Consider the following 61,045-nt stretch of genomic DNA (forward strand, 5'->3'; position numbering starts at 1 on the left):
GCAGGGAAATCAGCAAATGCTACCCATCTGCCCTTGATGTGTTGTTTTGTTAATTGTTTAGGCCAGGCGTCTGCAGACTGGCCGGTGGCTTGGTTTTGCAGACCCTCGAGCCCAGAATGGTCTTTACACGTTAAAGGGCTGTGACAAGTACTCGGAACCTCACTCTTGGTGGGACGTGAATGCTGTGTTGTGTCCGTTTGGAAGGTGACCGATGGTTTGTCTAAGTTGTGCTGAGCCTTCCGGCCGAGACGGGAGCTCCAGCCAGGCTCGTCCGAAGAGCCTCCTTCTCCCCCGGAATGAGTCGGCTTCAGGACTCGACTGACAACTGAATGTGAGGGAGCTCAAGGCGAATGAATCCTACCTGTCTCGCCACCAGACTCACGTCAGCTCCGCAGACCTAACAACAGTAAAATTATGTCTGATGACTAGAAGCATTAGGTAAGGGGAAAGAAACCCAGAAACAGCCATCTCCACATCACGATGTTAAGCGGATATTTGGCCATTATCCAGGTAACTGGATCCACGTAAGCAGCCACACCACCCGTAATTCATCTCTGTATCATTCTGAAACCCATACATGCTGGAGAGCTCTTGAACGAGCCACCCTCATTTAAAGACGGACCTCGTGAGTATCAGCCGAATTCCTTAGATATTTACAGAGAAGGCAGTAATTAAATCTCAAGGCCCCAAACCCGCAGAAGCAAACACCTCAGTTGCCGGGACTCCTTTTCCCTGCGCACCCACCACCCTGTGCCTGGGTCTCCGCTGAGACTGAGCATCAGGGTCCTACCACCCATCCTGTTCAGGCCTCGGCATCATCCCTTCTCCTGACAGATTACTCTGTCTCCGGCCCTACCCACTCCCACACTGCAGCCGGAATAGTCTTTCTGAAACTTCCGTGTCTCTTCTCCTTTAAAAACCTTCAAGTGCACCCCACTGTCAAATCCCAAAGGCGAAGCCAGATGCCGGCTCCAGTCTGTCCTTCCCAAGTTCTATCCTTAATGAGCAGGAAGCTTCTATAATACGTCAGTGGTTCCCACACTTTGATGCACGTTAAAATCACCCGGGAGCTTGAAAAATCTCCACGCTCAGGTCACGTCCCATCTCAATTAAATCAGAATGTCGTAGGGGAAAGCCAGAGTACGACACCTTAGTTAACACCAAAACTGAAATAATTTTTTGGTCTCCCAGATTGCCTGGAGAGCTAGAAACGGTTCTTAGAACTTTTTTTTTTTTTTTTTACAAACCTACTGTCATAATAAGTACATGGTACCATCATTTGTTTTAGGGGTTCTCCTCCATTAAACTTTAAGGTCCTGGAAGGCAGGGTCTATATTTAATTTTTTTGTTATATTGATGATATTCAGGTAGTACTTGGCACCTAATAGACACCCAACAGCTGTTTGTCAACTCAAAGAACAAATGAATTAGCAGATAAGCAAATGAATTATATCAAGCAGGAAACACTGAAATAGAGTGAAGCTTAAGAGGCCTTGAAAATAAGGAATAAGGAACAAGGCCACTGATGTCATTTTAAAGGGCAAAGCACCCATTTTACACCAAATTCATCCCCATAGGCCTTGAGAAATGGCCATGCTGGAAGGAGCGCTGCCCGGACGTCAGGAGCCTGATGTCTTATCCTGTTCTGCTATTAACAAATAACATCTCAGTCACTTATTTTTATTAAGCACTTGATACATTTCAGATGCTTGTATTTTTTGTCTGATTCTCAACAACAATCCTACAAAGTCGGTATCATTAAGAACCTCATTTCACAGGGAAGGAAGCTGAGGTCTACACGGGATACGGAAATTGCCCAAGTTCCCACCCCAGCTGAGCCAGATTCGAACCCGGTGGGGGGGGCTCGGCCTTGGCACAGAGGCTGCAGTGAGAACCACTTTGAGGAGACTCCCAGGCCGGACCTCACGGCTGCATGCAGCAGTCTGCCTGGGCCCTGGCCACGGCTAGTCCTGTTTAAATGCCCTCCAGCAATCGTGAGGCAGCCGGGCTGGAGGATCTGCCTGGGCTCTCTCTCCTCTGACCGGGGTGACCTCAGCCCTCCAGCTCTGCTTCTTCATACAAAGAGGTGGCTGAAACCACTTTTCTGGGTGACGATTCTAACTGTAATACCTAGGAGTTACCCCTGGCTCTCCTCCACCCCCAACATCAAGCCAGGGCAAAAAGGGGGCTCCTGGAATCTCCATACGTGGACACCCAGCCAGCTACTCCTGGACTTTTCAGCCCCCACTAAAGGGAAATTGGGGCTGGGATGGGCGACCACCATGGCTTTCTTTGTGAGACGCAGGGAAGGACGTAAAAGCTCCTTAGAAAGAATAAGGAGGGGACTTCCCTGGTGGCGCAGTGGTTAAGAATCCACCAGCCAACGCAGGGGACACAGGTTCGAGCCCTGGTCCGGGAAGACTCCACATGCCGCGGGGCAACTAAGCCTGCGAGCCACAACTACTGAGCCTGTGTGCTGCAACTACTGAAGCCCGCGCGCCTAGAGCCCGTGCTCCGCGACAAGAGAAGCCACCGCAATGAGAAGCCCGCGCACCGCAGCGAAGAGTAGCCCCCGCTCGCCGCAACTAGAGAAAGCCCGCGCACAGCAACGAAGACCCAATGCAGCCAAAAAAAAAAAAAAATCCTGCAGTGAGGGCCAATCACTCTGGCAGGAGGCCATGTGAAGGAGGGCGAGGATAAACATTCCTTTCTCCCAACACGACTGCCTTCCTCTGAGAACAAGAAACAACCAAGGAAAGAAGAAAGCCCTTTCTCTTTCTTGGCTAAAGCATTCAGCCCTCAGCTTTGATATAACATTTCAAAGTCCTTCACAGGCTGCTCCCTTGACCTGATTTCAAGACACATTAAATACATTATTCATCATCGTTTCCGTGTTTGTTAAGATGGCTGGGTCTGACAGGCCCCCGAAGCCTCCACCTGAGCCCCGACAATGAGCCTGGAAGGACTAGATCGTATGGGACTGGCAGAGAGGGGCAAGCAGGGATCAGAAGAGAACATGCAAGAATGGTCCCCGCTCGGAAGAGATCTGGGCCCTTTCTGGGTCAGGCGAGCAGAGGTTCAGTCCAGGCAGCTGCTGGGCCCAGACTGGAGACGTTCGAAGCCTTTCTCCAGGCTACCTCCTATCCCCACCCATCAGGCCTCTCCCCTCCCCACATCTGCCCCTTCTCATTCCGTTCCAAGTGCCTCTGAGGACTGTTTCACATCTTAACCCCTTTGCGATCTCGTGGAACATTGACCTATATTTCCTACACCATTTCTTCCTCTAATTGTGGAGCTCCTGATAAATATGTCTTAGCTCGCATCCTCCACCACATAAAAATATTGCGAATGAACCGCCTTGGGATTTAAAGTGTTCCTTGTCACTTATGCAGAACTCTGTTGAGATGATTTGAGCTCTGGCTGGGTAATTAGACAAGAAGAATCCCTTCCGGGCTTCTATTAGAAATAATAATAATGATGATGATGATGATAATTATAACAGTAATAGCTTTTTCATTTGCAGAACATTTTACACATTGCAAATCTTTTCCGGGTACATTTTCTCCTCATTTGATCTCATTTACCCTGTGAAGTTGTGATATTATGATCCCCAAGTTCCAAGCGAGGTAAAAATAAGTTTAACTAGTTTCCCTTTCCAAGGGGGTGCCCTTTCTGCTGTGCTCTGCTGCTTCAAAAAGAAACAAACCATGCATTGAAAACAATTGATAACACACAGCTTCAAACCGTTTTCCTCCGCTGGGAGAAAGAGGGCATTAACTGTCCACTTCTGTCACCATTTGGTATAAAATTCCCAGCATGAAGGGCCATTCATACAGGCAGCACCAGCAGGGCATCAGAGGCTGTTTCAGCCATTTTAGAATCACAAACTCTTAGGTGCATCCTGGAAGCTCCTCCTTCCCCTCCATTCCAATACTTTCTACTACCGGACAAATGCAAAACTTAGAGGTCCTTTACACAGTAAAGAAAAGAGTACTAATAACGCAGACTGTGTATTTACATTTCTAGACAATCGTGCCATAAAAAGTCAGTTTATATTTGTATACAAACATCCATACATGGCTACAAAACCAAACATTTTCCAGTTCTATATCTATTTCCAAACAATTTAAACATACTGTGTTCTTACAATTACCTTAAGTGGTGAATTTTATCCTAGTCATTGCAATGGCATAAACATCCTGGACCCAGACACTATTTTTTAAATCATACTATAACTTGTTTTAAATTGTGGTATACAACTTTGTAACACCAACTGTTAGCACATATTTTATCTCATTATGGCAATTATAAAATAATCATGAAACCCAAAGACCCCAATATTTGTTCAAGGTTATCACGATGAGGCTTCTGGAAACACAGGGTAAGTATGACCACACTGTGGAAGCCAGTGAAAACTGAAGTTATATGGATTTTAAAAGAATTCGCTCATTTTAAATGGCCTTTTAGAAGATGTGGCACATATATACAATGGAATATTACTCAGCCATAAAAAGGAACGAAATTGGGTCATTTGTAGAGACGTGGATGGACCTAGAGACTGTCATACAGAGTGAAGTAAGTCAGAAAGAGAAAAACAAATATCGTATATTAACGCATATATGTGGAATCCAGAAAAATGGTACGGATGAACCGGTTTGCAAGGCAGAAATAGAGACACAGATGTAGAGAACAAATGTATGGACACCGAGGGGGGAAAGGGGGTGGATGGGATGAATTGGGAGACTGGGATTGACATATACACACTAATATGTATAAAATAGATAACTAATGAGAACCTGCTGTATGGCACAGGGAACTCCACTTCGCTGTACAGTAGAAACTAACACAACATTGTAAAACAACTATACGCCAATTTTTTAAAAATGGCCTTTTACTAATAAAAAGCCTGTAACTTAGTATATTTGGATAAGTGATGATGACCTGATTTTACAAACACAGATTATTAAAGTAGAAATTAGGCAGAACTCTCTCTTCATCCTAGAAGGTTAGATCTTTAAGATCTTTTGTTCTTTAAGAACAAAGCTCTGGGGCCAGGAGATAAACAACATTGCAATGCTGAAGCCATTGCATAATTACACATCCTCTTTTTCTGAGTGTAATCTCTAATCTTCAAGGTCTTTTCCCTTCTCTTTCTTGTTTTCTTTATAACATGGAAAATTAAACAAACCTTTCCATTTTTTTCTATCTTTTTTAGAATGTAAACTCTGAAAGATCAGGACTTGTTATTGTATGCTCTTTCACGCCAACTTGGATCTCAATATTCTGTAAATCATGAGCTCTTTTAAAAAGCTGATATTTAATGAGTAAATTCGACTAACTCATGGTTGAGTTCACTAGAATCGGCATTTACAAATTTCTATTCAGCACAAGGCATTGGACCAAGTACTAGAGAGACAACTAGGGTGTGTCTATGTTCCCTGAAATTATCAAAAGGTAAACTTTGCCTATAGACTCCAAGGCTCAAAGATATAAAAGAAACTTTAAAGCTTTATTGAAATATTTTAACAAAAATGTACATCCAGTTATGCATGTACCAGAGTGATCAACGTTCACCTTTCTCCCAAGTTTTAAAGAGGAACTCCCTCATCACAGGCTTTCCAAATACCCAGCAATCTCATCAGAAAAGACTTTAAGTATTGAGAAGCTGCCAAGCTCATGACAGTGGATACACATTTTGTAAACTTCTCATTCTCGCTTGAAAGCTCAAAAATTATCAGTGGTGACAATAATTACCCCTTTTGTTTTCCTGGAAGTGACAGGTGCACGTTATTTATTTTCTAAAAAATGTCTGTCAAATGCCTGTCTGAATACCCATAGGTTGTCCATCTTTCTTTCAAGTAAAAGTAGTGTTCCGTGAAAATAAAAACACTAGCTCAGCTTGCGACTTAAGCACTCAAGTGTTTTCCTGGAGGCAAGTATGGCAGCTCCGTGTTCAGGTCACGTGCTCTGTGATTTCTTCCTCTTTTTTTCACACAGAATTTTTAAAAGTGTACCAAAAGGTTGAAATGTAATAAAATTAATTTTTCTGCCTTATCACGTACACTGTCAAGTGACACTGGCCTGTACAGCATGGCTCCTGCACTTCCTCCCACCGTTGTTTTTGCAGCATTCGTGCAAAAGTCAGCACAGGGCACGAGTCAGGTGAGTTTTAGGATTGTCACGAAAACGGTTCTGACCCTTACACCCCCTGAAAGGATCTCGGAGCCGCCAGGGCGTCGAGGACTGCACTTGAAGAACCCCCCGGCGTCCGCGCACGAGAAATCGCAGTTCCCTCCCTGTTCAGTTACGCACGCTCGAGGCGTGTTTATCACTACAGGTCTGACAGCGGAGCGCCGAGGAGCAGACGTGCCCGGCGTCCAGCGATGGTCCGGTACCCGGGACGCTCGCAGGACCGCGCTGGGGCCGCCTTGCGGTTGCCGTGGCAACGATCGCGGGCGGGCGCGGAGCGGCCATCGACCAGTGACGCCTGCGCGCTCTGCGCTCTGCCGAGAGGGCTGCGGCGCCCCGCGGACCGGCGGGAAGATGGCGGCGGCGGCGGCGGCAGGCTGCCCAGCTGGGAAGGGGCGCGACATTAGCTTGGCGGCCCTGCGGCGCCACGACCCCTACATCAGCCGCATCGTGGACGTGGCCAGCCAGGTGGCCCTGTACACCTTCGGCCACCGGGCCAACGAGTGGGTGCGTGCGGGCAGGCGGGGCCGGGGAGGGGCTGCGAGCGGGCGGGGAGGTCCCCCCCGCGGTCGCTCGGGTCCGGCGTCCGCGGGCACCTCCCGCCGCGTTGAACTGAGTCACGGAGCGCGGGCAGGACTCAGCCCCGCGGAGCGGGTCAGACACCCTGCTCCGGCACGTCCCGGCGGTCAGCTAGGAGAGCCCCCCGACGGGACACAGCCCCAGTAGTTCACGGGGCCTCCCTACCTCCTTCCGCAGCCGGTCATTAAAGTTTACCCGAAAACCACTCACAGAAGCGAAGACACTGAGAAGTAGGTCCTAACATGGGAGAGAAGAGAACAGCTTTGCCCTAAGTTCGTAACCGAGGAAATTCACCGAAAAGAGGCAGGAATGGAGGCACGTGGGGACACCTGCCCCGCGAGGTCCCGGGAGAGGAAGCGCGCCGCTTCCTAGCTATGTCTCCCTAGTCTTCGGGGGCATATGTGTCGCCCGGGTCTTCGTATCCAGGACGTTGAGCGACGAGGTGGACAAGTTTCAACGGCAGCTTTTAAAATACAGATATTTTACGTGCGGCTGTATACTGCTCTAGAAAAGCGCCAAAGGCATGATGTCCTAATTCTGCTGAGGAAATTCGGTAGTAGAGATGAGGATGGGGGGGGTGTCGTTCTCTGGACTGACTTGACACCCGACCGAGAGTCTGGGGAATTCTGAGAAGTTAACAGGAGAGGTTACCTCCTGTTACCCTCTTCTGTTAACAGGAAGTTAACAGGAGAGGGTACAGGAGAGGTTCCCCTTGAGTAGCGGTTGTTTCCTACGGGCGTCAGACAGGGTCTCTGAGCCACGTGTTAACCATAGTTGCAGAGGCTGCCCTTCTGCAGCCTCATCGGAAGTCACAAGTGGCACAGTGCATTATTTACAGGAGTTGTGTTTTTCTGCTTCCTGGACTTGTTGCTTTCAGACAGTGCATAGTTCATCCCTTAGGAGGTCATTTTTTCAAAGTACTCATCTTCAAGGCTGTGGTAGCCGAGAAAGAAAAAGACAGAGACCTAGTTTAGCTGCAGGGCAGTTGCTGGGGGCAAACAAATTGGTGCCGCGTCTCCATATGCCACCACAACGGGAGCTTTTGTCCATAAGCCTAATAAAAGTGTACAGGACATGCTTAAGAACAGAAGAGAAAGTATATGCAGGTGGGACGTAAAGGAGGGGAATTCTTATTACACTGAATATGGATGAAGGCTAACTTAAGGCATTCAGCAGGAGGAATAAGGAATGAAGCGGGGACAGAAAATGAGCTGCTTTAAGGAAGCTTAAGAACGATTATGTCAGTACTGGAGTAGGAATTTTGGAACTAGACCTACTTCCCATTGCCAGGAAATCCCACTCCCCCAAAACACCAGTGTGTCTTAACCCTGGTGGTATTTTCACCTCTCAACCCTTAGAGCAGTAGTTCTTAACTGGAGTCGATTTTGCTTCCAGGCCACACTGGCAGGATCTTGAGAAAATTTTTAGTTGTCGCTTGGAGAGGGACCACGTTACTGGCATCCAGAGGGTAGATTCCAGGGATTCTGCTAAACATCCTGCGGTGCATGGGACAGGCCCCCACGACAAAGGTTAATCTGGCCCCAAATGTCAAAGGTGCTGAGCTTGAGAAGCTGCCTGATAGTGGGAGTGTTCCCCTTGTTTCTAGCCAGTGATTTTCTAAGTTCTGTGAGTCAAGATCATTTGGAGTTTTAAAAAGTGCATCCCACCAAATCAAAAATCTCAGGATATGAGGCCCAAGCATTTGATATTTGTTGAAAGCTTCTTAGGTGACTCAGATGCTACATATATGATTGAGAAAGGCAGATTTAGAGGGTAAATGGAGATTTACTTTTTCATTATTTTAACAGAATAATCAGATGTAGATTGCGTTGTTTTGGAAGTGTCAGGTAATCTGCCAAGTCCCAGTAGTTTGCAAACTAGCACTATTTTACACTCTACTTCATTATTTTAAATTTTGAACTGCTTAATTTTTTAGCACTTGTTAGTTTTTATAAGAGTGTAATATTAAATCATTAAATTGTACTTTTAAAATTAAAGCTGAAATCCTCCAGAACTGTGAACTAATACTTTAACATAAAAGTCTTCTTTAGGGACTTCCCTGGTGGTCTAAGTGCTAAGACTCTGCACTCCCAATGCAGGGGGCCTGGGTTCAACCTCTGGTCAGGGAACTAGATCCCACATGACGCAACTAAGAGTTCCCGTGCCAGAACTGAAAGATCCCCCATGCTGCATCTAAGACCTGGAGCAGCCAAATAAATAAATAAATATTTAAAAAAAAAAAAAAGTTTTCTTTACTTGCAGGACCTGAGGAGGAGCTAATAGAATCTTGCTTTAACTGTTGCCCAAAACCCCAAACCTGGGCTTTGCCCAGAAAGAAAAAAAAAAATCTGGTTACCCCTGAATAACTGTGGAGGGACAAAGAAAATGCGTGAATTTGAGCTGTTTCAGCCAGAATAGACCAGAATTTACATTTCCAAAGACCTTTTTATTTAGGTGTCATAGAGCCTTAGATGAAAAATATGTTTTTAATGCAAAGATCTGCGTGGTGTAAGTTATCCCTTTTCAGTGGAGAAACTGAGACACAAAACTATAAACTAGTTAAGAATTGCAAATTTAGGGCTTCCATGGTGCCGCAGTGGTTGAGAGTCCGCCTGCCAATGCAGGGGACGCGGGTTCGTGCCCCGGTCCGGGAAGATCCCACATGCCGCGGAGCGGCTGGGCCCGTGAGTCATGGCCGCTGAGCCTGCGCGTCCGGAGCCTGTGCTCCGCAACGGGAGAGGCCACAGCAGTGAGAGGCCCGCGTACCGCCAAAAAAAAAAAAGAATGGCAAATTTGGAGTTAGAGAATAATTTCAGGAGAAGAATGGCTTTTACATTTCTGATTCTGGATTTTCCTTAAGGAACAGGTAATTTCTATTACTACTTCATTAAGGAAGGAAGGAAACAAGTCAAAGGCTGTTAGGTTTCTGTGTGCTGATCCACAGAAACATCCTGACTAGGATCTCTGAGATGAAACAGTCCAGGGTCAAATACTGGAAGACAGAAAAGTGTTTTGTCCTCGTAGCAAGTGGTCACTTAATAGTAAATACAGTTTAAGGATGATGAAATTACTCAAGCATGTAAAGGATCATGCTTGCAATTTTTTTGTGTGCCTTTTCAGAATCATCATTTTAATATACCTTTGTTTCTTAAAGCGAGTATTTTTCACCAAAATTACAGAGTACTTAAATTTTGAATGACTTTGCTAATGGAGATATAAATAACAAAATATTGAGAGGTTAAATAGAATGCTGAAATTAAACCACGTAAATAGCAAAGATAAATTCTAAATTCTGAGTTATAATAGTCTGATTACTAGTTAATCAGACAAACGGGTACTTAAATTTTTTTTTTACTAAGCTGAACATTTTCATCAGGGCCTGGGGAGATGGAAAAGAGCCTTTCCCAGTGAACTGAAATGATAGTTTATCATTTTAAGTTTACAACTTTCCCAGTCCCTCTCAGGCAGAGTTCTTGAGTCCTAGCTTGGTAATGTTTCTGTCTAATTGTATTTCAAAGATCAGACTTGACTCTAAATATTCCACATCAAATAGGCAATTAGTTTGTCTGAAAACTACAGCAGCATTGCTGTTTTCTGTGTAGTAGTCAGAGTAATCGGCAGGTCCGCTGCTCTCCTAGGTGACAGGATACGACAAGAAAAAAGGAAACCAGAAAACAGAGGAGGAGAAGGAAGTACAGACAGCGGTGGTTTCTGCGGCTGGCCGTGTCCCCAGGTCAGAGGGGAAGACAGCACTCTGGTTTAGTTTGTAAATGACAGTAGGAGGATGCTTCCTGCTGCTTAAGCAGCAGAGTCACAATGGGCAGAAAATCTGCTCTTTCCTTTCCCTAAGAGTTACCCTTCTGTTACATAGGTTTGACCCCGCTTAGAACTGATCGAATTCCTGTTCTCTAAGATGCTTATGTTCTCTGACCTCTGTGAGTGTTTCCTATTAGTGAACAGAATATACATGTTTTGCTGTTTGTTTTGTTTTTATTTTTTAGGAAAAGACTGACGTGGAAGGAACCTTATTTGTTTACACAAGGTAAGAGTATTTCACTTTCATAAAGAAACCGATGGTGTTTCACTCATGTCTTAGCTCTGTTGTGTCACCCTTCAAGTATAGTTTTATTTCAGAGAAGTGAAAGAACTTAGTTTGAAGTTATTAGTTGACGTAAGGTAGGGAATACTGAATAATGTCATCTGTGTGGTGTGATGAATACTAATTTCATAATATAATGTAAACTTCAGTAATAGACGAACTTAAATCTTCGTGTTCTTATAAAAGCAGTATTAACGATTCTTTAATTCAAATGAATGGTACAAAGTGCTTGAGTATAATGGATTGGTGAGGAGCTAGAAGTACACTGGTAAGAATGTTAGATTATTTAACCAGCATTTGGAGGAGAGCATTATTGGTCACGCCCACCTCTTGACTCTGAAGAAGCGTGATCCGAAATTTAAGATGTCTCTTAGTCCTCCATTGTATAGCTAATGGAGTATGTTTCAGGATAGATTTAATAAATTCATGTTTTTTGGGTTATTTTTATCAGCTGTTGTTAATATCACACATGCACACAGAGATGTGTAGTATGTATATTGTCTTCACAGCTAAGCTGTTTATTCACATAAACATCCACGTAAGATCTCATAGCTGAGGCCCATCACCATCGGTGGGTTACAGAGATGTAATACAGAGGCCTGCTACAAACCCTTCCCACCCCACACATGCTCATCTGTTTTACACACACATTCACCTTTGAAGGTAAACCACAGTGTGGATAGACTACCCCCGTGCCAGTTGGCCCGTGATAAGCAGTGAGTGGGCGGGCGTGTGTGGCCCTGGGAGGCTTTACAGAGCTGCCAAGTGCGGGAGGAGGAGCTGAACCTTGCGGAGGCAGAGGCAGGGGCCCCGTGTCATAGCACAGTGAGGGCAGTGATCTGGGGTGGAGAGTGTGTATCGGTTGGCATGAGTTAGAAGCTGACGGTGAGAGTAAAGAGATTTTGCTGGCTTGGAATATCAGATTGAAGTGCTGAAATCTGTTTTCTGAGCAGTAGGGAGCCATTGAAGGTTTACAAGTGGGGGAGTAAAGAAGTGATGACAGAACATGCAGGAAAGTCGGTGTGCTAGCATTATGCAGACATGGAGAAGACGGTGGTGGCGGAGCAGGTGTGAGGTGAAGTGGGGAGGGCTCATTGGGAGACTGCATGCGGGGGGCGGTGACCTTTTAAAGTACTGGTAAGATTTTGAAATGGAAAACAGGGAGGATGACAGACTCATTGGCGGAATGGAAAGATGGGAGGTTGAGAACCTGGCTTGAGGATAGTTTTAGTTTTATTTTGAAATAGTGATTTTGGGGTGATGGCAGGGCGTTCCAGTGGTGGCACCAGGCACTCGGGACAGGGCAGGGACGGAGGCACAGAGTGTGGAGGTGTCAGCATCGTTAGTTTGGTCGTTGGAATCAGCAGAGAAGCCGAGGGGCTAATGGCTGGGTTTCAGGGTCAGCAGGATGCAGAGAAGAGTCACCACGGAGACAGGCAGAACTAGAGCAGCACACAGAGGCCCCTGCGGCCCAGGGCAGGTTTGGCGTGGAGGGTGGGCAGGAGGCAATGGTGGGAGTGGAAGGGAGATCATTTTTAGTAGGGTCTTCTTTTGTTGATGCAGAGGAGTAACAGATTATGCAAGTATTTTCTGTTTTGTACCAAAGCCAAACGTAGGTTGGTATTTTCAAGTACTTCTTAATATACTCTTGAGTTCCTCATGGAGCTGTCAGTTAAACAAACCTTTAAACTGAGAAGCAAATCCTTCCCTAGTCCTTAATCTCTTCCCCACATCTCACTCCTTAAGAGCAGGACCCTCTCTCCCATCCCTCTCGCCCCCCAGCCCCAACATCCGATCCCAGATTCTAGAATGTTGAGGTCTTTCCTCGGTGGAGGATGACAGACAGCTCATGGAAATCACAAGGGAGTTTTGGGTACAGGTAATGGAACTGCCAGTGATGTATTTTGACTTAACAGATGTTGCTTTAGAGCACTTGGTATCCCCTGAGTCTATTTTATAAATTGTGAGATGGTGTAGTTACCGTACCATTAGAGGGGTGAAAGCCTGTTGTAATAATGAAACACTGGAAGAATCAAATTCTGATTCTGTATAAAAACACCTAATCCCATTTTAAAAATTATGTCTTTGTTTCCTCCCGTGTCTTTCTGTAATAGAGTTACGCCCACTGGTGATTTCCAGAGGACCCTCTGACAGAGATCTTTGGAAGTCACTCTTCATTCTTCCCCAGAATTTAAGTTGAAATGATCGTCATGATTATTTCTGGTATTCATTATATGCCCAGCACCACTTTACCACTTAGTAAAATAAGTTAGGCAAGGATTGCCTTCCATCAGTTTTAAAATTAGAAGTCTCATAAGAAAACTGTAGGTAGTAAATCAAGTGGTTAGAGGTGAAATAAAACTGAGCTATAAACCCCTTTTCTCCTGTTGCTCACAGCATTTCTGTGGGCTTGTTACCCTGTGCCCCAGATTAAATCAGTGGCCCTGCCTGTTTCCGTTTCAGTGTGTGAGCATGTGCGTTCCAGTTTGTCAGCAGAAGTTGCACAGTTGGGTTGGTATCTGGCCTGTCCCCCAAGGGTAGACAGATGCACTTGTAGTTGTTAGTTTCTCTATGATTTGGGTTCTTCCTGCCTGACAGAGACTAGGCACTGAAGGTTTATTGAATGAAATTAAAAATAAAAAGTTGCTAAATGCACAGTTTTATGGATAAAAATTTTTGTAGTAGCTTATCTATGAAGCTATTTGCCTAACACTGAAGAATACTAAATATCTGCTCTTCGCTTTAAATTGTATAAACTTTTCATTATACTATATCTCCTCATAAGTTCATTGACCAGAGTTACATCATTTCTCTAAGAAATTACACAGCTTTCAATTTCAGACCAACACTGACATTTTCTATAATTGTGATATACGCTCTGTATTAATGGTCAAGATTGTTTAAAGGTGTCTGTCGGTAATTTTTTTATCAGTAGTTACCATCTCTGCCTTAAAGGAGCTTACAGCGTAGGTAGGGAAACAAGCAGTGTGTATGTACATAGGCACACAGTTAAGTAAGTAGGGCTGGACTTTACCAAAGCACCAGCCTGGCCGGCATGCCGTATGCGTCGCGCACATTGGTGCAGCCCACGGTGAAGGGGCGGAAAGGTTGAAGGCGTGTCCGGATGCCCCCGTCCTGGAAGTGCTCTGCTCTGAACGGCGTGTCTCTGTGTCCCCCCGCCCCTGGCGACCTTTAGGTCTGCTTCTCCGAAACACGGCTTCACCATCATGAACAGGCTGAGCATGGAGAATAGGACAGAGCCCATCACGAAAGACCTGGATTTCCAGCTCCAGGACCCCTTCCTTCTCTACAGAAATGCCAGATGTGAGTCTGAACGTGTGTTTGAGACTGTGTGTGACTGTTGTGTTTAGTGTCAGTGACTCTAGGGGTCAGCATGGGTGGCCTGGGAAACACACGCCTCGGGGCGGGATAGCTTCTTCCTCGGGAGAGTTTACACGGAAACAGTGTGAATGTGTTGACGTGAGCATTTAAACCCCGTCCTCTGCAGCTGGACCGCTTTGTGCTGTGAGCCTGAGCGGGGCTTGGGGGAGGCGGGTCCTTGGCCAGGAGGCCGCAGAAGGCACCTCGCTGGTGCTGCAGGACCTAGACTAGCCATTCAGCTTGTGTGTCACTTCGGCTGAGCATCCGATGAGATGCTTGAGGGAGAGGGCCTGCTTCCAGAAGTACCATCTTTTGCATACGTAGTAAATGAAAACCAAAGTCCAAAGAGTTTTGGTCCTTAAGAATTTCATAATATTTGGTAAAGTTGAAGTTCTTTTAAGTAACTAAATGGTCCTTGTCAGGTTTGAAATGAGGTGGCAATCGCCTGCCCAGAATTCTGTCCCCATTTCACTCTTGCATCTCATCTGACCACTCGTGCTGGATTGTTGGGTGGCCCACAGAAAAGTGGATGAGAGCGTTAGGAGTTGCAGGAGCATCTCCACACAGAACACAAGAGCACACTGTAGCTGCTAAAACGTGTGTGCACGTGCTCCGTGCTGGCTTTCAGAAAGACCTTGCAGTTAAGAAATGGTTACCATGCATTTTCCACCCCATTCTTTGAGCTCAAGATGCGAGAATTTGCCTTCTGTGTACTACTCAGCGTTATCTTAGCAATGTAATACAAGTAATATATAATGTTTCAACCCCATTGAATTGTTCTGAAGTAAATATAGCATCATTTTAATGCTATATTTACTTATATTCACATGTAACTAAGTTGTCCTGATAGGTGGTCATCCTATTTAGAAAGTTAAATTTTTACGAGAAAAAAATTATAAGAAAGCTATTAAAACTATATAACGTGACTTTTCTAATGGCAGGTCCTATAAAATGAAAAATTTAGTAATACAGAGAAATATTTTGTTTACTATTCCTATTTCTTTGCTGGAAGGTGTAGTTTAATCAATTGTAGCTTGTAGTTCGAATTTTTTTGTGTGCTTGTTATGTCAGGTTATATTTTCTTTTTTTGAGATTATTAGATTCTATGTCAGATTAATATATAACTCAAATCCTAATAAATAAAATAACCACAAAATTAAATATAAAGTGAATGAATATTAGTGGCTTATAATAATTTTTGGTTGCCCTTATTTTGGATAAATACTGAGTCTAGGTGGTATAGATAATATTTTAAATTCTTATTACAATATTACATGTTATATATTATGTATTGTACCAAAGATATGAAAATACAAACTCTCTTTAATGTGGTCGATTTAAAAAATAACCTTCCTCAGTCCCACAGGGTTTAGCTGATAGGATCTAGTAAACGTGCTCAGCCCGACCTGGGTTCCAGACTGTGCTGTCCAGTACCACCCCACGGGCTAGGGTGGCTGGTCTGTATTTTACATTCTGAGCTATGAATGTAAAAGACACACCGATTTTCACAGACTTGGTACAAAAAAAAGGAATGTGAAAAAATCTCAGTAGTCTTATATTGATTTACCTGTTGAAATGGTAATATTTTGAATATATTGAGTTAAATAAAAAGTCTTATTAAAATTAATTTCACCTGCTTCTTTTTATTTAAAAATTCCATTTGTGGCTCACATTTGTGGTTCACCGTATGTGTCTACTAGACGGCACTGTTCCAGGCGTTTTCATTCATCTTCCCACACTTCCTCATCACAGCTTGGAGGGGCAGACACTCGCCCTGTTGTTTTGCAGATGAGAAAACTGAGTGTCAGGGAGGTGGCAGCCCTGACAGACCCACACATTCTGATTTCAGGTCCGTTGCTTTTTCTACACCAGCCTGTACTGCTCTCTCCACTGTTCAACATGAGTGCAAATGGAAGGCAGCCTTTGGGCTGCGTATTAAAATGTTTCTAAGGAGCTTCCATAAGACAAATGAAATCAGTTGAACAACAAAGAGTGGAAGGGAATGGATCTATTTACCTTCCTGAGTTTACTTTGCTTCTTTTCTCCTTAATATTTGGCACCTCTTGACTTTGCAGCCATAGTCACTTGGATTTCGTTTATTTATAAAAGCCTCTTCAGAGTCTCTGACATCAGAGGTTCCCAGAAGGTTTTGCTCCAGTGCTTTCAGCGTGTCAGATACCTCTCAAATGTTTTTAAATAATTCTGATACTCTATGGAATAATTGCATCTGGTTTGCATATTCTCTGATGATGTATAGATTCATTCATCATCCTTTGAACAATGAACCCAGCTTCACTCAGGACTGGTCTTTAAGACTGTCTACCTCTCGAGATCTGTCGAGTCAAGGATCTCCCTGTTTTAGTCCTGACATTTCACTTTGGCCAATATATGTCATAGGCCAGGTTGGGAATGTCAAGAGGCAGAGCTGATACAGGTCTGTGGTGAGTTTTTTTAAATTCACTAGGTTAAAAAAATTGGTACGTGAGGAGATAACTACCCCTTTCTAAAATTGTATGGATTTAGAAGAGCAAAATAAAGAAGTGAAAACTCAAACTTTCTTCATTTAATTAAAAAAAAAAGATGTATAATAAGTAACTGAATTTCGGCCAAACACAAAATGTATGGTTTTATTACAGCAAAGGATTTATAGTGTTTAAACCTGGTTCTCATAGAATTTGACCTCTGTAAGCTTTATAGGTAAATAAGGTGCCTGTTGAATTAGGATAGAAAATATTTACCCATCAACATTTACTGAGTGCTTACTGTCTCCCAGGCACTATGTCAAGGCCCTGTATGGGTTATTTAATTCTCATCACTTTTCCTTAGAAATCCTGTTATTCCTATTTTGTAAATGAGGAAACTGAGGTTAAAGGGATTACATAATTTACCAAGTTCTGTGACTGTTTTGAGATGGAAAGAGCATTTGAACTGAGAAAGCCTAGCTCCGGAAGTCCAGGCCCAAGCAGTGGAAGTGCCAACACATGAGTGATGGGTCTGAGCAAGGTTTACCTTTTAAGAAATGCTAGTCTTGTAGTGTACGGTCCAGAGTTAAAAAGCGAGTTTCTTTTTTTTTTTTTTAAGTTGAGAATCTACTGTATCTCCGTTATTAGAAAGAGAGAATATGAAATAAAAGCTATGTAACAAAAAGCTGAATTTGACTGTTTCTTGTGTATTATTAGCCTCTAGCAGCTGTTTGCTGTATTTGCCATTTCAGAACTAAATAAGATTTTGGTATAGGGAGATATAGTTTAGAACTGTATTTTCCCGAGTAGATCATAATATTTAAGATAAGTTACAAACAGCAGTGACAGGTAGATTTCAGAGCTAGGCCAACATGTTGAATATATTATTGTCTGTGATTACAGAATTAGAATGAAATTCTTTTGGGCTGCTTGATTTCATTGCAGACATAAACTTGGAGCTTAGAGCAAATCAGAAAAGGCAAAAATCAAGACACCTAGATCAAAGCTGTTTTAGAAAACTCCTCAGTTCTAAAGTGAATTTACCATATTGGGTAGTTTTGTATTCATAAAGAATTACAGTTTAAATTCTTTATTGACATTTGTAGGATCTGAGAAAAACGGCTATAAATAATGAAAAATGGTACACTGAATGAAAATTATAATTACAGACAGTCCTCATCTTTCAAATAGACCATGAGCTAGAAGTTCCCTTTTCAAGTGATTGGTTGGTAGACTTTTGGCTCAACGTGGCAGATCGAACACACTCCTGAAACTGTTGAAATGACAGTAACGGAGTAAAAAAAGATATAAACCCACAAGGGTGGGGGGTGGATTTCATGAAAAAAATGGCATAAACGAGAAAGAGGAAGACATGCCATGACAGCTTCATTGTTCACAATTGTTAACCTTACTGCCCTGCAGAAGACTCTCTGCCCTGTTGATGTCGGACTTGACAGTGCGATTTGGTTCTTCCCCCACTGACCCTTCCGGGGGGATATTGTGTAGTTGCCCTTTGGACTCAAGTATTATTGTGTGGATTGATCTGGCCAGTGGGATGTGGGTAGAAGTGGTACGTGTGACTTCTGAGCAGATACATGTTCGACCACGTCTCTTTCCCTTCTGCCGTGATGACTCGTGGTGTTCAGGCAGAAGCTGCTCTGTCAGCCTGGTCCTGGAATGAACGCACAGAGGTGACCCATGATGGACTTGTAATGTGTATGAGAAGTAAACCTTTGTCATTGCAAGCCATTGAGATTTGGGGGTCATTTGTTACTCCAGTATAACTTGGGCTGTTATGACAGATAGACAAGCCATCCAGGAAAAGGGGGATCCAAGCACAGGTTGGAGGTAAAGGAGTTCTGAGAAGAGTGGTAAAGAGGAGTCCCATCATGACCCCTATGCAACTGAACTAAAGATGAGTCAGTCTAAAAGTAGGAAGATGGAAGGCTTCAGGAAGCATGTCCAAGAAGAAATTTATACCTGAGACTTTGAATCTCTTGGGACATTTACAATTCCTTTTTCAGTGATTTTGGTAATGATATAAGAACATTAAAAACTGAGGGGAAAAAAACAAAAACCATAGGAGGCAATTCTTAATTCCTGGGAAAGCAAAGTATTGTACAAGAAAGGAAATATAATCATAGTACACTATTTGGCTCTGCTGATCGTAATTAAATGATAAACACTAAATGTGAAATGATGTTATACTTAACATTGGAAGGATGGGGAAAAGTGTGTGTGTGTGTTTGTGTGTGAGAGTGTGTGTGTATTGTCAGAGAACTAAATCCTCTTCAATGGATTTTTCTTAAGAATCGAGAGGTAGTGTATACATGATATATAGGAAAAGAGGTTTACGTACCAGAAAAAAAATTGAATGAGAAATAAATGGAGAGCAGAAATAACTGTCATGGAAAAGGTTGCTTTTAGGGAGTGGTAATCAGGATTACAATGGCTAGAGAATTGTTCTGCTATTTGTTATGAAACCTTACAGTATTTGATATTTAAAATTATAGATATGTTTTATTTTGATAAAAATATAATTGGATATCAGAATACATTCATAAAAACAATATTTTAGTTGGTGGTTAAGTTTCTAAGTCAACTAAGAATAATAGCACACTAACATAATGATGTGCGTATGAAATACAGCACCTGTTTGGATAGCGTTATTTCTGTAGGACAATCAATTCAAGAGTAAAACTTGTGTAGACGCCAAGAGTAAAACCTCCTTAGCAGTGAGGCAGAGGACTTCTAGTGCCCATGTATAGTCACAGATCGCTTGTAATGCTAGGTCTTCCTGGGACTTCCCTGGCAGTCCAGTGGTTAAGACTCCACGCTTCCACTGCAGGGGCCACAGGTTCCATCCCTGTTTGGGGAACTAACATCTCACACGCCGGGCGGCACAGCCAAAAATAATAATAATAAAGGCGTTATTATTAAAAAGAAAAAATGCTAGGTCTTGTATGAAATGCATTTTAGTGTGTGGTAACGGTAAAGTGAAGCTTGAGGCCTTCCCAGCTTGTTGCCAAGTCTCAGCTCCATACTGTCTGCACAGCCCTTTTCTCCTTCCAGTCCCACATCCATTCCAGCCCAGGCTTCCATTACCTGTTACCTGGGGTGGCTCATAGCTCCTGAGAACAAGAGCATAAGCTTCCGACACCAGCCAGAGTAGCATAAGTTCACAATGACGTACCTCTCCCACTGGTTACAACGAAAAGTTCTGGACAGAATGCAAAACAAAAAACCAAAAAGCCTGAGGATTCTGAAAGTAAACAATAACAGGCATATTGGTGAGGGAAGTCAGAACTTGAAGAATAACCAGAATGGTGGCTAGTCTCCTGACTTACTCTTCCCTTCTTTGTCTCCTGACTTTGACTCAAGAGTGAGCCACGTCGCAGAACTATGGACAAAAACAACAAAAACCAAGAGGAACATCTCTGTGGACTGAGGACTGGAGAGATGGACTCCCTCTTTCCCTCCCAGCCCTACTTGAAGCCAGCTGCAACACTAACCTGAGCTGCCACTGCGGCAGTGACAGGCCCATGAGGATCCCAAGAAAAGCCTGTGTCTGCCAGAGGAACTGCAAACAAGGGCTCCTGTGGTCTCAAGAGTGTAGTTGATATTTCTTTGCTTCACCCAGTGGGTAGCCCAAGCTACGCATACTGCCTGACAGTGTGAGAAGCTAAAACTCTGAGAGAAACCCTGACTTTGTGGCCTGAAGACTGGGGAGAAGGACCCCCGTGAGCTGGAGAGAGAGCTGGATGAGGAGATCCCCTAATTCTGTGTGGGAACTGACATGGGTGCTGGTCTCACCCGGGAGTATCACATACATGTAACAGAGCCAAAGAAGCATAGCCAAGGCTTTGAGAACTAACCCACGGTGTAGACAACCACCTGGCTCCAGACCAACACCTGAGTGGTGTATGCACGGGGCAGACACAGCTCTGAAAATGGAGCTGACATGGGAACTGTTGCCCACAAAAGGCAGGATGGAGCGTCTTGTGTAAATCTGAACAAATCAATCGCCTTCTAAACAAAATCAGCACTCTTTGGTGGGTTTTCAGAAGACTCAGAGTCTCACAACATCATCAAGATGTCCAAGATACGACACAGAATGACTACTCATACAAAGAACTGGGAAAATCTGACAGCTCTCCCAGGGAAAGTCAGTCAGCAGATGGCCACCCAGAGATGACCCACATGCTGGAGTTACAGGATAGTGGCTTTAAGGCTGTTACTATTACTGTGCTCTGTGAGATAGAATGGAGTCCTCAGAAATGAATGGAAAGATGGAAATTCTCAGCAGAGAAATGGTGTAAAAAAACCAAAGGGAACATTCAGAACTGTAGAGTACCCAGTGAGTGGCTTTGATAGCAGAATAGAGATGGCAGGGGAAAGAAGAGTCAGTGAACTTGAAGACCCGTCAATAGATATTATCCAACCTGAAGAATATACAGGAAAAAGATTTAAAAAAAAAAAAGGCCTCACACACCTGTGGGCCTATACCAAAAGGTCTGAATTTGTGTCACTGGAGTCCCATAAAAGGAGAAAAAGACTGGTGTAGAAAAAATATTTGAAGAAATAATAGCTGAAAACTTTCCAAATTTGGTGAGACACAAATGTATGGATTCAAGAAACTCAGTAAACCCCAAACAGGATAAACCCAAAGAAAACCATGCCCATAAATATAATCAAACGGCTAAAAAACAGACTTTAAAAAACAAAAAACCTTGAAAGCAACCAGAAACGATACATATAGAAGAACAATGCCTTGAAAGAGTACAGATTTCTCTTGGAGTCTGGAAGACAGTGCCAAAGTAAAAGAACTATCAACCTAGAATTCTGCCTCCAGTGAAAATGTTCCTTAGGAAGGGAGGTAAAATAAAGGTACTCTCAGATAAAGGAAAATTTAAAGTCCTTTTTTGTCAGCAGACCTGCTCGAAAGTAAATGCTGAAAGAAGTTCTTCAGACTGAAGGGAAGTGATACCAAAGGAAGGTCAGGGCCTCAGGATGAAAGAGGAGAAACAGAAGTAGTAAAAACATGGGTCAGTAGAGTAGATTTATTTTTTCTACCCTCAGATTCTTTAAAACGCGAATGACGATCGAAGGCAAAAGTTATAGGAGGGGTTCATTGTAGGTAGATGGGGCATGTGACAACTGAGAGGTTAAGGGGAAGGGGACAGGGACCTATATAGTTGTAAAGCCTTTACATTTTGCTTGAGGTGGTAAAATAAAAACTAGTAAACTGAAAAGTTAGATATGTATAGTGTGATTCCTAGAGCAGCCACTTTAAAAAAAGAAAACAGAGAACCAATAGATAAATGAAAATTGAATACTAAAAAAATTTTAAACAATCCAAAAGAAGGCAAGGAAGGAGGTACCAACAGAGCAAAAAACAGGGGAGACAAACCATGGAAATGCTAATTAAAAGAAAGCCATTTGGGAGTAACATACACACACTACTATATATAAAATAGATAAGCAACAAGGACCTGCTGTATAGCACAGGGAACGATACTCAATATTCTGTAATAACCTATAATGGAAAAGAATCTGAAGAAGAATATACGTGCGTGTGTGTGTGTGTGTGTGTGTGTGTGTGTGTGTGTGTGTGTGTATTCCACTTTCTATAATTGGTAGAATAAACAAAACAGCAAGGCTGTGGAAGACTTGAACAACACTGTCAACTCACTTGATGTAATTGACATTTATCGAACATTCCACCCGGCCACAGCAGAATACAGCCTCTTTGTAAGTGCTCATGGGACAGTAGTACCCAAGGTCAACTTTATCACGGGTCATAAAAGAAAACTTAAAATTTTTTAAAGAAATGGAAATCAAACCAAGTATGCTCTCTGACCACAAAGGAATTGAACTAGAAATCAGTAGCAGAAAGATATCTGGAACATCCCCAAATATTTTGAAATTAAGCAACACACTTCTAAAATAACCCATGTGTCAGAGAGGGAGGAAAATTAGAAAATGAGCTGAACAAAGATGAAAATACATGTCAGGTGCAACTGAAGTTGCGCTTAGGGGGAAATTTATAGCGTCAAATACTTAGGAAAGAGGAAAGGTCTCAAATGAGTAATTCAGGTTCCACCTTAAGAAACTAGAAAGAGAAGAGCAAAGTAAACCCAAAGCAAGCAGAAGGAAGGAAATCAAAAATAAGAGCAGAAATCAGTGAAATAAAAGAGAGAGTAGAGAAAATCGGTGAAACCCAAAGCTGGTTCTTTGCAAAGAGTAAAACTGATAAACCTAAACCCCTGGCCAGACTGATCAAGGGAAAAAAAGAGAGAGGGGATGCAAATGAGCGGTGTCAGGAATAAGAGCGGGGTCTCTCTGGACACTGAAAGGACGAGGGAAATACTGTGAACCACCCCATGCCCATAGGTTTGACAACTTAGATGAAATGGACTAATTCCTTGAAAAACACAAATCGCCAAACCATACTCAGGAATAAATAACCTGAATAGTCCCATATCTATCAAAGAAATCAAATTTGTAGTTAAAAAAGCTTTCTAACAAAGAGAACTCCAGGCCCAGACAGTTTCACTGATGAATTCTACCAGACATTCAAGGAAGAAATAATACCAATTCTGCAGTCTCTTCCAGAAAATAGGAGTGGGAAGAACCCAAGTCATTTTATGAGAGCAACATCATCCTGATACCAAAACAAGACAAAGACATTACAAGAAAATTGAAGACCAGTATTCCTGGTGAATGTAAATATAAACAATCCTCAACAAAATACTAGCAAAATAATGTTCATAGCAGCATTATTCACAAGAGCCAAAAGGTGGAAACAACTCAAATTCATTGATAGATGATTGGATAAACAAAATATGGTATATACATACATTGGAGTATTATTCAACCTTAAGAAAGAAGGGAATTCTGATACATGCTACAGCATAGATGAACCTTTAAGGTATTATGCTAAGTGAAATAAGCCAGTCACAGAAGGACAAATATTGTATGGTCCACTTACATGAGGTACCTAGAATAGTCAAATTCATAAAGACAGAATGTAGAATAGTGATTACCAGGGACTGGGGGAGGGGGGAATAGGGAGCTCTTGTTTAATGGTAGAGTTTTAAGTCTGGGATGATGGAAAAAGTTCTGGAGATGGTGGTGATGGCTGTGCAACATTGTGAATATACTTAAAGCCATGAAACTGTACACTTAGAAATAGTTAAAATAGTAAATTTCATGCTATTTAAAATTTTACCACAATAAAAGAAATATTAACAAATTGAACCACTTGCCATGTAATTTGCATCCGGCTTATCCCTTCTGTACAGACCCACTGCTAGATTTATCTTCCTAAAGCACAAGTCTAACTGTCATTTTTCTGCTCAGAATCTGAAATGCCCACCAGGTAGACTTTCTCACCTGACAGCTTAGCTTGCTGTAGTCGGGTCCCAGTTTACCTGTCTGGACAGGTCAACGTGACTGCTGTATACTTACCTTCTGTTCTAACCCAACACAAATATGTGCTTTCCTAGAATACTTTTAAATTTTTCATCTCTGTGCTTTTAAACATGGTTCTTTTTTTCCCTTGAATTCTTTTCCTCACCCTCTAACCAATCTCTACCAGATACATTCTACTCGTATTTCAGAAGCACCCGGAACTCGACATCTTCCTAGTGTTGTCATCCTCTCTCTCTAGCTCTGATTTCTCACTGCAGCATATACCTCTCCCATGTTGACTTTCCTAGTGTTTATTGACCACTTGCCTATTGATAACTGTTTCTGTGCTGGGTTGGGGGAGTTCATTAATGAATAAGACTCATCCCTTCCCTCTGATAGTTTGCTATCCTAGCACAAAAGACAGATTTACAGATATATATGTTCACAATACTATGCTAAATGCTGAGCTAGAACAACAGGCACTTAATAGTACTTAACATTTTACCTTATGTGTAATATTTGTCCTAGTTTCTCTATCAGAGCACAAGCCCCTTCAAGGCAAGGTATCTCTCTACTTCCCTTCAGCACTTAAATCCTTGCATTAAGTGTGTACAGTTAAATATTTGCAACGAGTTGTTTTTTTATTAGGTTTCTTTATTCAAGGCAACCAATAAAGCTTAACCAAAATTTTCACTACTATATCTTCAGTCTTTTTTCCTTGGGGGCATAAGCCAACCAACAATAAGCAAAACCTTAAACATCTTGTGGTTCCTGGGTAGAAAATACTAAATAATTTTAGCAGCTTACAGAGGAATTACTCTGCTCCTCAAGGCTGATTTTATACAGATATTAGTTGCATTTACGTAAAAGTTCCTAGAAATATAATAATTGCAAGTTGTGAGAATACCATATATCCTCATCCTGAGAAATTTAGTAGTTCTAGGAAAAGATATCTAATGTGGGAAAACGTCAGTTTCATCTGTGTGAAAACTTTATAAAACTTTAAGTTCTACAAAACATTTTATAGAATATTCTTTCAAATTGATTTACTTTTATCGAGCTATTCTGATTTGATATTTAAGAAGTTTGTTTACTACTACCAAGTTGATATTTTAATTATGTTACAGGAACAGGGATCATGTCCCTGTTTTGCAGTGGCCCTGCTAAAACATGGCCGAGTGGTTTAAACAGTAAGGCTTATGCTATAGTTATTTTAGCTGAGAATTAAATAATAAATCCTTTTTTTTTTTCATTTTTTGTAGAAGCAACTAAAATATAACTCCTTATTATAAATGTTTAAAAACAGGTAGTATCACCAAACACTAGATTTGAATAGAATCTTATGAACATTTACCATAAAAGAAAAAAAATGATAAATTGTACCTCATCTGGGCTTCCCTGGTGGCGCAGTGGTTGAGAGTCCGCCTGCCGATGCAGGGGACACGGGTTCGTGCCCCGGTCCGGGAAGATCCCACATGCCGCGGAGCGGCTAAAAAAAAAAAAAAAAAAATTGTACCTCATCAAAAGTAAACTTCCGGACTTCCCTGGTGGCTCAGTGGTTAAGAATCCACCTGCCTTGCCATGGATCAACTAAGCCTGTGCCCCACAACTACTCAGCCTGCTAGAGCCTGCAAGCCACAGCTACTGAGCCCGCACACCCCAACTACTGAAGCTCAAGTGCCTAGAGCCCGTGCTCCGCAACAAGAGAAGCCACCGCAGTGAGAAGCCCGCGCACCGCAACGAAGAGTAGCCCCCGCTCGCCGCAACTAGAGAGAGCCCGTGAGCGGCAACGGAGACCCAACACAGCCAAAATAAATAAATAGATTTTTTTTTTAAAAAGTAAACTTCCATCAAATTAAAAACGTCTGTTCTATACCTAAAGGTGTATTACCTTTAGGAAAATGAAAATTCAAGCCACAGACTGGGAAAAAACATTCACTGTACACACACACACACGTGCGCGCACACACACACATCTGACATAGTGCTTATATCCAGAATATATAAATAACTCTTAGAACTCAATAATAGGAAGATAAACAATCCAGTTTAAAAATTGGCAAAATATTTAACAGATACTTTACAAAAGAAGATACACAGATAGCCAATAAAGAGATGCTCAGTGTAATCATCAGGGACTTCCATGTCGTTGTGTCCAGCAGAAGTTGTCCATGTGTATTGTGCAGTACACCATAGGATCAGTACATTGCAGTCTACTGATTCATTCTCCATTGATGGGTATCTTAGTTATTTCTGGTCTTGAACTATTGTGAGTCAAGTTGCCATGAACATTCTGGCTCATGTTTTTTGGTGGATATATGCACTTGTTTGGGGTTTATACCAACACCTCATGTACAGTGTAGGGGTTTGTATAGCTCTGTGGATACTGCTGGACAGTTTTCTAAAGTTGCGCCCATTTATACTCCCTGCAGTGATGTATGAAAATCCATTGTTCCATATCCTTGTCAACACTGGGTATTGTTACTCCTTTTAATTTGAGCTGTTCTGGGAGTTCTGAAGGGATATCTCGCTGTGGTTTTAATTTGCATTTTGCCGTAACTCTGTTGAGCTCTCTCACATGCTTATTGGACAGTGGAGGGATATGTAAATTAAAACAAGCATGAGAACACCACATAATTCACTAGAATGGCTAAATTAAAAAGACTGACATGGCCGGGGACTTCCCTGGTGGCGCAGTGGTTGGGACTCGCGCTCCCAATGCAGGGGGCCCAGGTTCGATCCCTGGCTGGGGAGCTGGATCCCACACGCATGCCGCAACTGAGAGTTCACATGCCACCGCTCAGCAGCCCGTGAGCTGCAACTGAGGAGCCTGCCTGCCACAACTAAGGAGCCCGCCTGCCACAACTAAGGAACCAGCAAGCCTCAACTGAGGAGCTTGTGAGCCACAACTAAAGGAGCCCGCCTGATGCAACTAAGATCTGGTGCAACCAAATAAATAAATAAATAAAAGACTGGCATTACCAAGTTTTAATGAGGATGTGGAGCACCTGAAGCTCTCAGACATTGCTGGTAGGAGGAAAACATGGTGCAGCCCCTTTGGAGAATTGTTTGGCAATTTCTTATATACTTAAACATATAATTATCATATGACCCAGCAAGTTCCACTTACAGGTATTTACTTAAGAGAAGTGAAAACATATGTTCACACAAATACTTTTACACAAATTCTCATTGTAATTTTATTCATAATAGGATAATAGCAGTGAGAAGATCAAATTTGCAAATAAAGATAGGTCAGGGCTTCCCTGGTGGCGCAGTGGTTGAGAATCCGCCTGCCAATGCAGGGGACACGGGTTCGAGCCCTGGTCTGGGAAGATCCCTCATGCCGTGGAGCATCTGGGCCCGTGAGCCACAATTACTGAGCCTGCGCGTCTGGAGCCTGTGCTCTGCAACAACAGAGGCTGCGATAGTGAGGCCCGCGCACCGTGATGAAGAGTGGCCCCCGCTTGCCACAACTAGAGAGAGCCCTCGCACAGAAACGAAGACCCAACACAGCCATAAATAAATTAATTAATTACTTTTTAAAAAAAACGAAAAACCATGGTGAGATCACCTCACACCTGTCTGAATGGCTATTATCAAAAAGACAAGAGATAAGTGTTGTTGAGGATGTGGAGAAAAGGGAACCCTTTGTGCACTGGCTAGAGCCTGCAAGCCACAGCTACTGAGCCCGCACACCCCAACTACTGAAGCTCAAGTGCCTAGAGCCCGTGCTCCGCAACAAGAGAAGCCACCGCAGTGAGAAGCCCGCGCACCGCAACGAAGAGTAGCCCCCGCTCGCCGCAACTAGAGAGAGCCCGTGAGCGGCAACGGAGACCCAACACAGCCAAAATAAATAAATAGATTTTTTTTTTAAAAAGTAAACTTCCATCAAATTAAAAACGTCTGTTCTATACCTAAAGGTGTATTACCTTTAGGAAAATGAAAATTCAAGCCACAGACTGGGAAAAAACATTCACTGTACACACACACACACGTGCGCGCACACACACACATCTGACATAGTGCTTATATCCAGAATATATAAATAACTCTTAGAACTCAATAATAGGAAGATAAACAATCCAGTTTAAAAATTGGCAAAATATTTAACAGATACTTTACAAAAGAAGATACACAGATAGCCAATAAAGAGATGCTCAGTGTAATCATCAGGGACTTCCATGTCGTTGTGTCCAGCAGAAGTTGTCCATGTGTATTGTGCAGTACACCATAGGATCAGTACATTGCAGTCTACTGATTCATTCTCCATTGATGGGTATCTTAGTTATTTCTGGTCTTGAACTATTGTGAGTCAAGTTGCCATGAACATTCTGGCTCATGTTTTTTGGTGGATATATGCACTTGTTTGGGGTTTATACCAACACCTCATGTACAGTGTAGGGGTTTGTATAGCTCTGTGGATACTGCTGGACAGTTTTCTAAAGTTGCGCCCATTTATACTCCCTGCAGTGATGTATGAAAATCCATTGTTCCATATCCTTGTCAACACTGGGTATTGTTACTCCTTTTAATTTGAGCTGTTCTGGGAGTTCTGAAGGGATATCTCGCTGTGGTTTTAATTTGCATTTTGCCGTAACTCTGTTGAGCTCTCTCACATGCTTATTGGACAGTGGAGGGATATGTAAATTAAAACAAGCATGAGAACACCACATAATTCACTAGAATGGCTAAATTAAAAAGACTGACATGGCCGGGGACTTCCCTGGTGGCGCAGTGGTTGGGACTCGCGCTCCCAATGCAGGGGGCCCAGGTTCGATCCCTGGCTGGGGAGCTGGATCCCACACGCATGCCGCAACTGAGAGTTCACATGCCACCGCTCAGCAGCCCGTGAGCTGCAACTGAGGAGCCTGCCTGCCACAACTAAGGAGCCCGCCTGCCACAACTAAGGAACCAGCAAGCCTCAACTGAGGAGCTTGTGAGCCACAACTAAAGGAGCCCGCCTGATGCAACTAAGATCTGGTGCAACCAAATAAATAAATAAATAAAAGACTGGCATTACCAAGTTTTAATGAGGATGTGGAGCACCTGAAGCTCTCAGACATTGCTGGTAGGAGGAAAACATGGTGCAGCCCCTTTGGAGAATTGTTTGGCAATTTCTTATATACTTAAACATATAATTATCATATGACCCAGCAAGTTCCACTTACAGGTATTTACTTAAGAGAAGTGAAAACATATGTTCACACAAATACTTTTACACAAATTCTCATTGTAATTTTATTCATAATAGGATAATAGCAGTGAGAAGATCAAATTTGCAAATAAAGATAGGTCAGGGCTTCCCTGGTGGCGCAGTGGTTGAGAATCCGCCTGCCAATGCAGGGGACACGGGTTCGAGCCCTGGTCTGGGAAGATCCCTCATGCCGTGGAGCATCTGGGCCCGTGAGCCACAATTACTGAGCCTGCGCGTCTGGAGCCTGTGCTCTGCAACAACAGAGGCTGCGATAGTGAGGCCCGCGCACCGTGATGAAGAGTGGCCCCCGCTTGCCACAACTAGAGAGAGCCCTCGCACAGAAACGAAGACCCAACACAGCCATAAATAAATTAATTAATTACTTTTTAAAAAAAACGAAAAACCATGGTGAGATCACCTCACACCTGTCTGAATGGCTATTATCAAAAAGACAAGAGATAAGTGTTGTTGAGGATGTGGAGAAAAGGGAACCCTTTGTGCACTGTTGGTGGGAATGTAAATTGGTGCAGCCAATGTGGAAAATATTATGGAGGTTTCTCAAAAAACTAAAAAACAAACTATGGTATGACCCAGCAATTCCACCTCTGGGTATATATCTAAAGGAAACAAAAACACTAATTCGAAAAGATACACACACCCCCAGTGTTCATGGCAGCATTACTTACAGTAGCCAAGATGTGGAGGCAGCCCAAGTGTTCATCAGCAGATGACTGGATAAAGAAGATGTAGTGTTTTATATATGTGTTTACATATAAATATATATACACACACACACACCACACACACACACGGAATATTACCTTAAAAAAGAATGAAATCTTGCCATTTGCAGCAACATGGATGGATTTATAGGGCATTTTGCTAAGTGAAATAAGTCAGAGAAAGAAAAATACTGTATGATATCACTTATATGTGGAATCTAAAAAATAAAACAAACTAGTGAGTATAACAAAACAGAAACCGACTCACAGATACAGAGAACAAACTAGTGGTTACCAGTCGGGAGAGGGAAGGGGGGAGGGGCAAAATAGGAGTAGGGGATTAAGAGGTACAAACTACTATATATAAAATAAATAAGCCATAAGGATATATTATACAGCGCAGGGAATATGCCAATATTTTATAATAAGTATAAATGGAGTATAACCTTTAAAAATTGTGAATCACTATGTTGTACACCTGAAACTTAGGTAATATTATAAATCAACTATACCCTAATTTTTAAAAGTGGAACCATCCGGGCTTCCCTGGTGGGTGGCGCAGTGGTTGAGAGTCCGCCTGCCGATGCAGGGGACACGGGTTCGTGCCCCGGTCCGGGAAGATCCCACATGCCGCGGAGCGGCTGGGCCCGTGAGCCATGGCCGCTGAGCCTGCGCGTCCGGAGCCTGTGCTCCGCAACGGGAGAGGCCACAACAGTGAGAGGCCCGGGTACCGCAAAAAAAAAAAAAAAAAAAATAGTGGAACCATCCTGTCAGTACTCACTTCTAAAAAAAATTTTATTGGAGTATAGTTGATTTACAATGTTGTGTTAGTTTTAGGTGTACAGCAAAGTGAATCACTTATACATATATCCACTCTTTTAGATTCTTTTCCCATATAGGCCATTACAGAGTATTGAGTACAGTTCCCTGTGCTAGGCAGTAGGTCCTTATTATCTATTTTACATATAGTAGTGTGTATATGTCAGTCCCAATCTCCCAATTTATCTCTCCTCCCCTTACCCCCTGGTAGCCATAAGTTTGTTTTCTACATCTGTTAACTCTGTTTCTGTTTTGTAGATGAGATCATTTGTTCCCTTTTTTAAGATTCCACATAAAAGCAATATCATATGATATTTGTCTTTCTCTGAGTTAAGTACTCATTTTTGGTCTCTCAGTGTAACAACCTTGAGATTCATTCATGTTTATATATCAATAGTTCTTTCCTTTTTATTAATGAGTAATATTTCATGGTTGTTTATTCATTCACCTGTTGATGGCATTTTGTGTTGTTTCCAGCTTGGGGCTATTATAAGACTGCTATGAACATTTATTTTAAAAAGCTGGTAATAAAATGTAAAATAGATAGCTAGTGGGAAGCAGCCACATAGCACAGGGAGATCAGCTCGGTGCTTTGTGACCATCTAGAGGGGTGGGATAGGGAGGGTGGGAGGGAGACACAAGAGGGAGGGGACACGGGGATGTATGTATGTGTATAGCTGATTCACTTTGTTATACTCCAATAAAGATGTTAAAAAAAAAAAGCTGGTAATAACCCAAATGTCCATAATAAGTAAATGGATAAACAAATTTGGTAGATTCGTACCGTGGAATACTACTTAGCAATAAAGGAGTGAGCTCCTGATATATTCAACAACATGAATCTCAAAAACCTTATGCTAAGCAAAAGAAGCCATTCACCAAAGACGTATATACCGTTTGATCCCATTTCTGTGAAGTCTAAGAACACGCAAAACTAATCTATCCTGATAGAAGTCAGAAAATGGTTGTCTCTGCTGGAGTTGGTGGTAGAAGTGGTGCAGGTGTTGACTGAAAAAGGGTGATGAAAATATTTTATATCTTGTTTTGGGCGGTTGGTTATGTGAGAGTTTATTGTCAGAGCTCACTGAACACAGTGCTTTAAGTTCTGTTAAATATTAATATATTTAAATATATTATTTAAGCAATAATCTATAAAGTACTTCTCAGTTTTGAAACATAGGCATAATTGAGCCTTATAAAAGAAGACGTCAAGGAAATCAGTACTCAAGTAAAATTTGTTACTCTCTTCTTTATCCTGGCGTTTCTTAACTACTCTTTCATCTAACCCTGATCTCCTAAGTTGATGAGATGTGACACTAACTTTTCTCACATTTGTATCTTGCTTTCCTCAAATTGAAATACAACAACCTTAATAAAACACATCTTCAGGACTTTAAACCAACATGATACCAAAGCCTATCGTGTAACGTGACGTCAGCTGAAAGTTTTAAGTAATCTGAGGTGATGGGAATGGTTTATTTTGCATTTCTAGTTTTCAGATCGTTAGAAGGACCCTGCCCCCTTTCCTCTGGCCTGGGACATCTGCTTTCTCCACGTGTTTCTGAGAGGAAAGGTTTCCTTTTGCTGCAAATATGAAAACCTATACAACTTAATATTTTCCTGAGTAGAAGGATTTAACTTCCCACTTCTTTCTTGAGTCAATCTTTTTTTAAAGTCAATTTTCCTTTCCTTAGTCTACAGTCCTTTCCCTAGAACAATATGTATAGGAAACAATAAGATTTAAAATATAATCAAAAGTCTCTTCTTGACGGCTCTTACAGAACATATTAGGAGGTGTATGCTTTAATTTCTTCTAAAGCTCCAGTTGAAATGTACCTATACATACCCATAAAAAATAATAGCGGTGAGAAAGTCAAATTTGCAAACAAAGAGGTCATAATTTGGAAGCAGCATTGCTCATTAAGAATGCATCTGTGAAACGTTTGCTCTTGCATTATGGTACCATTAAGGAGTTGGTTATTGATTACCTGGACTATGCAGAAAGCAGTGGCATGAGTAATAGATTACAGGCCCCTTGTGGGCAGAGACCACATCTTACATTTTATTTGTATTCTGTGGTACCAAATAAACACAGAAAATGAACAGATCTGCATAAGAAACAGATAGGTACAATGTACTTAAAGTAATTCCCAAATCATTTATGTATTAATTCTAGAGTTGTTATATATGTACATAGGTCTGATGTTTCCGTCCAGCTTTGAAGATGTTCTGCTTGGGGTGATCGAGAAAGAGCCACAAAGTTTCCCAGCTTTCCCAAAATTCCTCCCTCTCCCCGAGTTCATGATAGAGACTGAAACAAAAATGCCACCTCAAGCTCCTGGCGCCGTGGCCAAAGCTGAGCGCGTGGCCGAGGACGTGCAGGGTTCCCTGTGCTGTCACCCTCTCCTTGGCTTCAGGCCGCCGGGAGGAGTCAAAGCTCTTCCAGTCCAACAAATTCTAAGACCTTGAGACTTTGTCCTCTGTTATCTTAACCTTGGAATCAGTTCGAGCAATTATTACAAAAGCAATTTGAAAGGTTAAAAGTGTCCCCCGTGTAAATTTATTACTAAGGAAATGAAAGCCAAGTTATCTGCCCACAGATAATTGCGAGTTTATTTTTCTATTTCAAGATATTTGCTGGTATGTTGATAGCCTCAAATAGTCATTCTTAACCTTTTGGGGTCACAAACCCCTTTGAGAATCTGATAAGCCTCCTGCCTCCCTGCCCTCCTTCCCTACTCCCTCAAATATGTCTTGTTTTCCTGCTGTGTGCCAGGCATTGTTTTGGGGGGGCTATGCTTTGTACCACCCCACCTCCAAAAAGTCTGTCTGCACGTGTGCACACCATTTCACATACAATTTTAGGGTTTGTAGATTGAACTCCTGAAGCCCTCCTAGAGTCCAAAAATATCTTAAAAGTAATGGTATGGCTAAAAATACTTGACACTCTTGCTAGACAGAATCTTAGTATTTGCAGGGATAACAACGGAGTGCCCTTCGGTTCAGGACCTGCCCAGGGAGACAAGATCCTTAAACTCCTTCAGATCACATGGATGTGGGGTAGGAGACAAGGAATGTCACATTTCACTCCAGTCAGAATAGGTGACCTGTGCCTGAGCGGCAGGCTGGTTCCTGTGAGTGAGAGCGGCGGCCAGGGGCGGCCGTCAAGGACACTCTACCACCTCAGTCTGTGCTTCTTAGAAAGAAGGAATTTTAAAATTATACTGTGGTCACCGAATTCTGTGTCTGTAAGCCTCCTTTGCCATTCTAACTGAAAAATTGACCTATTTTCTACAAACCATGGCTCAGGAGCTGGTGTGTTTTCATATGTGATAAAGGGCTGCTCATCTGCGGGGATGTGAGTGATGACACCTGTCACTCTCACCTTAAACCCAGAATTGCTTTTCTGTTCTCTCATCAGTATTCAGCTCATGCTGAAAGGAAGAGATCTAAACTCTAAAGGAGACTGTTTCTCTAAAGAACTGGCATTCTGGCAATTCAAGAAGGCTCTGAAAAGCCTCACGGAAAGCAGGCTCTCACTTTGGGTTTTTGTTTTTCTGTGTGTGGCGTTGAGATACCTGACAGCTCCTTGGAGCACACACGCTACCCGGGTCCACGCGAGTTTATCGGCTCTCGCCCCGACCGCCCAGTCCACACGGCCTTCACACGCCACCCTTTAGGGTTGTAGGGGACTCACTGCAGACAGGACCTTCACACAGATTTAACAGGGAAAAGCTGTCATCTCAGAACTTACTTAACTTAGCGATCTGGCATGCATAGGTGAGGAGGACCACGTGACAGCGTCCCATAAGGTGACGCACAGACACGATGTGAGAGTGAAATTAAGGAGGGGTCACTTTCATTTTATCCTGAACCACAGAGACTTAACGTTCTCGACTTTACCGGGGAAGCATCCGCATCCTAATGCTGTTTGGATTCGTGCACTTCATTTGTGGCTCGGAGATGACTGTATTTTATCATTTGCTTTTGAGAGCCCAGCTTGACATGCTGGAAGTATAAATCTTGGCAGAGAAAAACTGAATTCCAAACATTTTCTGAAATGCTTAACGAGTGAAGCATCTTTTAGTTTCCCTAACACAGTGCCCTGTGTGTGGCTACATTGAGTGTACGTGTCTGTTCTCTTAGAGTCTATTTTTTATGTTACTGATTTTTGTCCAGGAATCACTTAGTAGTTTCGAATAATCGATTTAAAACTATTGGACTATTACTTCTTAACCCACAGAAGGACAAATTATAATTTTTTCATGTTCTTACGGGTTTTGGAGAAAGAAAACAATTTTAGGCAAGAACTGGTGTTAGAATTATACTCTGTTCAGCCTTAGAGCTCTAATTTAATAGTAGAACCAAACCATGATTCAACTATTTATAACAGAAAGGCCTTTGGGAAAAGTGGGGTCTGCTACTTCCACAATTATAGGATAAGGTCGAAATGAAAAAAGTACAGAAACTCTGGCTCACTTTCTCCCAACCACAAAGTAGCATTAGGGTCCCTTTTGCTAAACCACCGCCGTGTAAAATCTTAGAAATTTTTCAGTGATCGTGTATTTTTATAGTTAGTATACTTCAGCGAAGCTATTCCTATAACTAGTAAACACTTGATTAAGTAATCTGATTCAAATATGAGGAAGTCTGTTTTTCATTGGAACAAGTTTTTGACCTATAGAAATACTCTGTTTTATGTTTACCTTAAACATATATTTCTCAGAAACTACAATTCTCTGAGACAAGACTTATTTTGCTATATTGAGATTCAGTCCAGGTAACACATTTTCAGTGTGTTGCTGGAATAATTGACATTGCCTATCAGTCTTATGTTTTTAAGATAATTTAGGTTCTTGTATATGTAAGTTTCAGAGTACTGTCATCAGACGTGACTGGAATATGAATCAGTGTGTTCTCGGCCGGATCAAAGTACTATTACTCATACTCTGAAGAGAAATGCATGTGATTTTTGCAGATTAATTGCATTCTTTGAGCTCTTAGCTGCTGGTGCCTGACAGGTAGTCCATCAGGAAGACTGGGCTATGGTAGCATTGTTATAATAATAAACACACAGAAAATGAGAACATCAGTGCCCACGCAGTGCTGGATCAACAGAATATACAGTCCTAGGGAGCTGATGACAAAATCCCATCAACATAACTTATGCCTAAGATTATCAGATGTTTGAAGCAACATAAATTCTGAGTGAGGTCAGGAGAACAAAAGGGATGACGTGAGGAAACCCTGTGCTGTGAGCCCCGGGTAAGTTATAGTCGGTCCCTGGGGAGGACCTAGCACATCTAGACTGCGACATTTAGTTAAGCCAGAATAGTGGCAACCATCATGTAAGATGGTACAAGATCTTGACTATTGGATTCCAGCTCAACTCAGCAAATACCTGTTGAATGTGCCACATGCTGGTCAATATGCATTCAAGTCCCGCCCTCCAGGAGCTCAGGTCTAGTGGGGGAGCAGTTCGGTAAACACTTAGTTATGACATAAGCTTTTTTTTTTTTTTTAAGTCCAAGGATGTGTGAAAAACTATGGGAGCAAAGAAACACTTGAGACTGTTTCCCCCTAGAGGAGTCTTGAAGGACAAGGACTCAGGGAGGGAAGACACTTCAGGAGCCCACGCTTGTTATTTGACTCCTGGGAGATTTGGGGATTAACCCGCAAGATATGGACAAGTGAAAATATACGTTTAAATGGCCAACAAAACAGAATCAGTTGTTCCTATTTATTTTTATTATTACCTGTGACTTTTTCTGCTTCCTAATTTTTTTTAATGTTTATTCACTCTGTTAAATCTCCTGGACTAAAGCAACTTTCCCCTGAAATAAATAAAATTAGGGAGTTAGTATATAATGGAGAAGATCCCACGTGACCTTTCATGAACCTGAGGGCAGTAGCAGACTTTAAGATTTCCATTTTGGGAGGATAAAGCCCTCTGTGGGGACTTGGAAGGTCTAATGACATAACATGCATTTGTCAGAAATGAAAACTTTTTGAAAGATAAATCCATCTTTTTCTTTGGAGACAATAAATTCTCATTTATAGTCGGAGATTAATATTAATTTGATCCAAATTAGTGCAATGCTCTAGTACAGAGGCTGCTTCTGTTGTCATTTTTTATGGCATTAACTTTGTAAGGAAGTTAATTTATTTAGCAAGAGGGAGGCTGTTCTTACCTCACAGTATTTGTTTAGGTTTTCTACTGTTTCCCCCAAAATGTTCATGAGTATTAGTCACGCATAAAAGAGAAGCTGCTTCCCATCTGCTGTGAACCTTCCAGTATTTGGAGATCATGGGACCACTGATTTGTGAGGTGCAGTTAAACTATGTCACATGAAAAGAACCAGACCAGGGGCCAAAGATAACAGTGCTATGTAGACTCTCGGGGGCCAGCGAAGGTTTTGTTTTACAAGATCGTGTCCGTGTTTGGTCAGTGAAGCTGAGGCAGAAGGTGAATGAAAGAACGTTACTTTAAAGGCATTAAAGAACATGCCGGAGGAATGCATTTTTAGTGCAAAGTGTTCCGAACGGGATAGAAGTACCAGGTCAGCACAGAGCAGCCAAGCGCAGCCTGTTTCCCTCCCAGCTGTGGATGCCAAAGCTGCCCTCAGATACCGCGCTTCTCGCATGCCCTTCCTCCTTCCTCCCTCCCTCCCTTGCATCCTTCCTTGGGACCTTTTGAGAGTTCACATGAACCTTAGGTTAAACAAGATGGATTCGCATCTCTTATAACCAAGCCTACAAATCATTCAGACATGAAAGTTGTTTTCATACTTCATGTGTTTCGTTTGTAAGGCTGGGGGAGGGGCGTATTTTATGGAAACAGATTGAACCAGGAAACATGACTGTGGCCATGAGAGAGAGACCACCCTCCTCGGTAAAGAAGAAAGTGTTTGAACCAGGTTACACCTGCGCCTAACCTCCAGCTCTGACATGTCATGCCTTTCACTTTCTAATTGCTTAACTATCTTGCTATCTTTCGGTAGGATAGTAGCTGTGTGTGTGTGTGTGTGTGTGTGTGTGTGTGTGTGTGTGTGTGTGTGTACGCGCGCGCGCGCTTACGACCAAATGCCAGGCGCCAGTCACCATCCGTGGGGTTGAGCTACCAAAACTGGGACAGGGCAAAGGGTACGAGGAATTCTGCATTCGGGCAAAGTCTCAAAAACAAGTGTCTGCACCAAACATAGGATCCGATGTTCTTGGTCCTTCCACGGGGATTAATATTCCACTCATTTGAGAAAGACTTCATGAAAAGAATGGGGTTTGAAGGAATTTGGAGATTTTTGGCTTATCCTTAAGTGCCCAGAAGAGGTTTGTGTAATTTACACTGCCAGGTTTCCATGGCTTTCCTAGTGAAAAGAGAGGACTTAAATGCCTTCTTTGCTGCCTACTGGCTGAAAAATATATATTTCCTATCCTTCTGAGAGAAATTACTGAGATTATTTTTAAAGAGCGTGAGGGCGGGGTGGGTTGGGGAGCGGGGAGGAGAGCATTACTGAGTCAGACACCCTTATCCTGCCTACGTAACTTCACCCACGCAGTTATGTCTTATCTGCTTCCTAACTGTATGGCGATAGGCCTTGTATTTTAAAGTTGCACAAATAGTAGCATGAGTATCGTTAAAAGATTGCAAGCCGGGGCTTCCCTGGTGGCGCAGTGGTTAAGAATCCGCCTGCCAATGCAGAAGACACGGGTTCGAGCCCTGGTCCGGGAAGATCCCACATGCTGCGGAGCAACTAAGCCCGTGCGCCACAAGTACTGAGCCTGTGCTCTAGAGCCCGCGAGCCACGACTACTGCACCCATGTGCTGCAACTACTGAAGCCCACACACGTAGAGCCCGTGCTCTGCAACAAGAGAAGCCACCGCAATGAGAAGCCCGCGCACTGCAACCAAGAGCAGCCCCCGCTCGCCACAGCTAGAGAAAGCCCGTGCACAGCAACGAAGACCCGACGCAGCCAAAAATAAATAAATGAAATAAATAATTTTTCTTAAAAAAGTTACAGTAATTAAAAAAAACGATTGCAAGCAACCTTCATGATTTGGAGTTGAAAGGTATTTGAAGTCAAACATGGAACAGATGACAAATGTCTTAAAAGAAGAGATTTATAGAAATATTTGTTAAAACATAAACTAGAGAGGTAAATCGCCAGAGAACTTCCAGAATGAACTCACGCACCATGCTAACGAGAATCAGAGGTTTCCTAATGAAGGCGCATCAAGGACGTTTGCCGTTCCCTCTGTGATCCTCTCAACTAGCCTCTTAAAATTTGATCAACTTTGGATTTTGCTGCTAGAGACATTAAAAAAGAAGAAAATATTTGTGTTGACTACCGTCAGCTTGCTCGCTCTCATGTCTGTTGTACCTACAATATTCAGACATGAAATCTAACATGGAAACTTTGCTTTCCTAATCTTTCTTGCAGAATTAAGAGGAAAATAGAAGACGTTAATAGATGGTGTTTTAACAGATACGACCAGGCAATGCTACATTGCCTGTTGCCTCAGACATTGCTTTTTTCAACCCCAAATCTCCAAGACATGACGTAGACCGGGACAGGGCAGTGTTAGGCAGAGTTTCACCGCTCTGCTGCTGAGGTCCTGTGTTCCTCAACAGGAAGAAGGTCGCCCCCAAACTGTTCTTAGCGCGGGGCGTCTCACGTGGACATGGTTAGGCGGTTCAGGGTCTTCCTAGTCTCTGCTCCACTGTGGGGTTTCTTACCTCCAAGAGTGATGTAGGAACAGCTGAGCTGAGCCTCACGCACCACAGTGCCCTTAAAGCCCACCTGGAGCTCGGCGGGGCGGCCGGGCAGCGGCCGGTACCCAGGCATGGTGGGTGGGAGGAAGGCTCGCAGCATGGCGGGTCCCAGAGCGCTCAGAGCATCTCTGCTGGTCCCGTCTCGGCGCCCCGCGAGGCTGTGCCCCGTGTCAGGTGACGGCGATCACTCCAAGTTTGAGAATGCCAGAACCACACCACCTTCTCCGGTGCTTTTCAACCTGGTCGTCTTCTTTCTTCCCTGCGGCGCCCACTGCCCGCCCAGGCCGGCCTCACGCCGTGGCCGCCCAGGAAAACTGGGGGTGAGACGTGAGGGTTCTGTCCGCCCGTCAGCTCCTCACCCCCCTGACGGTGACAGGCTCTGCTTTGCATGGGCCACCGCCAGCTGCTCCAGTACCCCTCGCTCAGGCCAGAGATAGGCCTGTCCCGGCTGCAAACGTGCGCCTGAGCGGCGGGAGATGCGGTGGAATGTGGCGCTCTCTGTGAAACTATTTTAAGGAGAAGAAGTTAGGCCCAGTTCTACTCGTTATCTTGCCTTGCTCTCGGGAGCCAGGACTGTTGGTAAATCTGTTTCTCCTCCTTGACTATTTAAATTGTACGTTCAAGCTGCATATTAACTGGGGTGAAAAGAACTGTTTCAAAATGACCCCATTTTCATCTTAAAGTCACGTTGCTTTAGAGATAAATGGTCAGGTCCTAAGGAAATCTCCACAGTGTCTCCGTGAGGCTTCAGACCCAGCCTTCCCTTCCTCCCTCCCCTTCAACATCTGAAAGATGTGTTCACAGCATCTTCCCCCTCCATCTGCATTTCAGTTTTCTCGTAGTAATAACATCGTCAAACCGCTTTTCTATTTATATCGACAGTTTCCTTGGCATCCAGTCCTTATGAGAACCTAGTTCCTTATGTCAAATGCCACAAATGTGTAACATCCCCCAAAAATGGCACCCAAAATATTTCTACTTATATGTTCTACTGAAGAGACACAAATGGCTGTTCTTCCCCTGCTACTGGGCTTCGAATTTCTTAGTTGTGTGTTTCTCTCCCCTGTTACCTCTTTCCTGCTTTGATAGTTTTGGAAAATTCCATCTCCAAGGGAAGGAAGTTTTCTCTCTAACCAAAGAATAGAGCAGGATCCTGGTTTTGTAACGAGGATTAAAGCCTCCAAAACATACAACGTCTTCAGATGTTTTAGTCGCTGAATGTCGGTGATCCGATCCACTCTCGCTCAGGGGAGCGCAGAGCAGGTGGGTCGGCGTGTGGGAAGCTGTTGGGGCAGCTGGCGCTGGGGATTAGGGTTGATGGACCGGGAACAGCCTGGAATCAAGTTCTCAGAGACTCGCTTAATGATCTTGAGATGAAAGAATTTCTTTTTGATATTAAGGCTCTCAGCGCATAGGCTTTAGAACTCAGACGTTCTTTTTTCCAGAGTATCCGTGTATCAAAGAGGAGTATGTGTGTGTATTTCTAAGAGGACACAATGGTTCCATCAAGAAAAAGCTGCCCCTCCCCCCCCCCCCCCCCCGCACACGCAGGTAAGATAAAGATTCCTGGTGCACGAATCACACAAGAAATTGACGCCATTGCCCCCTTTTGGCAAGTTGATAGTTCAAATTTATAGGGTCCTTTTAAAGACATCTGCTTAACACAGGACTAAAACGACATCTCCTGTACCCTTTGATTTCTGAATCTTGACTAACAAGAAGCAGAAATGCCCACCGAGTCACTGGTCAGGTGAGTGGGGGGAAAAGTTGTCAAAATATCACAGCTGTTTTAATGACCAAATTATATTCATATAATTAAATATTTTGTAAGTTTAAATTTTTAAAATAATTACTTTTAAAAATATGTTGGTTTTCATCACCCTATCATAACATGGCAGCTATTTCGGTGAAGTTTTTTTTAACATGTATATATAGTTAGTATATTATTTATATGATTAATACCACCAGATCCTCAACTAGATATTTATAAATGTATTTTGGACCTGTTTAGCCTTTGCTATAAAAATGACCTAGACAGGCACATATTAAGGTATACAATTTGTTTGAAAATTGTTAAATGAATCAATAGCAGCTATATAATGCCACATTGTTCTTTCACTACTAAATCATTCAGTCAGAGTTGTACCTCATCTTTCAACAGTTGTAAATATTACGTGCAGACACTTTGGAGTCAGAGATTTATTACTGAATTTTGTTTTTCCTGCACCGTGTCCTCACTCAGGGCTTTCAAAGCCAATCTTTCAGTTACTGACACCTTCCTGGGAGAAGGGGAAGGGAGGGAGGCTCCCAGGCCTAATTTGTGCTTCAGGTTTCCGATACTCAGCAAAGAAAACGGAGTGTGTGTGAGTGTGTGCCGGGCCTGTGGCGGCAGTGATGTTTCAGAGCTGGAGCTTAGAGTCGAGGCTCGTTTTCAGTCTGTTCATCCGTTTTAGAAGCATTCGCCACGTGCCTGTTGTGTTCAGGCGCTGTATTTTTAAGGACAACATACTTCAGTGTGTGTCTGTGTGTGCGTGTGTGTGTGTGTGTGTGCACATGTGTGTGTTCTCTGTGGGCCTAAAAAGCCCCAGTGCGAGGTTTTCAGGCTTGAACTCCAATGACTGGTTTCATTTATTCAAGAAGTATGTATTTCCCTCAAGACGGAAAGTGAATTTCTTTCCATTTTGTAGTTTTGAAGATGCTCATAATTGGTTTGATGTGTTTTTTGCAGTGTCCATTTATGGAATTTGGTTTTACGACAAGGAAGAATGCCAAAGAATTGCAGAGCTTATGAAAAAGTAAGTGCTGCGGGCTGAGTATTTGTCAGGACCTGGTGCTTTGTATTTCTACGTGTACGTAGCTACACTGTAATCTAAACAGAGCACATCTCTGACAGCAGTCCTTTTCACCGTGGTTAGGAACACATTCACTATTACTTAATAAATGAAAAATAAACATAAATGAGAATGTTTTACATTTCCACTAGGTAAGATTTGTTACGTAGAAGGGTTCCCCTCATTTTTTTTCTGCACGTGTGAAGAATCTATAATATGAATTTTTCCAGATGGCAGTTTTCCTTAATATTATCCTCCTTTGTAAATTAGCAGCTTTTTCCCTTGAAAAGTTATCAGTATATCTCAGTGAAGAGAACATTCAGAGCCCTTCTAAAAGGCTGCCCCAGATTCTCTTGGGTGCCCACACCCTTCCTGCCCTGAAGTCTGCCCGTGGGGCTCAGACCTCCCTCCCTTCTGACCCTGCGAGGGCTTCGGAGAGTCTGTATTTTCAGTTCCTTTGGGAGTATCTGAGCTAATACTAACTTAGTGATCAGTAGACAGCCCCTCTCTCTGCCTCTCTCTCTGTCTCTCTGTCTCTCTCGTTACTAGTCTCTTTTTTTGTTAATCTCACGAGGCCTTGTGATTCACCCCAGTCTGCACCGGGGGAAACTGAAATGGCGGTCTGCCTGTCCCACTCTTGCTCCCCTGAGGACGCTGAGAGGAGGCCCAGGTCAGCATGCTGTCTCCTCTGGGATCCATCAACCCCTTTCACCGGTTCTTGAGCCCCAGGCCTGCTCACTGGGAGGCAGTTATTTCCCTGCACTTATGCAGACGGTTTAGAGCCTCAGAAGGAAATGAGTTTCCAGCACGTGCTGGATCTGACCCAGGACTGGACTCGGCCAAACACAGGGTCTGGCTGCCGCCAGCACGGATTCGACAGAGAAGCTCCGTCTGCAAAAGAACCATTTTTCAATTTTAAATCCCGGGTCAAGGAAATGGCTAAAAAGTGACCCCAAAATATGGAATGTGGGGAGTACTTTTTTATAAATAAGATTGATTTCTGAAAAGCCTAGCTTGTGAGAGCCAACGTTAGGTAACCAGCTCAAGCTGCAGGTGGTGATTAAGTGTGTTCAAACTGGTATTTACCACCATAACAGTGAGTTCCTAGAACACCCGTGTTATTGTAAACTGTGCAAGGGGTGATAATAGCAGGATTTCACGCAGATTAAAAAACACCCTGTGGCCCGGCCAAGAGGCCGCGTAAAGATTGTCAGATTCCCCGGTGATTCCTTCGCAGCTGGGGCTGGGCACTGATAGCCGGCGAGCAGCAAGCCGCCGATGTGTGTGGATTCCCTGCCTGTCCTCACTTAGAGCTGAGCCTCTCACTGAGCGCTCAGGCCTCGTTCCCCATAAGCTTCGCGGCAACGATGAAGGCGCGTGAGCTGCAGTCAGAGCCCACGCCGGAGCAGTGCTCCTCTCAGCCCCGCTGTAGCACGGAGGGGCGATCTGGCCTCCCTGCTGTGTTGTTTTCAGGAAAACAGAAGGCGCTGCTCACCACGATGTTTTCGTACCCCTCTCCTGGGGTGGAATCTTCGCTGTGTTTCTAAACCACAGGATTCGAGGGGCTGGAATCAGCCGCGCTTCGACTTCAAGGCCCTTTGGAACCAGGGGCAGACGCCCGATTTGCCGTGCGCTTTGCCCAGGGTTTGAGAACCCTAAACTGGGTTTCCTCACAACACGTGAGTCCTTTCTACTGCTCTCAGTGAGGAGTTGGCAAACTTCTTCTGAGAAAGACCGGTAGTGAATACTTTCGGCCCTGCAAGGCCAACCGGTCTCCATCCCAGCTGCTCAGCCCTGCCCTGGCTGTGTGACAGCTGCCACAGGCCATGCGTTATTAACTTTCTGTACAAAACAGGCCTGGGCAGGGGTGGCCCACCCCACTCTAGAGGGGTACTCAGGACCTCAACTCCCATTTTTCTTCTTTCAGTTCCAGCAGTCTTATTTCTAACATGATTATAACAAGATAAAAACAACTGGGTGAGAACTGGATGGTTTCAAAAACCGGTTGTGTTGAGTTGGCTTTTCTGGTGTGGGTTTTCCCTTCTGTTTTTCTAGCCTCACTCAGTACGAACAGTTGAAAGCCCACCGCGGAGCGGGAGTGGGGGCGTCCCCCGTGAGCCTCAGCTCGGGAGAGGGCAGGGAGGCGGACATCTTACGGATGCTTACCAAGGCCAAAGACGAATACACGAAGGTGAGCCCTGCCTCCCCGTGATGCACTTGGATTCCACGGTGGGGACCTGCGCGCTGAGACGGGCTTGGTGCCGTGCCTTCCGTCAGACAGAAGCGCGGGAGAAGTACGATCTTTATTGGCTTTTATTTATTTATTTTTTTTAGAAGATGTTAGGGGTAGGAGTTTATTAATTTTATTTCTTTTGGCTGTGTTGGGTCTTCGTTGCTGTGCGAGGGCTTTCTCTAGTTGTGGCGAGCGGGGGCCACTCTTCATCGCGGTGCGCGGGCCTCTCACTATCGCGGCCTCTCTTGCTGCGGAGCACAGGCTCCGGACGCGCGGGCTCAGTGGTTGTGGCTCACGGGCCCAGTTGCTCCGCGGCACGTGGGATCCTCCCAGACCAGGGCTCGACCCCGCGTCCCCTGCATCGGCAGGCGGATTCTCAACCACTGCGCCACCAGGGAAGCCCCTTTATTGGCTTTTAGTAGGGTGAAGACTGCTTTTAAGTGGATTCAAAGGCAGCCCGGGAAATCAGTAACCTTCGTATATACAAATAGTCTCCAATAAGAAGACCCCATTGACAGTAGCAACAAATTAATATAAAATTCTCTGGGGTAAAATTCACAAGAAACGAGCACAACCTGTGTGGAATAATCATGGCTATCCTTGGTGGTACTATGGCACTAGCAGTCGGAAGGACATCCAACCCCCTTCCTCTGAAAATTCGCAGTCGGTGGAAAAAATTAAGCATTTATCCTGCCTGGCCAGGGGCACCAGATAATCCAGGTTGATGCGGGAAAGGCCTTCTCCACCACAGAGCTCCAGCTGTTAAATGTGGACGGAATGACAGAACCTCAAGCCCTGGTGGAGTAACTGAGTCAGGCACGGATCGTCAGTAATGTTAGTGCTGTGAGAAAGGCGGCCGGAAACCTGACCACGGGCGGGTCGGGCGGCCGCGCGCAGCGGCTGAACGTCAAGTACGCGGCGCGCCTGGAAGTGTTCCTGCCAGAAGAGCTGATCCTGAACCTAAGTCTTGAGTGCTAACAGAAGATGACAGGGGAGGGGAACAGGGCAGGTAGAAAGCAAGTTAAATGACACCAGGAAGCAGTCAGAAAGGCCGTGTGCGGCGTGGGCTCCCCGGGGACAGCCTGCCAGGCTTCTGCACGTGCCTTGGAGGCGGGGCCAGAGGCCGCACTGCTGGAGACAGACGCCCCCGCAGGCGTCGCTGTGCGAGTCCCGAAGGGGGTCAGGCTGCCCGCCCGAGGGCTCGTTGAACGAATGTGAACAAGGCACGGTCTCACCCGCCCTCCCTGTCATGGCCCCGACCCAGTTGCTTTCTCCCCGGCTTCGGCCAGTAACAGCGAGCTCTGGATCCGCTTTTTATTTTGTTTGATTCTTCAACAGCCGTGAAAAAATGTCCCAGTGACTTAATTATACTTTACTAACCGTACCGTGTCAGGCACCGTGAAGATTCATCTTAAAGGCGCCAGTTTTGCCCTCGAGGAACTTAGGTTCTGTGACAACGGCAATAACAGTGGCCAGGATAGATAAGAAATGCAAACGCTGAAGAAAAATTATTTTCTTTCTTCTCCCTCCCTCCTCCCAACACACAGACACATACGCAAACACACATACTGTATTGTTTCTATTTTTTGATGTTCTGACTTGTTAAAAGTCTGGCTGGGGAGAGACTGGCCCTCCCCAACCAGCCAATTCTCGGAGATACCAGAGGCCTAGCCAGGAGGGTGCCTGTGACCGGGAGACCCAGCCCTGTCTGCCCGCCTACCCCGGGGCGAGAGTCCTCTGCCCCCGTCGTATCAGGGCCACTCCTGTCATCTGGAGCCCCTGAAATGATTCACACACGCCAGTCCTAAAGTGCAGAGACCCCGGCAAAGGCTGCAGCCTCGGCTCTGCCCTCGCTCCTGCCTCCTGCCCGCCCGTCACGAGGCACCCCCTGCAACAGGGGGCCCTGCGGGGCCGCTGAGCCTCTGTCTCCAGGCCGGGGGGTGGGAGCGGGTGAGGCACTGCTCCCCAAGCCTCTGAAGGCAGAGCTCACGCACACTCAGAAGTACCGGTGCCCGGTCCTGGCCATCACTTTGTACTGTACCCACAACTTGCAGTGTTTCCCTATTTTGTTTGCCCTTCAGAATCTACAACCCTTTCGAGGCCCGGGAAAAATGCCACTTCTTACGCGGAGTTTTCCCAGATCTCTCCGTTCAGATTCATTGTCCCTTCCACTGCACTCACCCGTGTGCTCCTCTTTAGAATGTATTTGTTCTTCCTCATTTGTTACACTCACAGCGGCCTCTCCCGCTGCGCATAAACTTGTTGGGGTCGAAACAACATTCTGTCCGGTTGTGGCCGTGTTGACATGAAGGGAAGACAGAGGTCTAATCAGTGTGCAGACTCTGCTTCGCTATAAATTCAAATACATGTCCTGTGCATAACGTTCATCGCTCCAACTGTGCAGTAAGTAACAGAAGCAGCTCTCCCTTCTGCCGTCACAGGCCAGGTAACGTCACATCGCGTCCAGAAGCGCCTGCACGGTCCTGGGACCCCTGGTCCACATCCTTCTCGGTTTCTCACCGCCCGGAGTGTAAACCCCGGGCCCTCCGAGCGAGCGCCCTGCCACGCGGTCTCGGGTGACCCTTCCAGCCTCGCCGCCCTGTGCTTCCGCTGCCCCTGCAGACGTGGGGAGCTCCTCCCCAACCGAGTGACAGTGCTGCTTCCTGAAAGCGCCGTCCCGCCTCTCCGCAGGCCGGCCCTCTCCTCCCTTACTTACCTGGCAACAGGTGACGTCTCTGAAGGCTTGCTTCCCGTGTTCCTTGTCCCTTGTGTGGTTTCTGATCTGCCCACCGGGTGTTTTTGCCCCCGAGGAGTCCCCTCGTGCGAGGAAGCCCTGCTTTATCCTTGCCTTATGCTGTGTCATCTGCTCTCCCAACACATACGGACGCGCCAGACAATGGGGGGATCAGGAGTGGACTGGGCCCCAGGTGCAGGAAAGGGACATGGAAACACGGTCTTTCCTCAGGATTCTTGCTGCGAAGAAGTGGATTTCCTGTTACCGGAGGTTTTCAAGAAGAGACAGAATGATGAATACCAGGCATGTTACAGAAGAACTTCACTGCTCTGGATGCGTATTAACCTGAATGACCTCTGAGGGCCTCTCCAACTCTAAACCTCGTAAATGTGTGAAAATCCCCAAAAGTAAGAGGAGGAAACATTTTGAGCTGGAGGAAGATAATATCGATAAAGTGAGGCCTGGTGACACCGGACACAACTTTTTACGCAAAGTTAATAAAGTAATTTTAAAACCTTGTTTTGGCCGGTATTTTATGTTTTCTCCCCGAAGAAACAACTTTCTGTGAATCTGCTGTGAAGTAGCGGTGCTGTGACTCTGAGCTTCCCCCTCCCGGTTAGGCTCGGGGCCGGGGTGCAGGTGAGCCGGGGAAGCAGCCGGGCCAGAGCGGTCTTGGGCCGCGGGGCTACGTGCTGAGCCTTCAGAAGTGGACTGTTTTGTTTTGTTTTGTTTTGGCGGTACGCGGGCCTCTCGCCGCCGCGGCCTCTCCCGTTGCGGAGCACAGGCTCCGGACGCGCAGGCCCAGCGGCCACGGCTCACGGGCCCAGCCGCTCCGCGGCACGTGGGATCCTCCCGGACCGGGGCGCGAACCCGCGTCCCCCGCCTCGGCAGGCGGACTCTCCACCACCGCGCCGCCAGGGGAGCCCCAGAAGTGGGCTGTTTTGAGGAACACGTTTATACGTGTGTAACTGAATCACTGCTGTGCGCCTAAAGCTCACACAACGTTGCCAGTCAGCGCTACTGCAAAAAGAACAAGAAAAGAATAAGTGGACTCTTTTGTATTTAAGACTATTCTGGGTTTTGTGGCCTAAGGCAAGAGTGGATAGTTGTCCTCTAGCTGTGGTTCTGACTGATTTATGAAATTAAAGAAATCACTGTGTCTTCTGATGTTCACTGAGAAAATTCAAGACTATAGAAGAAAGAAAATAAAACTACCCATAATCCTACCACTCAAAGATGGCTACTTTTAGCACTTCTAGTGTATTTTCCCCCAGACTCTTCTCCCCTCGTGGACACATGTGTTTGTGTGATAAAATGGGCTCACGTGACATTGTTGTTAAGGCCTTGGGTACTCTGTCAAGAATCCATTATAGGGCTTCCCTGGTGGCGCGGTGGTTAAGAGCCCGCCTGCCGATGCAGGGGACACGGGTTCGCGCCCCGGTCCGGGAGGATCCCGCGTGCCGCGGAGCGGCTGGGCCCGTGAGCCATGGCCGCTGAGCCTGCGCGTCCGGAGCCTGTGCTCCACGACGGGAGAGGCCACAACAGTGAGAGGCCCGCGTACCACAAAAAAAAAAAAAAAAAAAAAAAAAAAAAAGAATCCATTATACTTTCTCCAACTCTGCATGTTTTTCCAAGTAGTTTAAAGTGTTTGGGTCGAGAGAGGCATAGAAACTTAAACAAATGGAAAATGAGCTGCAGAGTGTCGAGATCAGTGGTGTTTCGTTCTGGGCACTTTTTACATGACAGTGAAGCCTCATTGGTAGGTCGCCCGTCCTAGTGACACAGGAAGCAGCTTCTGGCCATTTTCCTCGGAGGGAGCTGTCTGCGGCCCCCATGAGTGGGTACACAGTGAAGCAGTTTGCAACCCAGGGTCCCTGCGCACAGACAGGGCCACTCGCGGAAGTGAGCCGAGCGGCCCCTTTCTCTGCGCGGCCAGCCGGCGGTAAAGGCTTTTCACGCCAGCGTTTTGTCGGTGACCGTATGAGGCTACACTCTTGTCTCGCGTTGGTGATCCGCACCTTGGAATCCAGGCCGGTGGGTCCCGCAGCCATCGTTCCCCGAAGAAGAATTAGAAACGATATTTTATGACTCAAAGTGGCTTCACGTGCCATTCAGTAGTATTGCCAAATATACAGATTTGGGGCAGAAATTAATTAGTCCTTTGTGCAGTTAACGTTACAAACCTAAGTGAGCATGGTGGTAGTCGGCCCCAGGCCCCTACATCCTTGAGTAGAAAATACAACCAATAGCCATAAAGCACACCGGGAACCGTGGGACCCCAGGGACAAGGTTGCCTTCGCAGCCACTCCACCTCGGGATGGTGAGGTGTGTCCTGGCCCGAGGGCCCAACCGTGCAGCTGAAACTAACGATGCCGCGGAGTCCACAGTGCAGAAGGTCGCGTTTTACAGTGGGTTTTATTTGGTGTTTCAACAAGGGAAACCCAGACATCACTGCTGTGCCCCCTCTGTTACGAATCCTACTGTGTGAGTGACCGCATGGTTGGTGAAATTAATGCGTGATAATGACTCAGGGTTTGAAACGACGAGGCTTGTCTCTGGTCTCTTTCTCTGTGAAATTCTAATCTGTAGCGAGCGGCTCCGAACACTGGGATTTGAATTACTCTGTTTGTGCAAAAAGCCATTTGTTAAATAAAGATGATGTTAGTAATTTTTAAATCAGCGGTTTGGGTCGGCTTGACTTTTTGGTTTGTCGACTTAAAAGGGCTGGTCGCCGTGAGGACGCAGTGCTGCAGCCTCAGTCACCTGCCAGCCACGCGCAGAAGTCTCCCGCGCGCGGCCCAGACGACGCACCGAAGGGGCGCTTCCTCCACCGTATCCCGGGAGGGCAGGCGGGAGGCTGCGGCTGCTGCCCGGTGACCCGCGGCCTTTCAGGCATCCAGGCGTCTCAGGGCCTCCAGGTCCTGCAGGCCGACCTAATACTTCAGGGCCCGGCATTGCGCAAACTAAGAAAAATTCGACCTGAATTTGACTTATACTCAAACGTAGCTTGTATCAGAGGAGAGTAAGGGATTTTCCTTTGTATGTGGAGATCTATTTTTTTTTTTAAGTACCAACTAGATAAAATAAAGAGCAAGAAGATGCGTTCTTTTTAAAAGATTAAAGCTTCTTTTACACCAAAGATGAGGCTCTTTTTTCCGTTTCAGTGTAAAGCCCGTCCTGAGCCCAAACAGATCAGCAGCTCGTCCGCCATCTACGACAACCCCAATCTCATCAAGCCGATTCCAGTGAAGCCCGGTGGGAGCCGGCAGCAGCGCGGCCCTCGGCCCGGCCAGGTGCACAGCCCTCTGCTCTCCGCCCGGGCCCCTGTGGGGCTCCTGAGGGACCTTGGCCCGGAGTACGGTCCGGGCGGGGCCGATGCTCTGCAGGTGCCCTAAGGTCAATCCAGGAAAGAGAGATTTCAAAGTAGAGATTTTGTCACTATTAATAATTTACTCTTCCTAGAAAGGGGTTGCAGTTTTTCCTTTTGGCATTTCCCTTACTCTGTGCTAATCCCTTGTGGACTTGGAACTCCTTGGAGGATAATGTATTCTAAAAACACAGCAACCTAATATCATGTCAGAGCTGACGGGACCGTTACACGTCGGGCTGTATTCTTCCGGGGGGGAAAGCTGGTGTCCCACGGCCCCTGAGGGAGCCACAGCCCACGCGCCCCCGCCGGGGCCAGGTCCGGGGCCAGGCGGTGTGTGTGTATATGGGACTCCTGGTCTAAGGACTGGTGTCAAATCCCCCTTTAGACCCCATGGCTTGTCATTGTTTTTGCATCTAAGATGTAAGCATGACAGCAGTTTCTGTGTGAGCATATATATTTTTCAGAAGAGTCCAGCATTAGCAAAATTCTAATCTGCAAGTCCCGTCACTGAGTGGGGCCGCTTCTGGTTCTTATGGTTGTTCCTCACTAAAGGTTTTGTTTCAAGGGAATTGGTTTAAATCAATTTCCAAAAAATGAACATGGACACCGAAAACATAAAGACTGGCTAATGCAAGTCTTATATTGAATTTTGTAGAAAATAAGTCTTTTCTAATTATCTTTTAGCTTTTATTATAAGTTTGCTTTTCATGGACATTTTTTATTTTAAGAGAGAAACTGGAATATGTTGACTTTAGGAGAATCTCGTGTTTTCTTAGCCCAGCAAGAAAGCAGCAGGGAGACGCCAGATGACACAGGGCGGGAAGGAAGCGGGTGGTCACCAGCCACGGCGGCGCAGGGCGGGCAGGGGTTGGGGTGTCACGCATCTGACGGGTTGTTATCGCGACTGTTACGTAGTTGGAAGGATCAAGTTAGGCTAAACGACTTAGGTTTCTTTCCAGCCCCCAATCTCTATAATTCTGGGGAATACTTCCAGGAATTCTGAAATCCTCGCATTTCTCCATGTCCTCAGCGTCTCCCTGCACTTTGCAGGGATAGATGGGCTTCCTGTTGAAGAGATCATGTGCCTTTTAGTGTCTGTAGCTTCGTGCCACAGTGGTCCCCAGCCTGTGAACCCCAGGCCCCGCAAGGATCATGTGCCTGTTTCTCAGTCAGCAGATACTGATCATATAACAGCTGTCTCGGGGGTGGGAGGGAGAAGTCTGTGAACATTTTTGACATTAAAAAGGAGGTCCCAAATGTGTAGAGTTTATTATCACTAAGCTGCTTCATCCTTTCTAATTGACTCTTTGTAAATAGAAGAAATCATCGGGTAGGTAAGTTATGTTTCACTGCCCCCCATATAACCAAATTACATGTGGCCGCATTTTCAGACGTGGTTATTTGTTCCAGACCTCAGACCCTGAACCCCAGCACCTGTCCTTGACGGCTCTCTTCGGGAAGGAGGACAAAGCTACGTGTCAGGAAGCCGCGGGGCCTCCAAAGACCCTCCGCCAGCAGCAGCAAGAGAAGCTTCCGATCCGGCAGGGGGTCGTCCGCTCCCTGTCCTACGAGGAACCCCGAAGACGCTCGCCCCCGGTCGAGAAGCAGCTCTGTCCCGCCATTCAGAAGCTCCTGGTCGGGAGCGCGGACCTGCAGCCGCTGGCAGAGCTGCCCGAGAGCCGGCCCTGTGGAGCCGCCGCCCGGCCAGGGTCTCCCCGCGGCCCCGAGGTCTGCCGCCGCGCGCACGGTGCCCCCAGGACTCAGAACCCGCCGGACCAGCTCCAGAGCATCCCTGGGCCGCCGGCACCAGCCGCCTCGGCCGAGACGCCGGGGCCCCGCGCGCTCCCGAGGCCAGCGCCCCCCGGCCCTGGGCCCGGCCGTCAGCCCCCGGGGCCCAGCGAGGTCTCCCCGCGGGAGCTGCTGTGGAAGCTGCAGGCGGTGCAGCAGGAGCAGCAGCTGCCGGCGCCCGGCCGCCCCGCCCTGGCGGCCAAGTTCCCCGTGGCCACCCCGAGCGCCCGGGCACGGAACCCCCTGGAGTCCTGGAGGGACCAGACCCCCGGCGCGGAGCAGCAGGCTCCCCTCCTTCAGGTAGGCGGCCGCCGGCCGGGAGGTGCTGCCAGGGCGCGGGACGCGGGCCTCAGCCCGTCTGCGCATCGCGTCCCGCCTTCGCCTCCGGCCTGGGAGGGAATCTGGCCTCGGCCCAGCAATCGGGGGGCTCCTCCCTTCAGAGGCTTCATTCCTACGGTTAAGCCTTCATGCGACGAGGTGTGACGTGGCCGTGGGAAAACCCAGATCCTTGACCTCGGAAACCTAGGGTCTGAAGTCCTTTGAAATCATTCCGGGGATGCCAGACAGCTGACCTCGTCTGGTTATTTCGGTCCACAGTAAATTATCGCACGTTCATTATCCAGGCCGCGCTCAGAGCACTGACTGCGTTCCCCTCCTCTGCGGACGCCGCAGGCCCTGGGCGCTTGAGGTCAGCAGAAAAGCAGGTCACTGACCCCGGAAGGTGCAGCCTCCTTATCTGTCTGAGCAGGTGTAGCTTAATGGGGGTCAGGAGAGGTAGAAGGCTCTCTCCCTGCCCGCGACGTACACACTGGTTGCCAGAGAGGGGAAATGTTGTAATTCTTAGAAATGTTCTGTCCTCCCAGGGAAGATGGTTCTCTGTAGTCACTAATAACTTAGAACAGTGAGAAAACCGAAAGCTTTTCCATTTTTTTCACTGCCTGTGGGTAACATCCGGAGATCGGACGGATTTTTTTTCTTTCCACTTGGATTGGTACAACTTCACTGAAAATGCATTGGGTTTAAAAATTAGGCCGTTCTCCCTATTTATGACGTTGGTCCTTCTGTCGTGTTTTGGCAAGTAGCTTACGACAGTGCCTCAGGAATCTCTCCCTTTGGGGAACAAAGCCCATCGGTGCGGAGTACGGTGCATGTGAGACTTCGTGTATGTGAGACTGTGGGTCGGAGTGTTCTTGCCTGTCACTGATGAACATCTCAGATCTGAGTGCCTGCCGCTCTGGAGGCATGGCTGTCCCCGCCCTCATCCTCACGGCACTGTCACATCGCCCCCCGCTTCTGCTCTCTCCCCCGCGGATTTAGATTGGACCCTAGGAAATGGGGGCTAATCGTTGGCCATCGCCCTCTGCAGGCAGGTCCCTTCCAGCGCTCGCGGGGTGCAGGGCCGCGGAGCTCTTCCGACGGCCCGCGAAGCCACCGCTCCTCGCGACGGCGCACAGGGACGGTTAAGCAGACCACCCGCCTTCCTCCAGGCTACTTTGTGCCCACGACGACGCCCAGGGCGCTTCTGAACCACAGCAGCTCCTCGCGGCTGGCCCTGTGCCTGTGCTCACGGGCCCCTGGGCCTCAGGAGGCTAACAGTAGCGCTCTCTCCTCTCACCTGAGCTGGGGACGAGTGAGAGGTGGCTGTAAGCGTCAGGCGGGTCAGATGTCGCCTGCACAACTGCACACTATTGGGACCCCTGGTTTTAGGCCTGCTGGCCAAGAGAGGCGGACAGACCCGCCCAGACGCACGGGCCACCTGCACGCCTGCAGGGGTGGCCCCAGGGCTGCCCCCGAGACCCGAGCGCGGAGAGTCAGGAGGTGGGGTGGACGGTGACCCCGCCGCCTGCCCGCCCCGCCGCACCAGGCGAGGGGGCGGGCGGCGGCCGGTGGGCCCCTCACGGCGGACACTCGGGGCCGCAGCCGGGCAGGGACGCAGACGGACAGCCCCTGCGGAAAGGCTGGGGTCCTGGCGTGTGTCCCCAGGCGATGGCAGGAAGCCGGAGACAGGAGGTGCTGCCCAGAGCGCGAGCCTTGCCTGCCGTGAGGAGCATAGTCAGACGGCAGGCGCCGGCCGCCGGTGCCCCGGAGGGAGGGGCGTGCAGATGGAGGCTGGCCGCCCGTCGCCCGCAGCCACGACGGGTAACGCTGAACCCGCCGTGTCCTCCGCGCCCTCTGCGCCCGCCCCGCGCGCGAGCCGCCCTCACCCGCCCGCCCGTCGGCCCGTTTCCCACCCGCAGGTCCTCTCGCCCCGGCGCGCCCCGCCCGCCGCGGGCCCATCTCCGCTCATGTCGCCACTGGAGTTCGCGCAGCCCCCCTGGGCCCCGCCGCCAGAGAGGGGCAGCGGGCCCTTGCCCCCGGGAAGCCAGGACCCAGCGGCCAGCCCCAGCGGCCCCCTCCTGCCCCTGCGGACGCCGGAGCCCCCCAGGACGCCGGGCGGTGCCCTGAGCAAGCCGCAGCTCCAGGAGGCCCTGCTACACCTCGTCCAGGTAGGAGGGCGCCGCCTGCCTCCTCATCGGCCCTTCCCAGCGGCCTGCTGCCCCGCTCCCCGAGGGTGAGAGGGCGCTGCAGCAGCTCACCCCGAGACCAGCGCTTCTGGGCGTTGTGATTTGGAGGGCTAAGTCCTCAAGTGCCACCCGGCAGAAGAGGAGGAGGTGACGCCGCCCCTGGCAGGGTCCCAGGTCTGCGGGGCCGTCGGGAGCCAGAGGGGAGGGGAGGGGAGGGCTGCCCTGAGCCCGCGGCAGCGTCCAGGCCGTTACTCGGGGAGGAGGCAGCTGGGGCGGCAGGAATGGCTGTGACGACCGCGGCATGTTTTATAGATGACCTCGAAACCTGCCAGTGAGGACAGGCTGGGATGGCTTCCTCGTGCCCCTATGAAGTAACAAGGGCGATGACACTCGTACAGAGCTCTGGGCCGGGCACGGAGTTAGAGACCAGGACGCCGAGGCTGAGGGACCGGCCTGAGGTCACCAGCCAGTGCATAGCAGAGCTGCACGGCGGGGCCGGGGGGTGGCAAAGCCCACCCCAGACGCGAGACAGGCCTCGCCAAGTGCAGTGCGCTCACCCAGACGGACCGCAGACACCTCAGCTCACGTACTGAGGTACCTTTTTCGCAGACAGTCTGTAAGGGTCCTGTGGTACTTTGCTTGAGTGTCAGGCGACCTTGAGAGCGGCCGGCACTTTTGCTCTGTCTCATCCTACTCAAAAAGGCCGTAGTAGCGTCGGTAAGAATGTTTTTTTAAAGGTAACATATTTGAGGGAGAAGGAATGGAATGGGGCCAGAAAGCAGCATCTGAGTGTGAAAGCAGAGGAGCAATCTGCTAAACACGGACGACAGATGACCGCACCTGACTAATTCATAAATAAGGGTCTTTCCCACCTTTTCTAGAAGCCATTCATGAGAAGTTCGTGAGGACTTAGGTAGGACATCTGTTAGCTCCTTTCCTGTGAGCAATAAGCAAAAAACTTGAATGTAAAAGTTCCACATTTTTTCTGGCTTATTCCATTTAATAACACTGTTCCAAAGATCTCTGTGCAGTAATGGGGACCCCTAAAGTCTGGAGCAGCCCCTGGACCTCGCTCGTTAGAGACCATATGTCCGTTCCCTCCACCCGGCCTGCGTTTCACGTTCCCTGTGCTTTAGACGGCACCTTCCCCATGAGCTGCCGGCAGTCACTCAGGCATTCAGCTTTGCTCTCTGCCTGCTGTTAGGACACAGGCTCGTGCTCGGAGACTTTGCAGGAAAGCCAGGGTAGCCTGGCTCCAGGCCGAGCGGGAGTGTGAAACGCGGGAGAACCGCCAGAGCGATAGGACGGGGTGGGAGGGAGCTGTCTCCAACATCAGAAACCGAGAAAACCACCGATGGGACGGTGGTCCCCTCGGCCCCGAGAGCGGCAGGAGGGGCCCAGAGCCCGCAGTCTCACCGCTGCCGGCTCGCCAAGGCCAGAGCTCTCCGTAGCTAACGGGTGGTGCAGGGGGGCGGAGATGCACTGGCTCTGGCAGGGTACCAGCCAAGCACATTGCCAGTGAAGTCTTAACTTAGGCCCAACAACGAAGGCACCCCTTGTGGGCGACTCGGGGGCCTCTCAGAGCCACCAGTGACCGCCCAGCCAGGCTCAGAGGACTGAGCTGGGTTTATGTCCTCCCCGTGCAGCCTCCCGGGGGTCCCAGGTCTCTCCACACAGGAGGCCAGGCTTCTCAGGAGCCGGCCCGCTCCGGGCTGCCCCGAGGCTGGTGCCCGCCTGAGCTGCAGGCCACGAGCACCTGCTGTGTCCCGGGCTGGCCACCGAGGACCGGCAGCTGACCCTTCTGGCCTGGCCTGCTGCCCCGCTGACTGTTCAGCTTAGAAACTAGCCGCCGTGAGCGCGCACAGGTGGAGAGGAGCATCTTAGGATCAAGGTGCCAGTTCAGCCCCGAGACAGAGAAGACCTCTCGTTTCTGCCAACCAAATCACTTCCCCCTGGGGCTTTTGATTTTTGTTTTCCAGAATGACGACAACTTCTTAAATATAATCTACGAAGCCTATCTCTTCAGCCTGACACAAGCGGCCATGAAGAAGACTCTGTGAAAGCAAAACATTTTAAGGCTGATCTCCAAGGCCCTCCGGCTCCAGGTTCTTTCATGTCAAATGTTGTTTCCCTAAATGTTTCTGCCTTTTTTTAAAAGTATGTATTATATGAAGTAAAATGCTCCAGGCTTTTTTCAGTCACGCGTTTTTTTCATTACATTCTTCAGTGCACCTGGTACCAAGAATTGAGTGGGTAGGAGAAGTCCTTTGCTCACATCACACGGTAAATACCCAGCTAAAATGATTTTCTTCTTACACGTACTGGGCCATTTTTAGACGAGTTATCTCTCTGTGGGAAGGGCCGTTCTGGGAACGTGGTTCCTTTCTTCTGAGCAGCCCCGGTTATTTCTGGAACTCGGAGAACGTGCCGACCACCAGGTGGCAGTGTCAGCCCGTGACCCCTGACGCGCCTCGCCAGCCTCTTCCAGACAAAGTAAACCTTTCCTTTGTAAACATCCGTTGGGCCTTCGAAGGGAAATGATCTCTAAAGGTATTTCTCGCCAGTTTCCGGGGGGGAGTTGTTTAGGGGCCCACAAATGGCCCAGAGTTCCAGCAACACCGCGTCTGTCCGCTCCTTCCGGCAGAAGCCTGCCTGCCTCCAAAGGAACGGTTCCTCATTTTCAGCAAAACGTGCTGAGAGGAAGGTCACAGACGATCTTAAGGCCGGTCCGTGGCCTCTGGGGGGAGGCCGTGGAGTGCGGGCTCGACAGCAGGATTCTTGAGGTCCTGCAGCCGGCTGACGACTCGCCTTCACAGCGACCGGGGCCTGCTCCCCGCCAGCCCTCCCCGGGCTGAGTCGCCCCGGAGGTGGCCCCTGCTGCGCGCTGGAGGTAAAGTGAGCTTTGTGCTTCTATAGCCCTGTTTACTCTTGGACCACAAAAGGATCTCTAGAGGCCCCCACAGGAGCCGGGCCTCGTTCTCCTTCTAGGGGTCACAGAGGAGGCGGGGAAGGAGGTTTCCTCCCAGCTTCTGATGCCCAGACGTGAACTGGAAGCTCAGACCTGGGGTAGGCGTGTAACCAGGCAAGGGCCTGCGGGGAGCGCCCCCCCTCCGCCCGCCGCAGAAGGGCGCCTTCCCTTCGAGGAGGGGCCCACCTGGCCGGGCGCCCTGAGGCCGGGGTGCGGGGCTGCCGGTCCCTCTGAGTCGGGAAGGGGCGCCTCCCTCCGCTTCTTCGCCTCCTATAGCGCCTCACGCCCTGACAGACCACAGGGTCCCTGAGGCCCGTCACTGCGTGGGCAGCGTTCCAGGCCTCTTACGGGGAGTGTGGGGCAAGGGGAGACACACGGCCCTGTTGCCCCGCGTCGGTGACGCTCACGTCGGCGGCACACACGCAGAGCGGAACAAAATCCGCCGTCTCCCAGCCCGCGGGCGACCTTTAAAACCCGCGGGCACGTCTTTGATCTGAATTACACGTTTAGGGTGGCTTCTCCGGCTGGGGAGAAATGAATCCCACTGAAAATTCTTCTCCTATATTTGTGGTAGCAAGTGGCTAATTTCTGAAATATGTATTCCTCTACTTGATTGTTATATAAATAAAATAGAACTCTCAGTTGCAGCACCTACTGTGAAAAGGTGGCCGTGCACTGTGGCTGGAGGGGGCCCCCCGTGCCCGGTGTGGTCAGACCCACACCGCAGGCTTCCCTGGGCCTTTCTAGGTCAGCACCACAGTGGTCTGTTTTGAAAACAAATTCTCCATCCTTTACTGGAATGAACCACTTTAAAAGTGACAGGCCCAGTCTGTTCAGACCAAAGACTGAGCCCCCTTTCAAAGGGCTCGGAGATGAAGAGCTGACTTCCTCTGTGTGGGAAGCAGGGGGGAGCTGCTTTGTCCCAAGACCTTTCTCTGGAGGGTCCGGGAAATGGACTGCAGGGTTATCTAAGCACCCAGGACTAGATCTCACATGTAAACTCACTTTCCTTTTTCCCACCTCACCCCGAATTCTGAGACCATCCTGGACGCCCTCCTGCATGTCGCTGGCTTCAGGCAGCAGCTTGAAGCCAGTTGAATTCCAAGGGGAAGGAAGCCTGAGATGGGTCCCTGGGCAGCGTTATCCCGGGCACTGGATTTCAACCCTGGAGAAGTGTCCGAAGTCGGCTCTGCCTGGTGCAGGGACAGAACACGGGGCCTTGGTCAGGCGGACTTGCCCTCACGTCCTGGGCGAGGGACCTCGTCTGAGATGCTGTTCCTTCACCTGTAAACGAAAGCAGTACACAGCTCTCGGGTCCTCGCAGGGATCCGATGGGAGCGATGTAGGGAAATGGCTCCTCGGGCTGAGAGGCACAGGCTCCGTCCGGCCCGACGGGGCTCCCGCTGGGGTGAGGCCCGCGGCAGCCAGAGCGCCCTCGCCTGTCGCCCACAGGACACTGTGGCGCTGCACCCTCTTCTCCCTCACTCCTTTATGGATGATGGGGGACCGTGCGCCTCACCCCTTCCCCCCAAGGGAGGCGCCCTGAGCTCCTCAAGACACACACGTCAGTCCGAGTAACCCAGGGCCTCGCCCGCCGCCGGAGGAGGAGGTGCTGTTAGGCCCTACAGTCCTGGACGGTCCCTGCAAAGACGCGTGCTCTCCTCTCCCCATTCAGAGGGTGAGAAGCCTCGTCAGCACCCTCAGGGACCTCCCGTGCCCCGAGCCTGCGACTCCCACCCGCCCTTCCCCCGGGCGGCTGGCGGAGACCCCAGGCTGGGCGCCGCGTCGCTTGCATCCCAGGTGTCCCTTCTTCCTCAGACACTGGTCACGGCCCACGGGTCCTGGCCCAGGACAGGCAGGACTGCGGTCTCTTCTCCTGAAGGGGGAGTGCACGTCGGAGGACACACGTCCTGCAGAGGAAGTTCCAGCCGCTGAGCGGCCCCAGCCAGAGGACACATCAGCGGACACCGTGAAGACCGACGTCCCTGGTGTGTGGCCCCAGGGACGGGAGCTGTCACGTCAGGTCCAGGCCTCTGAATGCCAGGCTGCACGTGTCCGGCACGATGTCACCCAGACGCAGGCGGGAGAGGAGCGTAGGACTGCCCCCCGCCCCGGGCACAGCGTCAGGCACGACGTCTCCACAGCCCAGCTGCTCTCTCCCACCGACAAAAAGCCACCTGCCTTTCCACCTGCTGCTCCGTTCAGACCCGTGCCTCCTTCTCTCTTTTCAAAGAAATCAGGTGCTTCCAGGCTTTGGAGCTCGGAGCCGCCTCTGAGGTCACACGTGTCGTCCGCAGCCGGCAGGCCGGAGCAGCCCTGCATCGTGGAAGGTTGCCTGGCTACAGAAGGGTGCATCTCCCCAGCCTGTTGCTGAATGCTTGGTTTCCAGGTTTCAGATCCTCGGCACCCACCTCTCGTACAGTTAGCGGGGGGAGGGAGGCGGTTACAGATACTTGGTGTATTTAACTCGACCTTGAGTATCTCAATAGGGTTCCACCAAACTGAGTTATGAGTAATGCCTCCTAACAGAGCCTTGAGAAAAGCACACAAATAAAACCTGTGTGTGCAGATTGTGGTCTTAAAACACCGCGGGGCGGTTGAAAGCAGAGCACTGCCGACCGTTCCCCCGGCGGCGGCTCTGGGCACGGGCACAGCTGGCCTCCTGGGCGAGGTAACTGGGGGCGCAGCGGGGAGGAAGTAGAGAATGTTCTAGACGGCAGGAGAGAGGTGGGGGACCGGCAGGTGTGAGCCGGAGTCTAAAAGACTGGGGGGGGCTTCCCTGGTGGCGCAGTGGTTGAGAGTCCGCCTCCCGATGGAGGGGACGCGGGTTCGTGCCCCGGTCCGGGAGGATCCCGCGTGCCGCGGAGCGGCTGGGCCCGTGAGCCGTGGCCGCTGAGCCCGCGCGTCCGGAGCCCGTGCTCCGCAACGGGAGAGGCCGCAGCGGTGAGAGGCCCGCGTACCGCAAAAAATAAATAAATAAATAAA

The 61,045-nt window shown here is 47.2% G+C and overlaps 1 protein-coding gene across 4 annotated transcripts; it reads left to right on the forward strand.

Annotated features, from left to right (window-relative positions):
• The first annotated feature begins 6,528 nt into the window (after nt 1-6,528).
• On the forward strand, nt 6,529-59,624 carry DCP1B (decapping mRNA 1B). 4 transcript variants are annotated; one of them, XR_003680200.2, is made up of 11 exons: nt 6,529-6,696; nt 10,770-10,810; nt 14,064-14,191; nt 42,361-42,427; nt 44,519-44,654; nt 50,595-50,723; nt 52,211-52,888; nt 54,826-55,074; nt 57,072-57,197; nt 57,320-57,375; nt 57,489-59,624. XR_003680200.2 is itself a non-coding variant. In XM_024129203.2 (9 exons), exons 1-9 carry the CDS (start codon nt 6,544-6,546, stop codon nt 57,150-57,152), a joined length of 1,662 nt encoding a protein of 553 aa, XP_023984971.1. In that variant the 5' UTR covers nt 6,529-6,543; the 3' UTR covers nt 57,153-57,275. The 4 variants fall into 4 exon arrangements, 2 of the variants coding, with proteins under 2 accessions (XP_023984971.1, XP_028346650.1); XR_003680201.2 differs by lacking the exons at nt 57,320-57,375; nt 57,489-59,624 and adding an exon at nt 55,405-55,686 and having other exon boundaries at nt 57,072-57,183; XM_024129203.2 differs by lacking the exons at nt 57,320-57,375; nt 57,489-59,624 and having other exon boundaries at nt 57,072-57,275.
• The last annotated feature ends 1,421 nt before the right edge of the window (nt 59,625-61,045 follow it).

This window comes from Physeter macrocephalus, chromosome 6, assembly GCF_002837175.3.
Source record: "Physeter macrocephalus isolate SW-GA chromosome 6, ASM283717v5, whole genome shotgun sequence".
Taxonomy (NCBI): Eukaryota; Metazoa; Chordata; class Mammalia; order Artiodactyla; family Physeteridae; genus Physeter; species Physeter macrocephalus.

Excerpts from the sequence above, each read along its gene's own strand:
- DCP1B (XM_024129203.2), top strand. The coding sequence starts at position 6,544 with ATGGCGGCGGCGGCGGCGGCAGGCTGCCCAGCTGGGAAGGGGCGCGAC. Across the intron at positions 44,655-50,594 it reads CCAAAGACGAATACACGAAG|TGTAAAGCCCGTCCTGAGCC; the intron begins GTGAGCCCTGCC and ends TTTCCGTTTCAG. Across the intron at positions 52,889-54,825 it reads AGCAGGCTCCCCTCCTTCAG|GTCCTCTCGCCCCGGCGCGC; the intron begins GTAGGCGGCCGC and ends TCCCACCCGCAG.